Consider the following 72,089-nt stretch of genomic DNA (forward strand, 5'->3'; position numbering starts at 1 on the left):
CAGCACCTGCAGAATCTTGTGTTACCTGTATACCAACTGCCCAATCCTCTGATCTACCACTTGTGTTCCCATCACCCTGCCAGACTAGCTTAAACTCAGTAAAAGCCTCTTAAATGCCTGTATGGCATTTGCCTCCACCACCACTCCTGGCAGAGCACCTCAGGCATTGTGCAAAAAAGATCCCTGTGTAAAAAAAACCTTACTGTCCTCCAGCATTGTGTGTGCATTGCTCATGATTTCCAGCATCTGCAGACTCTTGTGTTTTCATGACATGGCCCAAAACATCCTCAGACGTCAGAAGCTTCACATCTGATGTTTTGTAAGAACTCTACAAGTCTACGTTGGGTATTTTTGTAAGGGGAGGATAAAAAAAAACAGGTCAACTTGTAAACAAACGCTTCTTCAGCTGATAAAATTAAAGTTGACAGGTTTCAATGTTTATATTTCAAAATACTACCTGACTGGAGTTAAATTTGAACAGCTGAAAAGAGTCCTTGAGGCAACTAAATTGTACATTATAAACAAAACACAAAGCTTCAGAAACCGAACTGATTTTCTTCACTGTAGACTTAAAAGAAATTATGAGAAAAGGTAATTCAGTTTAAATCAGGAAAGCATTTTCCTATATTGACGGGAGAGAGGAGAGAGGGAAGGGGATGCATGGGAATGTGTGGGACAGGGCAGCTGGGTAGTTGAGCAGGAGTAGGGGGGAGGGAGATGGGGAGGTGGGAAGTTGGCAGCTAGGAGAAGGGGCAGCAGGATGGTCTGGGGTGGGAGGGAGCGGGGGCAGGTGTGATGGGTTGGAGATGAGAAGAGGATGGTGAGAAATGAGATGGTTCAGAGGTGAGTGAGGATAGGTCAAGGAAAGCCATAGATAAACCTCCCTCTACATTTCTTTTTCTCTTTCCTTACAGATGAGATCCAACTCTAGAAACTGGAACAGTTATCGGAAGAAACCCTGGATGTGGCAAGTTGCCACTGTCCCCGGGCTAAGCAACCCTTGTTGGAAAATATTACAAGGTAAATCATAATTGCTAGAGAATCCATGGTCATCCCCTCCAGCATCACAGCTTGTACATTCACCACTCAATAACTTCGAGACACAGGAAAACTGGAAGGTAATCACAAGGTTGGAGGAAGAGGCCAGGAAATATCACAGCTCCTGCCTATTTCATGTTCTATTTTAAGTGGCCATACATCACCCATGGGAACTGACTGACATCCAAATTCAAGTTGGAAAACCGCAAAATAAAAATACCCTTGGCATCAGATGCAAAATAACAACCAAAATTTACAATAAAATAATTTGACGTTTACTAACATAAAACACCACAAAATTAAAACTTTCAATGTACATTCAAATATTTGTCACCGTCTTGGTTGAACTTGTAAACAGTCATTTTGTTGATGGCTTGCTTAACATTAAGAAGACCCAAATGGCATAGGTATAAACACTCATGCGTTAGCACTGTGTGAGAGCAGGATAGGAAAAAGCATCGTGCTTTAGATGCATGGGTTAAAGAAAAGTGGGATAGGGCTCCTTTGAGAGATGTCATTAGTCCTGCTCCTATCCCCAAGTCATGCTCTGCTCTGGAGGGCTGGCTTCAGAGATCTTGCTTATTCTCCTAGCTTTTGTGGTTATCCTTCTGCAAGGAGCAAAGCATCTCCGTGCCCACTCCTCTGGATGGTTTCTCCGCTTGGCTGATTGCCTAGGGCATAAAGGAATATGCTGAAAATCAGTTAAGTACTTGTCCTACCTGTCACCTCTTTCTTATTATCAAAGAGTACTGCTTTGAAAACCAGATGAAGATGCAGATATGGAAGCCATGACAAGGCTAGGACTAAGATAATGTCCAGGCATGAATAGTTTACAGATAATGTGCAGGCAACCCAGGCAAGAAAGGTCCTTGATAACGTGCATTCCTTTGCACAGCAGGGGACCAGAGCTATTTAGTAAACCAAGACAAGGATGCAAACAAAGGAATCTAAGATGACATTTACTATTGGTCCTTATCTACGAAAGGATGTGCTGACAATGGAGAGGGTCCATCGGTGCATGAGAATGACGTTAATATGTAAGGATGGCTCTGGGCCTGTTCTCGCTGGAATTTAGAAGAATGAGTGGGACGATTTCATTAAATATTGAAAGGCATAGATAGGGTGGACATGGATAGAATGTTCAGGGGAACTCTAGGACCAGAGGGCACAACTCAGAATAGGATATTCCTTTAGAACAGAGAGGAGGAGAATTATTTTTCTTAGTCAGAATGTAGTGAATCTGTGGAATTCATTGACACAGATGGTTGTGGAGGCCAAGTCATTGAGTATATTAAAGTGGAGACTGAAAGGTTCTTGATTGTTCTCAAAGGTTACCAGAAAAGGCAGAAAATGAGGTTGAGAGGGATAATAAATCAGCCATGATGGAATAGAAGAGCAGACCCAATGGGTCAAATGGCCTAATTCAGCTCTTAGATTTCAATGGTCTTCTAATGGAACAACACCAAGTGCTGGAGGAACTCAACAGATCAGGGAGTGTATACAGACAAGAATACAGTCAGTGTTTCAAGCCAAGATCTTTCATTGGGAGTTTATTTTACTCCATAGATACTGCCTGGTCTGCTCAGTTCCTCTAGCATTTTGTGTACATTCTTCACAATTTCCAGGACCTGTAGAATCTCTGTGCTTATCAGTCATTCTAATGATTGCTCAGTCCTGTTGACAAGTTTATGGGAGATCTCTGAAACACTACTCTATCTCACTGCTTACACCAGTGCAACTTCAACCTTACTAACATGGTGTGCCACCCGGATACAAGTCACAAGAAGATCCAATGGCAGCCAGGAGTTCTAAAAGTACACCATTTAATTCAGGGATAATTAACAAGTTCAGTACCAACCCTGTCTTTGGCTTCAGCAGCAGTCGTTTCAGAAACACAGCTTGGCTACCTGACCCAAGCCCGATGGAATCGAATCTTCTGTCAGACTAGGGTATGAATTCTGAGAGATCTTTTGGGTTAGATTTGAATCACGCCAAGGAGGGAAAGAGAAGCCAAAGACCAGAACCAGACTGCAATGTTATCGAATGGAATTTCAAGATCTAGGGGCTACTTTTGTTTTACACCCAAATCTGGAGGAACTCAACAAGTCAGTTCCCTATGAAGGGAAGTAAGCAGTCAACTTTGTAGGATACATGCAAGAACATTGACTGTATTTGACAAGTTCTTGAATATGGACACTATTACAACATCCCTAAGCTGAGGGTAGATGTTCCTTTTCCCAGACCTTCGTGAACAGGGCACGCATGCAGTGCCGGAGTGCTGGTTCACCTTACTTCAAGATCTACACTGAGATCCTGTCAGCACCAGTGGCTTTGTTGCTTTTTGCCTTCATCAGGGCTCTCCCTAGTCCACTGTTCTGATGAAGTGTCTCAGCCCAAACATAGACTGTTTAGTTCCCTCCATTGATGCTGCCCAACTTATGAGTTCCTCCAGATTTTGTTTGATATGTTTGATATCATTGTTTGCCCCCAATACTTGATCAATAGTGATGTGCATGCAGAACAGTTCTAGTCACCTACCTGCAGAAAATATATCAATAATATTGGAACTTCAACATTTGAGAGAAATTTGGATAATTTGGGGTATGGAAGGCTAGGTCCAGGTACGGGTCGATGGAACCGGACAGAATAACGGTTCAATATGGACTAGATGGGCCAAACGGCCTGTTTCTGTGCTGCAGAGCTCTATGACTCCAAGTCTTTAATTCCCTACACTTTTTATTTGCTGATAACGGTCTTTGCGCTCAGATCTCTCACAGTTTGGCTGTGGCTGGGTCAGGCTTTACCCCGAGCAGGACACCACTCTCAGTGACTGCTTTGTCCCAGGATTCAAGTAAGCTTACTGCATGTCCCCCGTGTCAGCAACACCCACCCTACCCCCTAACAGCTTGAAAATTTTTACTATAGAGAAGCTGAAAATATAAAATCTCATTTTTGAATTAACAGTGCTTGCACAGACATTATGAGATGGCGAGGAGGATCTGTGCATGCTCCTCTTGTCACAGCAGTCCAAGTCCAGCAAGGTCACAGGGTCTGACACTCAGGGTGACTCTTTAGCTTATGAAATTTGACGCTGTCCATCTTCTCAAACTTCTTGCCGCAGTATTCGCAGGTGAAGTTGTACTGTATCTCGGTGTCGTGTTTCTTCATGTGCCAGTTCAGCGAAGCCCTCTGTCGACACTGATAGCCACATATTTCACACCTTTGAACACAAAAGAAAAAGCCTGATGAATATAAACCTCATTAGCACCTAGTGTTGTCCAAGGTTCTGGTACACTATTCTCCGGTACTTGGACCATTAGTTTTTCCCTGTTTATTTAATACCATAGGACATAGGAGCAGAATTAGGCCACTCAGCCCATTGAGTACGTTCCACAATTCCATTTTGGTGGTTTTATTGTTCTTCTCAACCCCATTCTCCTGTCTTTTTCCTGTAACTTTTGATGTTCTTACTAAAAAAAAAAGAGAACCTATCAACCTCCACTTTAAGTATACCCAATGACTTGGCCTCCACAGATATCTGTGGCAATGAATTTCACAGACTCACTAACCTATGACTACAGAGAATCCTCCTTAGCTCTGTTCTAAAGGAACATTCTTTCACTCTGAGGCTGTGCCTTCTGGTCCTAGACTCCCCTACTATAGGAAATATGTCCATGCAATCTAGGCCTTTCAATATTTGATAGATTTTGACGAGATTTCCCCTCATTCTTCTAAACTCTAACAAGTACAAGCACAGTGCCATCAAAGGCTCCTCATATGTTAACACTTTCGTTCCCAGGATCATTCTCGCGAACATCATCTGGACCCTCTCCAATGCCAATACATTCGTTCTCAAATAAGGGATCCCAAACTATTCACTGTACTCCAAGTGTGGCCTGACCAATGACTTATAAAACCTCAGCATTACATCCTTGGTTTTACATTCCAGTCCTCTCGAAATGAATGCTAGCACTGCATTTGCCTTCCATACCTTGACTCAACCTCCAAATTAACCTTTTGGGAATTCTGCATAAGGACTCCCAAGTTCCTTTGCACCTCTGATTTCTCAATTTTTCCCCTTTTAGAAAAGAGTATATACCTTTATTCCTGCAACCAAAGTGGTCCCTACACTCTATCCCATCTGCTCCCTCTTTGCCCATTCTCTTAATCTGTCCAGTCTTTCTGCAGACTCCATTTTCTCGATACTATCTGCCCTATCTTTGTACAATACCACTATTTAGAAAGTACACTATTTACACAGTATGCTATTTAACTCTGCAAACTTCATACAATTAATTTCATGGTACCCTGGTGAATATAGCAATAAACTAACCTGAATTTGAGTTCTTAATTTGGTACAGGCTCACTGGTAATTGTTGGCAGTAAAACCTACTTAGCTAATTCATCCAAAGAAACCTAGTTGCCTTTCCATTCCCACAGCAATCTATTGCCTGTAAATAATTTACTGGAACCTCAGGTTACAACTTCTCGGCTCTCCCATCAAGCAGAAGATACAAAAGCCTGAAAGTACGTAACAGGAAATTCAAGAGCAGCTTCTACCCTACTATTATCAGAATCTTGGATGGACCTCTTGTATGATATGATGGACTTTTGGCTTCAGTCTAACTTGTTATGATCTTGCATAGATATCCTCAAAAGATCAAATTTATTGTTTTCTAGAATCATAGACACAGGCAGCATAGAAATTGATCAATTTGGCCAACTTTGCCCATGCCGACCATAACGTCTGGCCAAACTATCCCACTTTGTTACCTTGTTATGATTTTGCGCTTTCATCATTCACCAACACTGCATTTTAGGTAGCATTTACATTTTATTCTGCATTCTTCCCTTACTCTAGCTCAATGCACTGTGCGATGATTTGTGCTGTATAAACAGTATGCAAGGTACTATATCTTGGTGCATGTGACAATAATAAACCCAATACTAATACTTCAATTTGAAGTAGAAAATCAGTTGCATGGGTGGTAAATCTGGAACTCATTACCATTGAGGGTCGTGGAGAGTAAGTGACTGGGTGTATTTAAGGCAGAGATTGACAGGTTCTTGATTGGTGAGGGGGTTAAGGGTCATCAGGAGAAGGCAGAAGAAGAATGAAGCTGAACAAATGAATAGCAAATGACCCAATTCTATGGCTATATCAAACATCAGAATGGGGAAGAAATGTGATCAAAGTGACTTTGACCGTGAAATGATTGTTGGTGCCATACAAGGTGGTTCAAATAACTCAGGAGTTGCTAATCTGGAATTTTCATGCACAACATTGTCTCGAGTTTACAGAGAATGGTGCAAAGAAAGAAAACGTCAGTCAGCAGCAGTTCTGTGGGTGAAAACTCCCTATTAATGAGAGAAGTCATAGAATGGCCAGACAGATTCAAGCTGACAGTAAGGCCACTGTGACTCAGATAAGCTCAGTTTACAACAGTGGTGTGCAGAACAGAATCTCTGAGTACACAACCTGTCCAATCTTGTATGGATGGGCTACGGTACTGGAAGACCACACTGGGTTCCACTCCTGTACCTAATAAAGTGGCTCCTGAGTGTACAAGCTTTTATGTATTTATCCACATTTCATTCCATATTCATACTTTAACCTCTAATTTTTTTTACATATAATTCTTTATAATTGTTTTAATGTTGTTGCATTTAACCAAAACACCAGAGCAAATTCCTAATACATGTAAATATTTATGGCAAATAAAGTTGATCCTTCATCGTTAATTACAGGCAACACAAACCAATGATATGAACCCCTTTCTTTTTCAGCTTACACAAAGACTATGCTGATTCTATCTGATTCAGAACTTTACCCCTAAGATTGAAACGTTATACTTTTGCGAAGCCATTCTTCCACAGATAGTTGTGAAGCCTAGCTGTAAAATACTTTTGGCATCAAGGAAAATAACTGGGTCACAGTATGTTACTATCTTTACATGTTAGTAGGGAAGTGGTGTTGGGTAAATTGAAGGGATTAAAGGCAGATAAATCCCCAGGGCCAGATGGTCTGCATCCCAGAGTGCTTAAGGAAGTAGCCCAAGAAATAGTGGTTGCATTAGTGATAATTTTTCAAAACTCCTTAGATTCTGGACTAGTTCCTGAGGATTAGAGGGTGGCTAATGTAACCCCAGTTTTTAAAAAAGGAGGGAGAGAGAAACCGGGGAATCATAGACCGGTTAGCCTAACGTCGGTGGTGGGGAAACTGCTGGAGTCAGTTATCAAAGATGTGATAACAGCACATTTGGAAAGCGGTGAAATCATCGGACAAAGTCAGCATGGATTTGTGAAAGGAAAATCATGTCTGACGAATCTCATAGAATTTTTTGAGGATGTAACTAGTAGAGTGGATAGGGGAGAACCAGTGGATATGGTATATTTGGATTTTCAAAAGGCTTTTGACAAGGTCCCACACAGGAGATTAGTGTGCAAACTTAAAGCACACGGTATTGGGGGTAAGGTATTGATGTGGATAGAGAACTGGTTAGCAGACAGGAAGCAAAGAGTGGGAATAAACGAGACCTTTTCAAAATGGCAGGCAGTGACTAGTGGGGTACCGCAAGGCTCAGTTCTGGGACCCCAGTTGTTTACAATATATATTAATGACTTGGATGAGGGAATTAAATGCAGCATCTCCAAGTTTGCAGATGACACGAAGCTGGGCGGCAGTGTTAGCTATGAGGAGGATGCTAAGAGGGTGCAGGGTGACTTGGATAGGTTGGGTGAGTGGGCAAATTCATGGCAGATGCAATTTAATGTGGATAAATGTGAAGTTATCCACTTTGGTGGCAAAAATAGGAAAACAGATTATTATCTGAATGGTGGCCCATTAGGAAAAGGGGAGGTGCAACGAGACCTGGGTGTTATTATACACCAGTCATTGAAAGTGGGCATGCAGGTACAGCAGGCGGTGAAAAAGGCAAATGGTATGCTGGCATTTATAGCGAGAGGATTTGAGTACAGGAGCAGGGAGGTACTACTGCAGTTGTACAAGGCCTTGGTGAGACCACACCTGGAGTATTGTGTGCAGTTCTGGTCCCCTAATCTAAGGAAAGACATCCTTGCCATAGAGGGAGTACAAAGAAGGTTCACCAGATTGATTCCTGGGATGGCAGGACTTTCATATGAAGAAAGACTGGATGAACTGGGCTTGTACTCGTTGGAATTTAGAAGATTGAGGGGGTATCTGATTGAAACGTATAAAATCCTAAAGGGATTGGACAGGCTAGATGCAGGAAGATTGTTCCCGATGTTGGGGAAGTCCAGAACGAGGGGTCACAGTTTGAGGATAAGGGGGAAGCCTTTTAGGACCGAGATTAGGAAAAACTTCTTCACACAGAGAGTGGTGAATCTGTGGAATTCTCTGCCACAGGAAACAGTTGAGGCCAGTTCATTGGCTATATTTAAGAGGGAGTTAGATATGGCCCTTGTGGCTACGGGGATCAGGGGGTATGGAGGGAAGGCTGGTGCAGGGTTCTGAGTTGGATGATCAGCCACGATCATAATAAATGGCGGTGCAGGTTCGAAGGGCCAAATTGCTACTCCTGCACCTATTTTCTATGTTTCTATCTTTTCACAGATGGAATCTAGTGAGATGGAAGTTGTTTGCGTCAAGTAATGAGTTTGCAAGTCTTTACAAAACTCTGGGTAGGAAGAGCAAAGGGCACATTGTAGGGGCAGAGTAGTCATAACTGCAGGTGGTTTCACCAGAATTAAATCAGTAACCTTAAATTCCTTGGCATTAACACATCAGAGTATCTGTCTTCGGACCAGAACGTAAGTACCATTTCAAAGAAAGCACGATAATGCCTCCACTTTCTTAGAAGTTTGCACAGATTTTGTATATCAACTAAAATTCTAACAAACATCTATTGATGTACAATATGCTGACTGGTTGCATGATTGTCTGGTATGGGAACACCAATGCCCATGAATGGAAAAGCCTAATAAAATGGCAGATATAGCTTAGTCCATCACAGGAGAAGCTTCCCACCACTGAACCCACCTACAAGGAGCACTGCTACAAGAAAGCAGCATCCATCATCAAGGACCTCCACCGTCCTGGCCATGCCTTGGCACCAGGTTAAGGAACAGTTATTACCCTACAACCATCAAGCTCCTGAACCAATGTGGATAATTTCAGTCACCTCAACAGTGATCTGATTCTACGACTTACAGACTCATTTTCAAGGCTACAACTCATGTTCTCAGTATTATTTATTTACTTATTATTTTATTTGCATAGTTTGTCTTTTTTTGCACATTGATTGTTTGTCAGTCTTTGTTATTGTATAGTTTTGCATTAATTCTATTGCATTTTTTTATTCTACTGTGAATGGAAGAATGAATCTCAAGGTAGTATATGGCGGCGAATATGTACTTCGATAATAAATTTACTTTGAACTTCAAAATAAATAAGTTTGAACATTATAATGAAAATAATGGTTACAAATTCTTTTTCTATTCATTATTCATTTCACTTTTCATTATAACAGAACACGAGGGGGTACAATTTCACTCAGAGGATGGTGAGAGTGTGGAATGAGCTGCCCACAGAAGTGGTGCATGCCGGTTTTATTTTAATATTTAAGAGAAGTCTGGATAATTACACGGATGGGAGGTGTATGGATGACCACAGCCCAGACGTGAGTCGATGGGACTAGACAGAATAATAGTTTGGCATGGGTTAGATGGGCTGAAAGACTTGATTTTGTGCTGTAGTGCTCTATGATTTCTAGAACTTCGTCCCAGTTATTCCATGTTGGCTGTCAGTAGAACAAGCCTATTAATTCATTTCTACTCCTGTTACTTCCCTTTAAAGATTAAAGATCTTATAAATTTAGCTTTATTTATCACATATACATTGAAACATACAGTGAAATGCATTGTTTACACCAATGACCAAGACAACCCAAGGACATGCTAGGGGCCAACAAAGCAAGCCCACAATTTACTAACCCTAACTCGTATGTCTTTAGAATGTGGGAGGAAACCAGAGCACAGAAAGAAAACACACGTGGTCACAGGGGGAAAACACAACCTCCTTACAGATAGTTTGCTCAGCTTTGTCCACAATTCTTTGCAGTTTCTTGCATCACACACAGAGCTATTGCCATACCAGGCCACTGTGCACCCCAACTGAATGCTTTCTGTCCATCATTGATAAGACAAATTGAACTGCAGTTGTAAGCGTTGTAAAGTGTTATGCTAACCACTACACTACCATGCCACTGCTCGCCATTATTCTCCTTCAATTCTTTTTCATCTGCTAATATGCAGTACAGCAGCCAAGTAACTAATCTTAACCTAGGGAAACACCAATACCCACCAGCAGAAAAGCCTGTAAAAAATGATGGAAAAACCCTCCCCACCATTGAGCACATTTACAAGGAGCACTGACATATGAAAGCAGCATCCATCATCAAAGACCATCACCATATAAGGCCATGCTCTCTTCTCACTACAAGAGGTATAGCAGCCTTAGGTCCCACAACACCAGTTGCAGGAATAATAATTACCGTACAACCATCGAGCTTCTGAACCTGCATAGATAACTTCACTCACTACAACACTGAACTGATTCTGCAAATCTATGCACTCACTTTCAAGGTCTCTACAACCAATGTGCCCAGAATTATTTATTTTTAATTTGCAGAGATTGCTTTCTTTCATACGTTGGTTGGTTGTCAGACTTTGTGTGCAGTTTTGCAAGAAAATGAATCTCAATGTAGCATTATGATGATGTATACATACTTCGATGATAAATTTACTTTGAGCTTTGACACTTGCAGGTTGTCTTGAGCACACACTCAGACTGTGTTGGTCGTTGAAGCAAACACCACCAATGACTTTGATAATAAACTTACTTTGTCCTTTAACCATTTTTTGGGATGCAGGAGTAACCAAAGAATATCCCAGAAACCCATGTTCAGGGGGAAAATACGCAACCTCTACACATACAGTCCCCATGGTCAGGGTTGGCTCCACAGCACTGAACTCTTAAGCATATCTAACTGATGTGCTACGGACAAATGAGGGATCTACAAGCATTTGCTTCATCTGCATTCCCAAGATAACATTTACTTAAATAGTAAACCTACTGGAGTGGTGTCTCGCCCGTGTGTGTCCTTCGATGAACTTCGAGGTGATTCTTCCTTTTAAATGACTTCCCACATGTTTCACAAATAAAATCTCGCACTCCTAGGTGGAAGGAAACTATGAAATTAGGTTCAGAGATGGTTCATTCATTTTGGATAAAAACTTATTTAGTGGAAACTTCAGAACGTTGACCTCAAATGAATGAGATCTTTTCTTCTTTAGTCTAGTAGCTAATAACCACAATCTTACCACATCCAAAATAAGACCATAAGACAAAGGAGCAGAATTAGTTCACTCTGCCCACTGAATCTACTCTATCTTTTGATCATGGCTGATTTATTTTCTAACTCAAGCACATTCTCCTTCTTTCTCCCCATAATCTTTGACACTCTTACTAATCAATAATCTATCAACCGCCACTTTAAACATACCCAACAACTTGGTCTCCACAGCTGTCTGTGACAAGGTATTCCACAGATTCATCGTTCTCTGGCTAAAGAAGTTCCTCCTCACATCTGTCCTTGAGGCTGTGCGCTTGGTCCAAGACTGTCCCACTATTGCAAAACATCCTCTCCATGGTCACTCTTATCTAAACTCCAGCATGTACAGGCCCAGAGCCATCAAATGCTTCTACATTAACCCTGTCATTCGCAGGATCATTCTTGTAAACCTCCTCTTGACTCTCTCTAACATCAGTACATCTTTTCTTAGATAAAGGGTTTAAAACTGCTCACAATACTCCAAGTGTGGTCTTACCAATGCCTTGTAAAGTCACAGCATTATATCCTTGGTTTTCTTTTCTAGTCTTCTCAAAGTGTATGCTAACATTGCATTTGCCTTTCTTACTACCAACTCAATCTGAAAGTTAACTTTTATGGATTTCCACACTTTGTCCACAAACCTGTTTTCTCACCTGAGAGAATGACAATTAATCTGAACTCTTAAATTTTAGCACAGACCTAATTTTATTGCCGCCAAGATTTAGGATTTTACTGCAGATTGGCAGAGGTGCACAGACATGACAGAGAAGTCTTGAGTCAGCACAGAATGTTATATTATGGCAAACTATTTGCCCAAAACTCCTCCTTTCACAACCGTTATGCTGAATATGGAATCAATTATCTTATCTTAACTGAAAGATCAGGCATGGAGCGCTCCCTCAGACCTAAATGATTTCTGAAAGTATTAGAAACAGGACTTTTCTAAACATTCTGTTAAAAGTATAGTCTTAAAACTGGAGGCCTTCTGTCTATTTTCATAAATCATAAGGGTCCACCAGTAATATTCATCATGCCCTGCAGTCCATTCTGAATGTATCTGCTCAGCTGAAGCGAAGGAAAGAAGTGAATTTTCATCTTATTTACACATGAGAAAAATGTCGTGTTATATAATACTACTTTAGGGAGCAAGTTACACAAGTGTCACCCCAATTTTGTCACAGGACTGTGTGGTTTATAAATTCCTGGTCTGGCACTGACTGAGTTCCCAGACCAGCTTTCAACTACCATCCCCTGTCATGTCTTGGACTTTCTTAATTCTCAGGGCAGATTATTTTTGGAAAGCATGAGGGGTTTAATGACGACCAGATATGTCACTGGATATCACTTTAATGGAAAGAGCTGTCTGCTAACCTCCAAAGCAAGCTATACAATTGCAGACTGAAGAAATTTATACTCTCTTGCCTCGGGTACCACATACTAATCACTCAGACACTTGGTCCTACGTTTATTCATCAAGGTAATAGCTCTAAACTCATCCTTCTCTACCCTTGGTGCTTGTGGAACTTAAAACAGAACAAGTGATCCAGTGAGAAACACGGGGGCAGAAAGCTGTCTGAGCTTATCACAGTTAAATCTTCAGGCTAAATTCCTGATACATACAGGAAAACTCAGCTGGCCAGTAATATAAAAGAGAATACCCAATGCTTTTTTTCAGATATATATAAAAAGAGTAAAAAAGTAGTAAGAGTGGACATCAGACTGCTGGAAAATAATGGTAGTAACGGGGGGCCAAAGAAATGGCGGATGAATTTAATATATATAGTAATGGGCTTCACTTTGGAAGACATTAGCAGTATGCCGGAAAATTAAGAGTGTCGGGGGCAGAAGTGAGTGTGATTGCTATTAGTAAGGAGAGGGTGGGTACTTGGGAAGCTGAAAAGTCTAAAAGTAGATAGGAACACATGGATCAGATGGACTTTACTCCAGGGTCCTGAAAGAGGTAGCTGAAGAGATTGTAGAGGCATTAATAGAGATCTTTCAAGAATCATTAGATTCTGAAATGGTTCTGGAGGACTGAAAAATTACAAATATCACTCCACTCCTTAAGAAAGGTGGCAGACAAAAGACAGGAACTTATAAGCTATTTAGCCTGACTTCAGTGGTTAGTAAGATGCTGAAGTCCATTATTCAGGATACAGTTTCAGGGTACTTAGAGGCACATGATAAAAGTCAGCATGGTTTCCTTAAGGGAAAATCTTACCTGAGGAATCTGTTAGAACTCTTTAAGGAAATAAGATACATGATCGACAAAGGACAGTCTGTAGATATCGTTTACTTGGATTTTCGGAAGTATATTGTCATGCATTTTGGTAGAAGGGAAAAAAGGCACAGACGAAGAGAAATTTCATAAATGAGGGGTGTAAATGAACTTGGGAGCCCTTATGAAAGATTCCTTTAAGGTTAAGGTTGAATCAATGGTAAAGAAGGCAAATCCAAAGTTAGCATTCATTTCAAGAGGACTAGAATATGTACGCCAGGATATAATGCTGAGGCTTTATATTGAACAGACTAAACTTGGAGAACTGTGAGCAGTTTTGGTCTCTTTATCTAAGAAAGGAGGTTCACTAGAATGGTCAGAGGAATGAGAAGGTTAATATACGAGGAGTGTTTGATGGCTCTGGACCTGTACGCGCTGGAATTTAGAAAAATGAGGGGGGCATCTCTTTAAAACTTATTGAAAGGGCTAGAAAGAATGGACATGGAGCAGATGTCTCCTATAGAGGGGAAGTCAATGCCCACAGGGCACAGCCTCAAAATAGAAGGGACAATCCTTTAGATCAGAGATGAGGGAATTTCTTTAGCTAGAGAAGAGTGAATCTATAGAATTCATTGCTACATACGGCTGTGGAGGCCAAGTCATTGGGTATACTTTAAGCGAGGGTTGATAGGTTCTTGGATTAACAAAGGCATCGAAGGTTAGACTATAAGAACATAAAATACAGAAGCAGGATTAGACAATTTGGCCCATCAAGTCTGCTCTGTCATTTCATCATCGCTGATCCTATTTGCCTCTCAGTCCCAATTCCCTGCCTTCTCCCTGTATCCCTTCATGCCTTGGCCAATCAAGAACCTATCAACCTCAGCCTTAAAAAAAAAATAAATATATATATATAGACTTGGCCTCCACAGCTGCCTGTGGCAAAGACTTCCCACAGACTCACCACTCTCTGGCCAAAAAAAATTCCTCCTCATCTCCATTCTAATAGGACGCCCCTCTATTGTAAGCCCGTGACCTTTGGTCTTAGACTCCCGCACCATAGGAAACATCCTCTGCACATCCACTCTATCAAGGCCTTTCACCATTCGATAGGTTTCAATGAGATCACCCCTCGTTCTTCTGAATTCTAGTGAATACAGACCCAAGGTCATCATACACTCTTCATGTGACAAGCCATTCAATCCTTGAATCATTTTCATGAACCTCCTTTGAACCCTCTCCAGTTTCAGCACATTCTTTCGATGAGGCCCAAATCTGCTCTCCCAAAGTGCATGAGTACACACTTCCCAACACTGTTTTCCATCTGCCATTTCTCTGCCCATTCTCATCTGTCTTATCTCATCTCCACAAGTCCTTCTGTAGCCCACTTCCTCAAAAATACCTGCCCCTCGTCATATCTTCTGCAAGCATTGAAACAAAGGCAACAATTCCATCATCTAAATCATTAACATATGACATAAAAAGAATCAGTTCCAACACAGATCCCTGTGGAACACCACTAGTCACCAGCAACCAGTCAGAAAAGGTTCCCTTTATTCCCACTCCTTGCCCCTGCCAATCAGCCACTGCTTTCTCCATGCTAGAATCTTTCCTGTAATATCATGGGCTCTTAGCTTGTTATGCAGCCTCATGTTTGATAAAGGTTGATGAAGGTTTTCTGAAAATACAATTACACAACATCAACTGATTGTCTTTTGTCTATATTACTTGTAACTTCTTCAAAGAATTCCAGTGGATTTGTCAGGCAAGATTTTCCTTCAAGGAAACTATGGCCTATTTTATCATATGCCTCCAAGTACCCTGAGACTGCATCCTTAATAATTGATTCCAACATCTTCCCAACAACTGAGGTCAAACTAACTGTTCTATAGTTTCCTTTCTTCAGCCTCTCTGCCTTCTTGAAGAGGGAAGTAACATTTGAAATTTGAATTGAATTGAATTGACTATTTCTTACATCCTTCACATACATGAGGAGTAGAACTCTTTATGTTACATCTCCATCTAAATGTGAAATCTGTAATCATAGTAATTTATAAACATCTATAATAAATAGAACAGTCAATGTAATATAGAGTACACTCAAGTCAGCGTGAGTTTTATTAGTCTGATGGTCTGGTGGAAGAAGCTGTCCCAGAGCATGCTGGCCCTGGCTTTTCTGCTGCGGTACCACTTCCCAGATGGTTGCAGCTGCAAAAGATCGTGGTTGGGATGGCTTGGGTCCCCAGTGATCCTACAGGCCCTTTTTACACACCTGTCCTTGTAAATGTCCTGAATCATGGGAAGTTCACCACTACAAATGCACTGGGCTGTCCACACCACTCTCTGCAGAGTCTTGCTGTTAAGGGAGGTACAGTTCCCGTACCCAGGCAGTGATGCAGTCAGTCAGGATGTTCTCAACTGTGCCCCTGTAGAAAGTTCTTAGGATTTGGGGGCCCATATCAAACTTCCTCAACAAACTTTCACCACACAGATGGGATGTCCTTGGTGATGTGGATGCCAAGGAACTTGAAGCTGCTTACCCTCTCAACCCCAGATCCATTGATGTCAATGGAGTTAGCCTATCTCCATTTCTCCTGTAATCCACAACCAACTCCTTTGTTTTTGCGACATTGAGGGAGAGGTTGTTTTCTTGACACCACAGTGTCAGAGAGATGACTTCTTCCCTGTAGGCCACCTCGTTATTGTTTGAGCTGAGGCCAATCAATGTAGTGTCATCCACAAATTTAATTAGCAGATTAGAGCCGCGGGTGGCAATACGCTCAGGGTATACAGGTAATAAAGGAGGAGACTCAGCCCCTGAGGGGCTTCTGTGTGGGAGAGAAAGAGGGTCAGAGGTGAGGGAGCCCACTCTTTTTCCAACTTTCTGGGACCATTCCAGAATCTTGTGATTCTTGAAAGATCATTACTAATGCCTCCACAATCTCTTTAGCCACCTCTGTCAGAATTCTGGGGTGCACACCATCTGGACCAGAGGAACAGCACCCCAGGGTTCTGAAGGAGGTAGCGTTAGAGATTGTGGTGGTATTAGAAATGATCTTTCATAAATCACTGGACTGGAAAATAGCAAATGTTACTCCACTCAAGAAAGGAGGAAGGCAGCAGAAACAAAATTATAGACCAGATAGCCTGAACTCAGTGGTTAGGAAGATGTTAGAGTCTATTGTTAAGGATGAGGTGTTGGAGTAGTTGGTGACACAGGACAAGGTAGTACAAAGTCAGCATGGTATCCTTCAGAGAAAATCCTCTCTGATGAACCATTTGCAATTCTTTGAGGAGATTACAAGTAGAATAGATAAAGGGGATGCAGTGGATGTTGTATATTTGTACTTTCAGAAGGCCTTTAACAAGGTGCCACACATGAGGCTGCTTACCAAGTTTAAGGCCCATGGTACTAAAGGCAAGTTACTAACATGGTTAGAGCATTGACTGATTGGTAGGAGGAACCTTTTCTGGTTGGCTGCCAGTGACCAGTGGTGTTCCACAGGTGTCGGTGTTGGGACCACGTCTCTTTATGCTGCATGTCAATGACATAGATGATGGAATAGATGGCTTTGTTGCCAAGTTTGCAGACGATATGAAGATTGGTGGAGGGGCAGGTAGTGTTGAGGAAACAGTTAGGATGCAGAAGGACTTAGACAGATTAGGAGAATGGGCAAATGAAATACAATGTTGGAAAATGCATGGTCATGCATTTTGGTAGTAGAGATTAATTTTCTAAACAGGAAGAAAATCTAGAAATCTGAGATGCAGAGGGACTTGGGAGTCCTTGTGCACTACACTCTGAAGGTTAACTGGCAGTTTGAGTCAGTGGTGAGGAAGGCAAATGCTATGTTAGCATTCATTTCAAGAGGTCTCGAATACAAGAGCAAGGACGTGATGCTGAGGCTTTATAAGGCACTGGTGAGGCCTCACCTTGAGTATTGTGAACAGTTTTGGGCCGCTCATCTTAGAAAAGATGTGCTGGCATTGGAGAGGGTCCAGAGGAGGTTCACAAGGATGATTCCAGGAATGAAAGGCTTATCTTATGAGAAACGTTTGATGGCTCTGTCTCTGTACTCGCTGGAATTCAGAAGGATGGGGTGGTGGTGGGGAAGAACCTCATTGAAAGGCCTAGACAGAGTAGACTTGGAAAGGATGTGTCTCATAGTGGTGGGAGAGTCTAGGACAAGAGGGCACAGCCTCAGGACAGAGGGGTGTCTATAAAACAGAGCTAGAGAAATTTATTTAGCCAGAGGGTGGCGAATTTGCGGAATTTATTGCCACAGGCAACTATGGAGGCCAGGTCATTGGTGTATTTATGGCAGAGGTTGATTGGTCCTTGATTGGACATGGAATCAAGGGTTACGGGGAGAAGGCCAGGAACTGGGGTTGAGGAGAAAAAAAAAGGATCAGCCATGATTGAATGGTGGAGCAGACTCGATGGGCCAGATGGCCTAATACCGCTCCTATATCTTATGATCTTATGGATTAGGTGACTTATCTACCTTCAGACCTTCAGTTTCCCAAGAACCTTCTCTCCAGCAATGGTAACTTCACACACTTCAATGACCCCTGACACCTGGAACTTCCACCATACTGCTAGTGCATTCCACAGTGAAGACTGATGCAAAATACTTACTCAGTTCATCTGTTACTTTGTTGTCTCCCATTACAACCCCTCCAGCATAGTTTTCCAGCGGTCCAATATCCAGTCTCATCTCTCTTTTACACTATGTATCTGAAGAAATTTTTGGTATCCTCTTTAATATTATTGGCTAGCTTACTTTTGTATTCCATCTTTACCTCTTTGATGACTTTTTTAGTTCTCTTCTGTTGGTTTTTAAAAGATTCCCAATCCTCTAACTTCCCACTAATTTTTGCTCCATTATATGCCCTCTCTTTGGCTCTTACGCTGGTTTTGACTTCTCTTGTTAGCCACAGCTGTGTCATCGTTCCTTAGAATACTTCTTCCTCTTTGAGATGTTTACTTCCTGTGCCTTCCGAGTTGTTTCCAGAAATTCCAGCCAATGCTGCTCTGCCATCATCCCTACCAGTTTTCTTTTCCAAACTATCTGGCCAACTCCTATCCCACGTCTCTATAATTCCCTTTATTCTACTCCAATACTGATACATCTGACTTTAGCTTTAGCCTCTCCTTCTCAAATTTCAGGGTGAATTTGATCATATTATGATCACCTTCCCCTAAGGGTTATTTTACCTTAAGCTCTCTAATCAATTCTGGGGTTCTTTGCACAATACCCAATCCAGAGTACCTGATCTCCTAGTGGGCTCAACCACAGGCTGCCCTAAAAAGCCATCTCGTAGGCACTCTAGAATTCCCCTCCTGGAATCCAGCACCAGCCTGAATTTCCCAATCTATTTGCAGATTGAAGTCCTCCATGACTACTATTATTTCTTCTTCTATCTCCTATCTCCTATCTAGAAGATGCATCCTGCTGTAATTTGTAGGCTATATCCTTACAGGGTCTGTATACCACTCCCATCAGGGCTTTTCACCCTTGCAGTTCCTTAGCTCGACCCACAACAATTCAATACGTTTCAACCCTATGTCACCTTTTTCTAATGATTTGATTTCATATTTTACCAACAGAGCAACGCCACCCCCACTGCCTTCCTGCCTATCCTTTCAATACAATGTGTATCCTTGGACATTAAGCTCCCAGCTATAATCTTTCAGCCACGATCCCATACCAGCCAATCTGCAACCCTGCTGCAAGTCCATCAACCTTATTCTGTGTACTGCACACATTCAGATACAACACTTTCAGTCCTGTATTCACCCTTTTCGATTTTGTCCACCTTTCACATTGCAACTCATCCTGTTGACTGGAATTTTGCCCTCCTCACGACATATTGCCTCTGTTTGTAACCAGCTACCTCACTTTCAGCACTACCATCTACCTTTTCTATGATACTTCTTTCATCTAAATATAGGTAGATCGAGACACTAGTCGCACCATGCTCAACCATTTGATTCCCAACTCTTTTTGATGTCTTACCAACACCTGCCTCCACAACCTCTCCATTAGCTGTTCTGGCATCTGGTTCCCATCTCCCCGCAACTCTAATTTAAACCCCACCATGCAGCATTAACAGACCTTCCCGCTAGGACATGAGTCGCCCCCCTCTAGTTCCTTTCCATGCAGGTCCCACCCTCCCCTGAAGAGAGCCTGGTGATCTAAAAACCTCATGCCTTCCCTCCCACTTAAGAATTCTGAGAACTCTATCAAGAACCTGGGAGACAATATACCGTCTGGAATGCTGTTCTCGCCCACAGAACCTTCTGTCAATTCCCATAACTAATGAATTCCCTATCACCATAGCATACCTCTTCTCCCCCTTCCCTTCTGAGTCACAGAGAAACACCCAGTGCCAGATACCCGACCTCTGTGACCTTCCTGTTTGTCATCACTCCACCCCCCACCAGTATCCAAAGGTGTTATACCTGTTGTTGAGGGGGACAGCCACAGGGGTACTCTGTACTGGTTCCTTAACTCCTTTCCGCTTCTGATCACCCAGTTCCTGTGTCGTGCACTTTGAGTGTAACTACTTTTCTTATCTGTCTTATCTATCATCCAACCAGCCTCCCAAATGATCTTGAGTTCATCCAATTCCAGCTCCAACTCCTTAACACGGTTTGTTAGAAGTGCATCCAGCTGCAGCTTCTTGTGGTTGTGGTCGTCAGGGACACTGGAGGTCTCCCTGCCTTCCCACATCCCACAAGAGAAGCACTTCACTATCCTGCCTGTCATCCCTACTGTTCAAGCTGAGCAGATATAAAGAAGTGAAGGAAAAAAAGAGCTTTGTTTCCTTTGAGTGAAGCCTCTCTTTGCTGAAACCTCAAAGAGCTAAAGCCTTAAGATCAACATTCTGACTACGATGTGGAGATTGAAAAGGATAATAAATCAGGCATGATTGAATGGTGGCAAAGATCCGATGGGCCAAATGGCCTAATTCTGCTCCTATGTCTTAGTGCCTTATTTAAAAGCTTTTCACATGATACCACAGTATTTCTGAATATTCAGAGCCAACAATTAAATAGTTAGAATCTCACGTTGGAGATTGGTTACCGTATGAGGAATGTCTGGCAGCTGTTAGGCTGTATTCCCTGGAGTTCAGGAGAATGAGGGGGGATCTCATAGAAACATTCTGAATGTTAAAAGGCCTGAACAGATTAGATATGGCAAAGTTATTTCCCATGGTAGGAGTCTAGGGCAAGAGGACACAAATTCAGGATTGAAGGACGTCCATTTAGTACAGGGATGCGGAGAAATTACTTTAGCCAGAAGGTGGTAGATCTGTGGAATTTGTTGCCATGAACGGCTATGGAGGCCATGTCATTGGGTGCATTTAAGGCAGAGACAGACAGGTTCTTATTAGCCAGGACATCAAAGGGTATGGGAAAAAGGCAGAGGAGTGGGGTTGACTAGAAGAATTGGATCAGCCCATGATTGAATGGTGGGGCAGACTTGATTGGCTGAATGGCCTACATCTGCTTCTATATCTTATGGTCTTATTTGCCATAAACACATTTCCCCACACTAACAGTATCATAGCCTGTGCAAGTTAATCTTTGTATTCCACAGTTTATAAAGTACAGCTCCGCTTTTTTATTTATGTTCTCCAATCTCTCAAGTGTTCAAAAACTTCACAGCATGGTAACTTGGTGCTTAGCACATCACCTCAGGGTGCCAGTTAAAAGATCGGGGCTTGATTCTTGTTACTACCTGTAAGGAGTTTGTATGTTCTCCCCATGACTGCATGGGGGTCCTATGGGCAGTCCGGTTTCATCCCACATTTCAAAGACACACAGATTAAGGTTAGTGAGTTGCAGCCATACTACATTGGTGCCAGAAGCATGGCAACACTTGCAGGCTGCCCCAGCACATCCTTACTGATTTGATCGGACACAAAAGACACATTTCACTGTATTCTTTGTGACAAATAAAGCTAATCACAGCTAATGAAAGAGCAGTCACTCACTTTAAAATGGGACTAGCTTGGGTGGGCATCTTGGCCTGTTTCCATGCTGAATGACTTTATAAATTTTAGGACCAGATCACGTTATCTCCTGAGCTTCTCCTAGAAGCCTGAGTCTGCCTCTAATGGAAAGGGTAAAATTTTATTGTCACAATCTTTTCCTAAAGCAGCTAGTTGAACAAATGGAACTGAGAAATTCATCTTGATATGTCCTTGTGCTAAACTAGCCTGATCTGCAATTTCATCAATGTCATTTAATGATAAGAACATACAGTAACCACATAATGAGTTACAGGGACCTAATGAACCTACTTGGATTAAACAATGCAGCCCGATCCAAAATGGCTTGATGTGCAATAAGATGGCATTACATATAAAACATCTCCTTAACAATCTGCAGAGCCTGCAGCTGGTAACTAGCTCACAAAAACTTTCCAATTATGGTAGTTGCATTATTCAAAATAAATGTAAAGAAGATTAAGGGATTAGCTTTGTTTGTCATATGTACATCGAAAATGCGTCAGTTTGTGTCATCATTTGCTATGTGCTGGGAGCAGTCTGCAAGTGTCATCATGTTTCTGGTGCCAACATCGCGGACCCACAACTAACTAACCCTAACCCATACATCTTTCTTTTCAGAATATGGGATAAAACCTGAGCACCCGGAGGAAACACACAAACTCCTTACGGACAGTGGAGGGAACTGAACCCCGACGTGTGTTTGCTGACGCTATATAGTGTTATGTTAACCATTACGCAAACATGCAAAAAAAAAATTTTCATAGTTTCCATTCCTTATGAACAGACTACAAATTCAAAATAAAACAAACTCTTCATTTAAAAGAAACTATGCCTTTCTTGAAGTGCAGAAGTTTGTGGAACTCACCTGAATGAATGATCATATGTCTCCGTAGGTGATTTGATAAATAAAACCTCTTCCCGCAACCTGGGTGTGAGCAGACTTTCGTTTTCCCCTTCCTGTGCACAAGGTTCACATGATTCTGGACAGGAATGAATATTGTTGTAAATGAAATGAGGAAACACTTCTGTCTTACACATTCTTTACATTCCTTTCTTTACATTAGCATTCTGGTGGTGAACATAGGCCTTTTATCTATTGTCTAACCAAGTCCTATTCTGTGGGAAAGATCATTTTCGTGGGCAGATCCAGTTGCCAAGTCATAAACACAAGGGATTCCACAGATGCTGGAAATCTTGAGCGATAAACACAAAATACTGGAGTAACTCAGCAGGTCAGGCAGCACCTAAAGAGGGGAAGAAACAGTCGACACCTCAGGCCGATGCCCTTCATCACCATTGGAAAGGAAGGGGGAAGAAGCCAGAATAAGGTGGGGGGGGGGGGAGCTGAGGGAGAGTGAGAGGTGTACGAGATTATGAGAGGAATAGATAAAGTGGACAGCCAGCATCTTTTTCCAAGGGTGGAAATGGCTAATACCAGAGGACATCCATTTAAGGCGAATGACGGAAAGTTTAGAACGATGCCAGAGGTAGTTGTTTTTTTTATTTAAGACAGTGCGTCTGGAACAAACTGCCAGGGGAGGTGATAGAGGCTGATGCACTAGGCACATGGATGTAAGAAAACTGTACTGAGTTGTGTAGGAGGGAAGAGGGGAAGAGTTAGACTGATAGGGACTGCATTGTGCTGTACCGTTTCACATTCTAAATTGTAATGTATCCATTTCTGTGGATACCTTCACTCACCTCAACTCTGAACTGATTCCACAACCTATAGAGGACTCTACCACTCATGTTCTCGTTATTTATTATTTATTTATTTTCAAATTTGTGCAATTTGCCCTCTTTTGCACATTAGTTGTTTGTTTGTCTTTATGTATAGTTTTTCATTAATTAATTCCATTGTATTTCTTTATTTTCATGTAAATGCCCAGAAGAAAATGGATCTCAAGACAGTATATGGTGACATGTACGTACTCTGATAATAAATTTATTTTGAACTTTGAATTAACACAAGCAGCACAATTACTGATTGTCTTTTTTCCAACTGTGGCCTATATCTGGTTTATAAATTTTGAATGCCATAAGGGAGGGAGGTAAGGGGAGGTGCACTGGTAGTTTCAGGTCTATCAGATTCATCACCGTGATGATAGTAGTATGAGAAAGTAGAGATGGGAAATTAAGTTACTGTAGAAGCAACATAATGGCACATTAAAATGACCAACAAAATTCTGGAGGAACTCTGCAGATCAAGCAACATTTATGGAGAGGAATAAAGAACAAGCAATCTGAGCTGAAACCCTTCACCAAGGCATATTAAAATAGATCAAGTGGAATTTTTCTAGTTGCATATTGGCAGGAGTATAAGCAGAGTGACATCATCATTAATATCAGAACTATTACATTGAAATTGCCTATTTATTCAACAATCATGCCTCACATAACCATTTACATTCAAAGAGTTTTATGGTGGCTTTGTCATAAACAAATTAACAGGCTAACCATCTATTTTTAGTAACGATCTCCTATATGGATTATTGCCCTTGTGCTTGTCTATAACAAGGTATGGCACTTCAGTACAAGGTTCTGTATTCAATATGCTTTGGCATGTGCCATACCAAGCTTTTCCTTTTTAAAATCATAAAAAAAAAAGATAAATGGCAAGCGTAAACACAAGAAATTCTGCAGATGCCAGAAATCCAGAGTAACGCACACAAAATGCTGCAGCAATTCAGCAGTTAAGGCAGCATCTATGGAAAGAAATGATCAGTCGATATTTCAGGCTGAGATCGCTCATTAGGGCTCAAAGTCCTGACGAAGTGTTTCGGCCTGAAAGGTTGGCTAGAAACATAGAAAACCTACAGCACAATACTGGCCCTTTGGTCCACAATGCTGTGCCGAACATTTACTTACTTTAGAAATTACCTAGGGTTACCCACAGCCCTCTATTTTTCTAAGCTCTATGTACCTATCCAGGAGTATCTTAAAAGACCCTATTGTACCCGCCTCCACCACCGTTGCTGGCAGCCCATTCCACGCACTCACCGCTCTCTGTGTAAAAAACTTACCGCTGACATCTCCTCTGTACCTGCTTCCAAGTACCTTAAAACTGTGCCCTCTCGTGTTAGGCATTTCAGCCCTGGGAAAAGGCCTCTGACTATCCACATGATCAAGGCCTCTCATTATCTTGTACACCTCTATCAGGTCACCTCTCGTCCTCCGCGCTCCAAAGAGAAAAGGCCGAGTTCACTCAACCTCTTCTCATAAGGCATGCTCCCCAATCCAGGCAACATCCTTGTAAATCTCCTTCTCACCCTTTCTATAGTTTCCACATCCTTCTTGTAGTGAAGTGACCAGAACTGAGCACAGCACTCCAAGTGGGGTCTGACCAGGGTCCTATATAACTGTAACATTAACTCTCGGCTCTTAAATTCAATCCCACAGTTGATGAAGGCTAATGCACTGTATGCCTTCTTAATCACAGAGTCAATCTGCACAGCAGCTTTGAGTGTCCTATGGACTTAGACCCCAAGATCACTCTGATCCTCCACACTACCAAGAGTCTTATCATTAATATTATATTCTGCCATCATATGACCTACCAAAATGAACCACCTCACACTTATCTGGGTTGAACTCCATCTGCCACTTCTCAGCCCAGTTTTGCATTCTAACGATGTCCCGCTGTAACCTCTGAAAGCCCTCCACACTATTCACAACAACCCCAACCTTTGTGCCATCAGCAAATTTATGAACCCATCCCCCACTTCCTCGTCCAGGTCATTCATAAAAATCATGAAGAGAAGGGGTCCCAGAACAGATCCCTGAGGCGCACCACTGGTCACCGACCTCCATGCAGAATATGACCTGTCTACAACCACTCTTTGCCTTCTGTGGGCAAGCCAGTTCTGGATCCACAAAGCGAGGTCCCTTTGGATTCCATGCCTCCTTACTTTCTCAATAAGCCTTGCATGGGGTACCTTATCAAATGCCTTGCTGAAATCCATATACACTACATCTACTGCTCTACCTTCAACAATGTGTTTAGTCACATCCTCAAACAATTCAATCAGGCTCGTAAGGACACAACCTGCCTTTGACAAAGCCATGCTGACTATTCCTAATCGTATCACGCCTCTCCAAATGTTCATAAGTCCAGCCTCTCAGGATCTTATCCATCAACTTACCAACCACTGAAGTAAGACTCACTAGTCTATAATTTCCTGGGCTATCTCTACTCCCTTTCTTGAATAAGGGAACAACATCTGCAACCTTCCAATCCTCCGGAACCTCTCCCATCCTCATTGATGATGCAAAGATCATTGCCAGAGGCTCAGCAATCTCCTCCCTCGCCTCCAACAGTAGCCTGGGATACATCTCATCCAGTCCCGGAGACTTGATGCTTTTCAAAAGCTCCAGCACATCGTCTTTCTTAATGTCTATAAGCTCAAGCTTTTCAATCCACTGTAAGGCGTCCCTACAATTGCCAAGATCCTTTTCCGTAGTGAATATTGAAGCGAAGTATTTCTGCTATCTCCTCCGGTTCCATACACACTTGATTGGTCCTTTTCTATCACATCTTATCCTCTTGTCCTTCACATACTTGTAGAATGCCTTGGCGTTTTCCTTAATCCTGCTCGCCAAGGCCTTCTCGTGGCCTCTTCTGGCTCTCCTAATTTCATTCTTAAGCTCCTTCCTGCCAGCCTTATAATCTTCTAGATCTCTATCACTACCTAGTTTTTTAAACCCTTTGTAAACTTTTCTTTTCTTCTTGACTAGATTTTCAACAGCCTTTGTACACCACAGTTCCTGTACCCTACCATCCTTTCCCTGTATCATTGGAACATACCTATGCAGAATGCCATGCAAATATCCCCTGAACATTTGCCACATTTCTGCCGTGCATATCCCTAGAACATCTGTTCCTAATTTATGCTTCCAAGTTCCTGCCTGAGAGCTTCATATTTTCCCTTACTCCAATTAAATGCTTTCCTAACTTGCCTGTGGCAAGTTGGCTAACTTGCTTGCGGCGCATGTGGAAGGGCATTCAGGACATCACCAACTACAGGACAACATCACCTGACTGTGCGGGTGATGCCTCCCTCCCAGATGCGCTGAACAACTTCTATACTCGTTTTGAGGCAGAAAATGATGTGGCGGCGAGGATGACCACCCCTCCTCCAAACGACCAGGTGCTGTGTCTTACCGTGGCCGATGTGAGGAGAACCCTGTGCAGGGTCAACCCACAGAAGGCTGCTGGATCAGACAATATTCCTGGCAGAGTGCTTAGAGGATGTGCAGACCAGCTAGCAGATATTCTCACTGACATCTTCAACATCTCCCTGAGCAGCGCCATCGTTCCTACATGCTTCAGGGCCGCCACCATCGTCCCCGTGCCAAAGAAGTCTTAAGTGTCCTGCCTCAACGACTACCATGTGAGTTGCACTCACATCCACCATCATGAAGTGTTTCGAGAGGCTCGTCATGAGACACATCAAGACCCTGCTGCCCCCCTCACTGGACCCCCTGCAGTTCGCGTACTGTCCCAACCGTTCAACACACACCAGTGCCATCACGCTCCACCTGGCCAAAAAAGACACGTACATTCGAATGCTGTTCATAGATTTCAGTTCAGCATTCAACACAATCATTCCTCAAAAACTGATTGGAAAGCTGAGCCTACTGGACCTGAACATCTCCCTCTGCAACTGGATCCTAGACTTCCTGACTGGGAGACCTCAGTCAGTCCGGATTAGAAACAGCATCTCCAACACCATCACACTGAGCACGGGGGACCCCCAGGGCTGTGTGCTCAGTCCACTGCTGTTCACTCTGCTGACCCATGACTGTGCTGCAACACACAGCTCGAACCACATCATCAAGTTCGCCGATGACACAACCGTGGTGGGTCTCATCAGCAAGAATGATGAGTCAGCATACAGAGAGGAGTTGCAGCGGCTAACAGACTGGTGCAGAGCCAACAACCTGTCTCTGAATGTGAACTAAACAAAAGAGATGGTTGTTGACTTCAGGAGGACACGGAACGACTACTCTCCGCTGAACATCGATGACTCCTCCGTAGAGATCGTTAAGAGCAACAAATTTCTTGACGTTCACCTGGCGGAGAATCTCACCTGGTCCCTCAACACCAGCTCCATAGCAAAGAAAGCCCAGCAGCATCTCTACTTTCTGCGAAGGCTGAGAAAAGTCCATCTCCCACCCCCCCATCCTCACCACATCCTACAGAGGTTGTATTGAGAGCATCCTGAGCAGCTGCATCACTACCTGGTTTGGAAATTGCACCATCTCGGATCGCAAGACCCTGCAGTGGACAGTGAGGTCAGCTGAGAAGATCATCCGGGTGTCTCTTCCCGCCATTACAGACATTTACACCACAGGCTGCATCCACAAAGCAAACAGCATTATGAAGGACTCCTCGCACCCTTCATACAAATTCTTCTCCCTCCTGCCATCTGGCAAAAGGCACCGAAGAATTCAGGCCATCACGACCAGACTATGTAACAGTTTCCTCCCCCAAGCCATCAGACTCCTCAATACCCAGTGCCTGGACCGACACCAACCTACTGCCCTCTACTGTGCCTATTGTCTTGTTTATTATTTATTGTAATGCCTGCGCTGTTTTGTGCACTTTATGTAGTCCTGGGTAGGTCTGTAGTCTTGTGTAGTTTTTGTGTTGTTTTACGTAGTTCAGTGTAGTTTTTGTACTGTTTCATGTAGCACCATGGTCCTGAAAAAACATTGTCTCGTTTTTACTGGGTACTGTACCGGCAGTTATGGTCAAAATGACAATAAAAAGTGACTTGACTTGACTGTTCCTATCGCTCTCCAATGCTATGGTAAAGGAGACAGAATTGTGATCACTATCTCCAAAATGCTCTCCCACTGAGAGATCTGACACCTGACCAGGTTCATTTCTCAATACCAGATCAAATACAGCCTCTCCTCTTGTAGGCTTATCTACATATTGTCTGGAAACCTTCCTGAACACACCTAACAAACTCCACCCATCTAAATCCCTTGTTCTAGGGAGATGCCAATCAATATTTGGGAAATTAAAATCTCCCTCCACGAGAACCCTATTATTATTACACTTTTCCAGAATCTGTCTCCCTATCAGCTTCCTGAAGTCCCTGTTACTATTGGGTGGCCTATAAAAAACATCCAGTAGAGTTACTGACCCTTCCTGTTTCTAACTCCGACCCACAGAGACTCGGTAGACAATCCCTCCATGTCTTCCTCCTTTTCTGCAGCCCTGACACTGTCTCTGATCAGCAGTGCCATGGCCCACCTCTTTTGCCCCCCTCCCTGTCCTTTCTGAAACATCTAAAGCCTGGCACTCTAAATAACCACTCCTGCTCCTGAGCCATCCAAGTCTCTGTAATGGGCACAACATCATAGCTCCAAGTACTGATCCATGCTCTTAAGCTCATCCATTTTGTTCATGATGCTTCTTTCATTAAAATAGACACGTCTCAAACCATTGGTCTGAGCGTATCCCTTCTCTATCACCTGCCTATCCTCCCTCTCGCACTGTCTCCAAGCTTTCTCTATCTGTCAGCCAACACCCCTTTCCTCCGTCTCTTCAGTACGGTTCCCACCCCCCAGCAATTCTAGTTTAAACTCTCCCCAGTAGCCTTAGCAAACCTCCCTGCCAGGATATTGGTCCCCCTTGGATTCAAGTGCAACCCATCTTTTTTGAACAGGTCACACCCACTCCAAAAGAGGTCCCAATGATCCAGAAATCTGAATCCTTACCCCCTGCACCAATCGCTCAGCCACACATTTATCTTCCACCTCACTCTATTCCATACTCACTGTCCCGTGGCACAGGCAGTAATCCTGAGATTATTACCTTCCTGGTCCTGCTTCTCAACTTCCTTCCTAACTCCCTATAGTCTGTTTTCAGGACTTCCTCTCTTTTCTTACCTATGTCGTTGATACCAATATGTACCACGACGTTTGGCTGTTCACCTTCTACCCTCAGGATATTGTGGACGTGATCAGAAACATCCCGGACTCTGGCACCTGGGAGGCAAACTACCATCCGTGTTTCTTTCCTGCGTCCAGAGAATCACCTGTCTGACCCAACTATAGAGTCTCCTATTACTGCTGCCTTCTTCCTTTCCATACCCTTCTGAGCCATAGGGCCAGACTGTTTACTCCTTTCTACAGATGCTGCCTAACATTGTAATGGATAGCATGCAGCTCTGGGTTAGTTATAATCAAATTTACATTTTCCACATAGGAAGACAGAACATAGATCAGAGCAGTACAGCACAGGCCCTTTGGCCCACAATGTGCTGACCCTTTAACCTACCCAAAAGCAATCTAAATAGATCATAGAACATTGTGATTGTCAATCCAGCTGTTCCAGTCCTTTGTGAATGACCAGTAGATCCTGCAGGAATGGTGATCTCACAGAAGGGAAGAGAAGTCACGAGGAGAATAGAAAAGATTTGCTGTATGTTTCACATGTACATTGAAACATACAGTGAAATGAGTTGTTTGCATCAAATCAAGTCAACAAGGATGTGTTGGGGGCAGCCTGCAACTGGCGCCATGCTTCCAGCGCCAACAGAGCATGCCCACAACTTACTAACCCTAACATGTACGTCTGTGGAATGTGGGAGGAAACTGAAGCACCTGAAAGAAACCCATGCAGTCATGGGGAGAATGTACAAACTCCTTACAGACAGCAGAGGAAAATGAACACCACCAGTGTCTGCAGGTGCTGTAGCAGCATTACGCTAAATGCTGTTACCTTGCCGTCCTAAAAAAGATTAGCGTTATTTGTCATATGTCTAACCCGAACTCATACATCTTTGGAATGTGGGAGAAAACTGGAGCACCCGGAGGAAACCCATGCAGTCACGGGGTGAACGCAGGAACTCCTTACAGACAATATTGTGAATTGAAGCTTGATTTTACAGCTGGCTCTGCAGAGCGATACATTAACTAACCGCCATGCTCCCATGCCACTCACGCATTGAAAGGCTGCTATAAAATTACTCTTACAAACAGCGTCAGCAAGGTAAATTCTGTTTTAACAATCAACAAGCAAAGAAAGACATGAATTTATTTATTAATAACATTGTAAATTAAAAATACTTAGCTTGAGTAAGCTACTTGGAACATTTGTGGACACAAAAATGCTGTTCTTGCAGGAATGCAGTCTATTCTAATTCAATAGCTTTGTTCAAATTAAGATAACTTGAGTTGTTTTGATCATCTTGTTTCCATTTTGTTGCATATTTAAAATGCTGAATTTCAATTCTAATGATTTTTTTTTAAAGTAAACACATAGAAAATGCAGGAGGAACTCAGCAGGGCATGACTCTTCAGCAGTCCCGAAAGTTCGATTGTTTATTCCTATCCACAGATGCTGCCTGACCTGCTGAGTTCTTCCAGCATTTTGTGTGTGTGTTGTTTTGAATTTCCAGCATCCGCAGAATCTCTTGTGCTTTTAAATAAAAGCCAGTTAATCAGTTGACCACATTCCCAATTTCCATGCATGAAAAGTAGAGGTAAAGTTATCAGATCTTATACATGGACATTAGCTTTTCAGTATTGTCATACTGCACACAAATCAAATGGAACTATACAAATTTATCAATACTGAAAGAATTGTTATCAATATTGCACCTTGCCAGGTTATCTCTAACAACAAGGTTGCCTTGCCCGCCTCTTGCAAATAGGATAGTAGGAATTCATTCAAAATGCTGGAGGAACTCAGCAGGCCAGGCAGCATCTATGGAAAAGAATAAACAATCAACATTTTGGGCCAAGAACCTTCAGCAGGACCTGCTGAAGGGTCTCAGTCCGAAACGTCAACTGTTCAGTCTCTTTCATAAATGCTGCCTGGCCTGCTGAGGTCCTCCATTATTTTGTGTATGTTGCTTGGATTTCCAGCATCTTCAGATTTCCTCTTGTTAGTAGGAATTCATGGTGTTTTTCTTTCCCTTCTCAAGTTACTAACAAACTTATGATTCTGCAATCTTTCAAACAAGTTTGAACTATAGCAGGTGGGTACTTGCCTGGAAGCTATTTAATGTGATGTAGACCTGGTTGCATCCTTCATGCGGACAATGAAACAGCTGAAACATTCCATCAGCATCAATAACGTGACCCCGTTTTTTCCTCTTTGGTCTGAAAGAGGATGCAGAGATTAGATTGTGTCTATTTACACCATAAGATATAGGAGGAGAAATAGACCATTTGGCCCATCGAGTGTCCTCTGCCATTTCATCATGGCCGGTCCATTGTTCCTCTCAACTCCAGTCTCCTGCCTTCTTCCCTATCCCTTCATGCTCTGATCAATCAAGAATCTACCAACCTCTGCCTTAAATATACATAAAGACTTGGCCTCCACAGCTGTCTATGGCAAAGAATTCCACACATTCTCTATTCTCTGGCCAAAAAAATTTCTCCTCATCTCTATTCTATAAGGATGCCCTTCTATTCTGAGGCTGTGTTCGCTGGTCTTAAGACTCCCCCATCATCCTCTCCACATCCACACTTTCAATGCCTTTCACCATTCAATACTTTTCAATCAAGTCACCACTCATTCTTCTGAATTCTACTGAATGCAGGCACACATCCATCAAATGCTCTTCATATGACAAGCCATTCAATACTGGAATCATTTTTGTGAACCTCTTTTGAACCCTCTCCAGTTTCAGCACATCTTTTCTAGATAAGGGACCCAAAACTGCTCATAATACTCAAAGTGAGACCTCACTAGTGCTTTATAAAGTTTCAACATTACATTCTTGCTTTTATATTCGAGTCCTCTTGAAATGAATGCTAACATCACATGTTCCTTCTTCATCACAGACTCAATCTGTAAATTAACTATTCGGGAATCTTGCACAAGAACTCCCACGTTCCTTCACGCCTCAGTTTTTTATATTTTCTCTCCAGTTAGAAAATAGTTAACCCTTTCATTTATTCTACTGAAATGCATGACCATATATTTACCAACATTGTATTCCATCTGCCATTTCTTTGCCCATTCTCCTCATCTAAGTCCTTCTACAGCCTACTCCTCAAAACTATCTGCCCCTCCACCTGTCTTCAAGCCTTGCAACAAACCATCAATTCCATCATCAAACTCATTAACATCTAACATAAAAAGAATTGGTACCAACACAGACCCCTGTGGAACACAACCAGTCACTGAAGGGAAATCAGAAAAGGCTCCCTTTATTCCCATTCTTTACCGCCTGCCAATTGGCCACTGCTTTATCCATGCTAGAATCTTTCCATGGGCTCATAGCTTATTAAGCAGCTTCATGTTTGGCACCTTGTCAAAGTCTTTCTGAAAATCCAAGTACACAACGTCAACTGATTCTCCTTCATCTATACTGCTTGCTATTTCTTCAAAGGCTTCCAATAGATTTGTCAGTCAAGATTTTCCCTTGAGGAAACCATACTGACTATGGCCCATTTTACCATGTGCCTCCAAATATTCTGAGACCCCATCCTTAATAATCGACTCCAACATCTTCCCAACCACTGAAGTCTGACTAACTGGTTAACAGTTTCCTTTCTTCTGCCTCTCTCCCTTCTTGCAGAGCGGAATGACACTTGAAATTTTCCAGTCTTCTAGAACCATCCTAGAATCTAGTGATCCTTGAAAGATTATTACCAATGTCTCCACAATATCTTCAGCCATGTCCTTCAGAGCCCTGGGGTACACACCATCTGGTCCAGGTAACTTATATACCTTCAGACCTTTCAGTTTTCCAAGAACCTTCTCTCTACTTATGATAACTTCACACACTTCATGCACCCTGTTATCTGGAACTTCCACCATACTGCTAGTGTCTTGCACAGTGAAGACTGATGTAAAATACGTATTCAGTTCATCCGTCATTTTGTTGTCCCCCATTACTACCTCTCCAGCAGTCCGATATCCACTCTCGTTTCTCTTTTATACTTTACATATTTGAAGAAACTTTTGATATCCTCTTTAATATTATTGGCTAGCTTACTTTTGTACTTCATCTTTACCTTCTTAATGGCTTTTTTAGTTGCCTTCTGTGGGTTTTAAAAGCTTCCCAATCCTCTAACTTCTCACAAATTTTTGCTCTATTATATGCCCTTTCTTTGGTTTTTATGTTGGCTTTGAATTCTCGTGAGCCACAGCTGTGTCATCTTTCCTTTAGATAATACTTCTGCTTTGGGATGTACATATCCTGTGCCTTCTGAATTGCTTCCAGAAGTTTCAGTCATTGCTTCTTTGCCATCATCCCTGTCAGTGCTCTTTTCCAGTCAATTCTGGCAAACTCCCTCCTTCATGCCTTTGTAATTCCCTTTACTCCTCTGTAATACTGATACATCTGACCTTAGCTTCTCATTCTGAAATTTCAGGGTGAATTCAAGCATATTAAGATCACTTTTCTCACAGGGGTTCTGTTACCTTAAGCTCTCGAAATAATTCTGTTTCACTGCACAACATCCAATCCAGAATAGCTAATCCCCTAACAGGCTGAACCACTAGCTGCTCTAAAAAAACCATCACGTAGGCATTCTGTAATTTCCCCTCCTGGAATCCAGCACCCACCTGCTTTTCCCAATCTGCCAGCATACTGAAATCCCCCATGACGATTGTAACATTGCCCTTTTGGCATGCATTTTCTATCTTCTGTTGTAATTTGTAAGACACATCCTTACTACTGTTTGGGGCACTGCATCCAACTCCCATCAGGGTCTCTTTGCCCTTGCAGTTCCTTAGCTCTATCCACAATGATTCAACACCATCCGACCCCTATGTCACCTCTTTCTAATGATTTGAAATCATTTTTTACCAATAGAGCAATTCCTCAATAGGAGAATCTATATAATAAGTTACCTGCTAACAACTTATTGGTTTGTCATATTCAAATTTGCTGACGACCACCTCTGTTGTAGGCCGAATTGAAGATGGTGATGAATCAGCATATAGGAGGGAGATTAAAACTCTGGCTGAGTGGTGCCACAACAACAACCTCTTACTCAATGTCAGCAAGCTCAAGGAGCTGATTATAGACTTCCGAAGGAAGAAACCAGGGATCCATGAGCCAGTCCTCATCAGACAATCAGAGGTGGAGAGGGTCAGCAACTTTAAATTCCTTAAGTGTTATTATTTCAGAGGATCAGCACGTAAGTGCAGTTACGAAGACATCATGGTAGCATCACTACTTTCTTAGGAGTTTGCGAAGATTTGGCATGACATCTAAAACTTTGACGAACTTCTACAGGTACGTAGTGGAGGATATATTGACTGGTTGCATCACAGCCTGCTACAGAAACACCATTGCTATTGAAGGGAAAATCCATGAAAAAGTAGTGGATATGGCCTAGTCCATCACAGGTAAACCCTCCCCACCACTGAACGACGCATCCATGTGAAACACTGTCGCAGGGAAGCAGCATCCATCAGCAGGAAGCCCCATCTCCCAGGACAAGCTCTCTTCTCACTGTTGCCATCAGGAAGAAGGTACAGGAGCCTCGGAACTCACATCACCAGGTTCAGGAACGGTTACTACCCTTCAACCATCAGGCTCTTGAACCAAAGGGGATAACTTCACTCGCACCATCATTGAAATATTCCCACAACCTATGGACTCTTCATCTCATGTCCTCAATATTTATTGTGTATTTACATATTATTATTATTATTCTTTCTTTCTTTTTGTATTTGCAGTTTGTTGTCTTTTGCACACTGGTTGAGTGCCCAAGTTGGTGCAGTTTTTCACTGATTCCGTTATGGTTATTATTCTATGGATTTATTGAGTATATCCACAAGACAGTGAATTTCAAGGTTTTACATGGTGACATATATGTACTTTGATAATAAGTTTACTTTGAACTTTGGTTATTGGGACATGTACAAAGGTTACAGTGACCACCTTAGCTAGAAAGAACAAAAATTCACGGAAGCTATGCTGATCTTAAAGAGTCATAATCATGGAGTCACACAGCCCAACTTGTCTATGTCAACCAAGATGCCAAACGATGCTAGTCCCACTTGTTTGTGTTTGACTCATATCCCTCTAAATGTTTCATAAGGTCATAAGACAAGGGTGCAGAATTAGGCCATTTGGCCCATCGAGTCTGCTCCACCATTCGATCATGGCTGATTTATTTTCTCTCTCAACCTCATTCTCCCGCCTTCTCCCTAAAACCTTTGCCGCCCTTACTAATCACAGACCTATCAACCTCCACTAGCTATTCATATACCTGCCCAAGTTAAGTTGGACATTAGCATGGTGCTTCAATTAACTTTAATAAAGACACTCATTTTTACCTGTCATTGGTATCTTCAGTTGAGACATGCATACAAATCAAGGAAGAACAACACAAGAGTATTTGGAAACAATACACCTTGCGGACAAAATATTTATAAATGTCTGGCCACAAGACCCAGAGATCAACCAACCTTATATGCAAATGAAGTGTACAATATGGAGATTACACCAAAGGGAAACAGGTCCAGAAATGCAAGATAGCCATTAATAAGTCAAAGAGGGAAATATTTTTAAAAGTTAGAATCTGTTATCACATAGAATGGCAGCAAAGAAAATATTTAACCAGGAGTGAATGAAATACAAAGGAGGAAGTAAAAGAAGGAAAGGTCCTGAGGTAACAGGGAGGAGGTGGTTCATGTGAAGAATAAATATCTGTTTCTCCGCTGTAAATGCTTTATCACCTCATTCGAAAATATGGTTCCTCCTGCAACTGCAAGTTTCTACCACTGGATGGAGCAAAAGTTACAGCTGCCCATCCCCAAGTAAAAGCAAATATCCTTAACAATCAAAGTTTAAAGTTCAAAGTAAATGTATTATCAAAATATGTATATGTCACCATATACTACTCTGAAATTCATTTTTTGCAGGCATTCACTGTAGAATAATCACAATAGAATCAATGAAAAACCACACACTAAGACCGATGAGCATTCAATGTGCAAAAGACAAAAACAGATGATAATAATGATGATAGATAAATAAATTAGTAAATAAATAATACTGAGAACATGAGTTGTAGAGCCCATGAATGTGAGTCCAATGTTATTTCTAAAGAGTAAACATCAGCACTTTGTAAGGGCACAGTCGAGCAATGGCCAGACTCCACCAAGCACACTTGCTCAGTTTACCGTGTATTAACTCATTGTAAGCATCATGTGAACCAACAAGATATTCCCTCCAGCACTGGTTATGTGAGGCTTGCAGTAAGTAGTGCTCAATGCATCATTCTTTATTACTTTCAACTTACCCAGCTATTCTGAACACCTGTCCTGTTCCCTGTTGATACTGTCCATAGGGGTTATGCAACTAAGTGTTAGATAGTACTCACCTGCTTTGTCCTGACCAAGAATGGAGAAGCCTATAAAAAGTGGTGGATATATCTCAGTCCATTACAGGAAAAGCCATCCCCACCGAGTTCATCTACAAGCAGCACTGTCGCAAGAAAGCAGCATCCATCAAGGACCCCCGCCATCCAGACTGTGCTCTCTTCTTGCCATTGCCATCAGGAAGGAGGTACAGGAGCCTTGGGTCCCACACCACCAGGTTGTTTGTCAGTCTTTGTTTGTGTGTAATTTTTCATTGTATTGTATTGTATTAGAAAAGGGCAGTGTTATGATAGTCATGGGGGATTTCAATATGCAGATAGATTTGGAAAATCAATTTGGTGTTAGACCCCAAGACAAAATTTGTAGAATGCTTACGAAACGGTTTATTCGAATAGCTTGTGGTTGGCACCATTAGGAGAAAGGCTATTCTGAACTTGGGTGTTGCACAATGAATCAGAGTTGATTGGGGAGCTTAAGGCAAAGGAACGTTTGGGATGCAGTGATCATAATATGATAGAATTCACCCTGCAATTTGAGAAGGAGAAGCTAAAGTCAGATGTATAAGTATTACAGTGGAGAAAAGGGAACTATGGAAGTATGAGAGAGGAGCTGGCCAAAGTTTATTGGAAGGGGACACTAGCAGGGATGACAGCAGAAAAGCAATGGTGAGAGCTTCTGGGAGCAATTCAGAAGATGCAGGATAGATACATCCCAAAAGAAAAAGTCATATTCTGAAGGCAGTATGGCACAACTGTGGCTGACAAGGGAAGTCAAAGACAACATAAAAGCAAACAGATATTGGACCTCTGGAAAATTATGCTGGAGAAGTAGTAATGGGAGACATGGAAATGACGAATTAACTGAATAAGTATCTCGCATCAGATCTTCACTGAGGAAGGCACTAAATGCCAGAAGTTTGAGAGTGTCAGGGGGCAGAGGTGAGTATAGTTGCTATTATATGGGATAAGGTGCTTAGGAAGCTGAAAGGTCTGAAAGTAGGTAAGTCACACGAACCATATAAAACCTACAGCACAATACAGGCCCTTCGGACCACAAAGCTGTGCTGAACATGTCCTTACGTTAGAAGTTACCTAGGGTTACCCATAGCCCTCTATTTTTCTAAGCTCCATGTACCTACCTCGGAGTCTTAAAAGACCCTATCATATCCGCCTCCACCATCGTCGCCGACAGCCCATTCCATGCACTCACCACTCTCTGCGTAAAAAACTTACCACTTACAATCTCCTCTGTACCTATTTCTAAGCACCTTAAAACTGTGCCCTCTCGTGCTAGCCATCTCAGCCCTGAGAAAAAGTCTCTGACTACCCACACGATCAATGCCTTTCATCATCTTGTACACCTCTGTCAGGTCACCTCTCATCCTCTGTCACTCCAAGGAGAAAAGGCCGAGTTCACTCAACCAATGGACTACATGCCAGGGTTCTGAAAGAGGTGGCTGAAGAGATTCTGGAGGGAGGGCATTAGTAATGATCTGTTAACAGATCCTGGTATGGTTCTGATGGACTGGAAGATTGCAAATGTCACTCCAATCTTCAAGAAGGGAGGGAGGCAGAAGAAAATAAATTACAGGTCAATAAGGCTGACTTCGGTGGTTGGGAAGATGGTGGAGTCCATTGTTAAGAATGAGGTCTCGGGGTACTGAGGCACATGATAAAATAGGCATGCTAACATGCTTTCTTTAAAGAGAAATCTTTGAGGAAATAACAAGCAGAACAGACAAAGGAGAATCAGTGGATGTTGTATACTTGGGTTTTCAGAAGGCCTTTGGCAAGGTGCAGAACATGAGGCTGCTTAACAAGAACAGGAAATTTCCTAGCATGGATAGAGGATTGGCCAAGTGGCATGAGGCGAAGAGTGGAAATAAACAGAGCCTTTTCTGGTTGGCTGACAGTACCGAGTGATGTTCCACAAGGGTCAGTGTTGGGACCACTTCTTTTTACTTCATATATCAACAATTTGGATTAAAGCATTGATGGCTTTGTGGCCAAATTTGCAGGAGATTCAAATATAAGTGGAGGGGCAGGTAGTGTTGAGGAAGCAGGGAGGCTGCAGAAGGACTTAGACAGATTAGGAGAATGGGCAAAAAAGTAGCAGAGGGGAATACAGTGTCAGGAAGTGTATGGTCGTGCAGTTTGGTAGAAAGAATAAAAGTGTCGTCTATTTTCTAAATGGGGAGAAGATTTAAAAATCTGAGGTGCAAAAGGATTTGGGAGTCCCTGTGCAGAATTCCCTAAAGGTTAACTTACAGGTTGAGTCAGTGCTGAGGAAGGCTAATGGAATGTTAACGTTCATTTCAAGAGGACTAGAATATAAAAGTAAGGATGCAATGCTGAGGCCTCACAAGGCACTGGTGAGGCCTGGCATGAAGTATTGTGAACAGTTTTGGGCCCCTTATCTAAAAACGGATGTGCTGGCATTGGAGTGGGTTCAGAGGAAGTTCACAAGAATGACTGTGGCAATGAAAGGGTTATCGTATGAGGAATTTAGCAGAACGAGGGGGGATCGCATTGAAACTTAGCGAATGCTGAAAACGCTAGAGAGAGTGGATGTGAAGAGGATATTTCTTGTAGTGTGGGAGTCTCAGACCAGAGGGTACAGCCTCAGAATAGAGAGACATATATTTAGTTGAGATGGGGAAGAATTTCTCCAGCAGAGGTTGGTGAATCTGTGGAATTCATTGCCACTGGGTGTATTTAAGGCAGAAGTTGATAGGTTCTCAATTAGTCTGGGTGTGAAAGTTATGGAGAGAAAGCAGGAAAATGAGGTTGAGAGGAAAAATGGATCAGTCTTGATGAAACAACATAATGGGTTAAATGGCCTAATTCTGTTCCCGTCTTACAGTCTATCTCTTTGCTCTATAGCGAATGCTTTCAAGGAAGTAATTCTCAGGGTATTATATGGTACCATATATGTACTCTGATAATAAATATGCTTTGAACTTTGACTTCTAATCCACCATCACAAGCTCGATTCCATTTTAAACTTGCTTGGGAGTTTAAAATCCCAAAGCAGAGGGTTAATCTACTTCTCAACACCACCTCACATTTCCCAAAGCTGTAAAGAAACACTACTGAAACATCTTCACCCAAAACATCAACTGTCCAATTGGCTCCACAAATGTTCCTCGACCTGCTTAATTTCTCCAGCGCTTTTTGTCTGTCTTAAAATAGGCAACCTTAGAATGTGTGTGGTGCATAATTATAAAACTAAAAGAACAGCACCCTACATATTTACCACTGCCCACTCATAATAACAGAGGAAATCAAAAGTCAGCAATTCATTCTTTCTTACCTCTGTAGGCTACTGGGAGCTTTCATACTTTGGAAATGAACAATATGAGGGCAAGTTTTAAGGTGTTTGGAGGAAAGTACTGTGGGGGGGGTAGATTTCAGAGCTAGTTTTTTTTTAAACACAATGAGCAGTTGGTCCACTGAATGCGCTGCAGTGGTGGTGGTCGAGGCAGATACATTAGGGACATTTAAGAGATTCCTAGATAAGTGCATGGATGAAAGAAAGATGGAAGGGCTAGTGTAGGTTAAAATGTCGGCACAACATTGTTGACCGAATGGTCTGTGCTATTCTAACACAGCAAAATTTCCTGCAGTTAATTGATCTCCTACTATGAGCAAATGGAAAAATCACAGTGCACCAGGTTTTACTGGAAAAAACCCTAAAACAATTTTGCTATGAAAATACATGACGTTAAAACTAAGTATGTTACTAATGAAGGTGATGGGTTTGAGTCTGATTATCCATCAAATTGTTAAAAGTCTTTCAGCTTTTGACCACCACTTCCAAGCTGAAACCTGAAATCTATAGCCAGCTGCTGGGTGTGTGTTTTCAAAAGCAAGACTTTAAGTCTGATTTGGACAATGATCACTGAGTGAAACATAGCCTGACTAAACTAAGCTGAACTTCACACACACAGTAATCATTTTCATACCCATCCCAAGAGCAATCCTATTCTAGATAAGACAATAAGACTTAGGAGAGAATTAGGCCATTTAGCCCCATGAATCTGTTCCAAAACGGCTCATTTATTATCCGTCTCAACTCCATTCTCCTGTTTTCTCCCCGTAACCTTTGACACCCTATCATCCTCTGCTTTAAACATATTCAATGACACACCTGCCTGTGGCAATGAATTCCACAGATTGAATAACCTCTGGCTAAAGAAATTCCTCCTCATCTGTTCTAAAGGGACATCCTTCTATTCTGAGGTTATGCCCTGATGTTTCAATGAAATCTTTCCATGAATAATCTGCTAGAGAAACTCACGAGTTGAACAGCATCTTTTGGGGGAGGGGGGAGGGAATTGATAATGTTTCAGGTCAAAAGTCTGCATCAGGTTTGACACTAGAGAGGGGAGACGGCCAGTATAGAGGAGAAGGGGAGTGGTGAGAAAAGCATTCGGAAATGACTGGTGGACTGAGAAGGGGTGTATGATGACAGGCAAGTGGTGCCAGAGCAGGGCGGTGAACAGGGCATCTATATTTGGGACCTTCCTCGGCAAAGTATACTGTAGTCAACCACACAGCTATTGTGAAAGATTGATGGAAGCATCATTCAGTTCCATTATCTTGACACCATGGTTAAGGAAGTTCACCAGCACCTCTACTTCCTCAGGAGGCCAAAGAAATTCAGCATGTCCCTTTGATCCTTGCCAATTTGTATCAATGCACCACAGAAGGCATCCTATCCAGAGGTATTACAGCTCAGTACGGTACCTGCTCTGCTCGGGTCCAAAGAGAGCACAAAACTAAAATCAGCTTTCCTCCAAGGGTTCTCCCCATGGTCTTATCATCAAAGATTATAGAGGGAAGGCAAGAAAATGGGGTCGGGAGGGATTAATAAATCAGCCATGATGGAATGACAAAGCAGACCTGATAGGCCAAATGGCCTAATTCTACTCCTGTCCTATGTACTCAGCCTACACTTCGGTATTAGAATCAAGTTAGTATCACTGTTTCATATGATATGAAATTTGTTTTTTGTGACAGTACAGAGCAAAAAAATAACATTACTACAAATAACGTTATTCAAGTAAATAATTAAATAAAGAAAAATGTCTTAGCATTAAAATAAACCAAAAGTGCAAAGAAAAATTAATAATGAAGTAGTATTCATGAGGTCATGGACTGTTCAGAGCGGAAGAAGCTGCTCCTGAACAGTTAAATGTGTGTCTTCACAAGAAAAGGGCGTGCCCCGTGTGGTGATGGTACTTAATGATGAATGCTGTCTTCTTGAGGCATTTTTTCTTGAAGTTGGGGAGGGTTGTGTCCATGATGGAGCTGGCCAAGTCCACAACCCTCTGCAAGCTCTTACAATTCAATGCCCTGTTACGATTAAGAAAGACTCTTGACCTCACAATCTACCTCTTTGTGGTCTTGTATTTTGTTGTCTGCCTGCACTGCACTTTCTCTGTAACCATAACACTTTATTCTATACTCTATTATTACTGCTTTTTCCTTGTAGTACCTCAATGCACTGATGCGATGAAATGATCTGTATGGATGGAATGCTTTTCACTGTACTTTGGTAATCAACCAATTTACTTCATTTCAAAATCTATGCTTGGAATCTTTCTCAACATAGTGTAGTCACTGCACAGCTATTGTGAAAGATTGCCCATATTGTTCCGTGTTCTTTTTGCCTTCTATATGAATAATTATCATTTCTATCTGTTTTGCCTAATCAGTTAAGGTACATATAAAATGGGAGCTTCAAAAAGATACAAAGTACAAAGATGAGTGGAAAAATGAAACCGAAAGCCTAATCACAGAAGCTTTAGCTCAGCACTCACTTATGTGGCACGTCCTGTGCATTTTCACCTGGTTGATCTGAAGGCAATCCAGAGCCATCAACGACAGTTCTCTCTCCTATCACATCTGCAGGAGCAAAGAACAAAATTGCTGTAATTGTGTGACAGACAGAATTCAATCTTAAGTTCATTGTCATTCAACCACTTGCATGCACACCACCAAAACAATAGTCCTCCAAACTGAGGTGCACAACACAGTACATATAACTCACACACAACTCAAAGTACGTAATATTATCATATACAAATTAACAATTAATATATTCCAAAAGGTTGACACTTAGCGTAACGTGCATTGCAACTCAAGTAAAAAGCTAAACAGTATAATACTCCTGGGGCTTCATATGCAATGTCCTGAGTGGTCTCAGGAACTGGGGGAAGAAACTGTTTCCCATCCTAACAGTCCTTGTCCAAAGCTGTGGACCCTCCTGCCTGGTGGTAGGGGTCAAAGAGATTATGTGGCAGATGGGAGAGATCCATGACAATGCTGAATACAAGCTTGCTGAAGAACTGTTCAAAACTAGATATTGCAATAAATAGCACTAATACCTGATCAGATTTGTAAAGATGCACTTCCTGCTGGTCCAACCCCATGAATCAAGCTGTTAAATTGAAATTTAATTAACTAATTCAGAATACTGCTATTACATCTTTAACAAAGCTTCTTTTAATTAATTGTAATCTCATAAGCACAAACACTCCACCTGCTATTGTTGTCCTTGAAGGATTATATTCATAGTTTTGCTTTTACATTAATCAACAAACTGCCAACATAGTTGCTTGCACCGCAAGCATTTTTTTTGAAAGATAACAGACACCCTAGAATCTAATTAACTTGTGATAATAAATCAATCCTTCATTTAAAAATTATTAAAAGATTAGCGCTATTGGTCACATGTACAACAAATATCAAAACGTACAGCGAAATGTATCTTTTCTGCATCAACAACCAACAGTCCAAAGACTGTGTTGGGGCAACGCACAAGTGTTGCCACGCTTCCAGTGCCAATATAGCATGCCCACAATTTACTAATCCTGACTCATGTGACTTTGGGATGTAGGAGGAAACCGGAGCATCTGGAGGAGATACATGCGGTAACAGGGAGAACGTACATAATCGTTACAGACAGCAGCAGGAATCAAACCCCGTTCGGTGATTGCTACTACTACAAAACAAATTCATTATCCGCTATGCTATTGAGCCGCCCCTGCATTTGTATCTACGTGGAAGAGAAGGGTGATAATAATGGTAGGTTCTGTCAAAAAATTCAGGTTGCAGAAACATTTTGTTTGAGTTGGGATGTGCTCAATTTCAAACACTGCACAACTCAAGCCTTTTAAGATGAGCTAACTAAAGGTCACACAATTTCACTCTTTCATTTGGGGAAACATTCAAAAACTACATCACTGCGTTGGCTGAAGTGTATGCTGAGATTGTGTGCAAATATCTATTATTATTCACCTTAAAACTGTAATTTGTACTGTAATTTGTCTTGGTAGCCTCCAACTTGACAATATCAATTTCTCCAATTTGCAGTGATTTCTACTCCTCATCCTTCATTTTTATTCTATTACCCATTCTGGCTCTCCATTCTTACACCTTCCATTCTCCTCCCTCAGGATTCCTCCCCTGCCTTCCCTTTCTCCCATGTTCCACTCCACTCTCCTGTCTCATCAGATTCCTCCTCCTTTAGCTCCTTACCTCTTCTAGCCCTCCTCTCCCAGCACCCCTCACCCTTCTCCACCCACCTTTCTCAAAACCTGGTCTCACCTATCATCTACCAACTTGTATTCTGCCCCGCTCCCCACCTTCTTATTCAGGCAGGAGGTGCAGAAGCTTGAAGTCCTGGACCACAAGGTTCAGGAACAACTGCTTCCCTTCAACCACTGGTTCCTGAACCTACTGGCAAAACTCTAATCACCACAGTTTAGCAACACTATGAGCACTTTACACAAAAATTGACTTCTTTTGTTCTAACTGTATTTTCTTGTAAACATTGAATATAATTTTTAATTTATATTTTTCTTGTGAATGCTGGCTATATAATGTTACGTGCCTGTGATGCTACTGTACCTATGGAAAGACGTACTTCTACAGATGACAAAAATTTCAGTGTTGCTTCACTCCCAGATGAGCTCAACGCCTTTCATGTTTGCTTTGAAAGGGAAAATAATAAACAGCTATGAGGATCCGTGCAGCATCCGGTGACCCTGTGATCTCTGCCCTCAAGGCTGACATCAAAACGTCTTTCTAGAGAGTGAACCCTCACAATGCCACAGGCCCAAATGGTGTACCTGACAGGGCTCTGAAAACTTGCGCAAGCCAACGAAGTGTGTTCAAGAACATTTTCAAACTCTCCCTGCTACAGACGGAAGTTCCCACTGGCTTCTAAAGGTCAACAATCATACCAGTGCTCAAGACAGCAAGGTGAGCTGCCTTAGCAACTATCGTCCAGTAGCACTCACATCTATGAAGTGCTTTGGGAGGTTGGTTATGGCTTAAGTCAACTCCCGCAAGGTTCTGGACCCACTGCAATTTGCCTGTTGCCACAATAGGTCTACTGCAAGCATGATCTCAATTGCTCACCATGCAACATTGCATCACCTGGAGAATACAAATACCTACGTCAGGATGCTATTTATAGACAATAGCTCAGCATTCTACATCGTTACTCCCACAGTCATGACTGAAAAGCAAGAGAACTGGGCCTCTGTACTTTCTTCTGCAACTGGATCCTCAGTTTCCTAACCAGAAGACCAGAATCTGTGCGGATTGAAAATGTCTCCACCTCACTGAAAATCAACACTGAAGCACCACAGCGATATGTGCTTAGCCCACTGCTCTATTCTCTCTATACCCATGACCAGCAGGCTACGCATAGTTCAAATGCCATCTATAAATTTGCTGATGATACAACCATTGTTGGCAGAATCTCAGGTGGTGATAAGAGCGCAGTCAGAAGCAAGATACAACAGCTAATTGAATGGTGTCATAGCAACAACCTTGCAATGTTAGTAGGACTAAAGAGCTGATTGTAGAATTCAGAAAGGGTAGAATGAGGGAACACAAACTAATCCTCAAAGGGGGATCAAAAATGGAGAGAGTAAGCAATTTCAGGTTCCTGGTTGTAATATCTCTGAAGACCTAATCTGTTTGCAATATACTGATGCAGCTATAAAGAAGGCAAGACAACAGCGCTATTTCATTAGGAGTCTGAGGAGACTTGGCTTGTCATCTTAAACATTCGAAAAGTTCTACAGAAATAGGTGGAGAACATTCTTACTGGTTACATCACTGTCTGGTATGGGGGTGGGGCTACTGCGCAGGATCGAAGCAAGTTGCAGAATGTAGAATTAGTCTGCTGCAACATGGGTACTAGCCTCCGTAATATCCAAGACACCTTCAAGGAACAGTGCCTCAGATAGGCGGCGTCTGTCATTAAGGACCCCCTGCACTCAGGCCATGCCCTCTTCTCATTGTTACCATCAGGAAGGACGTACAGAAGGCCGAAAGCACACACTCAGCAATTCAGGAACAGCTTCTTCCCCTCTGCCATCTGATTTCTAAATGGACATTGCACACTACCCCACACTTTTTTATTTCTGTTTTTGCACTATTTATTCAACTACACACACTTTTTTTTAAACTGCAATGTACAGTTTTTATTGTGAATTGCAATGTACTGCTGTCACATTATAAGTTTTACGAACATATGCTGGTGATATTAAACCTGATTCTGAAAATCAACTAAATTCACTTCACTATTCAAATATCAGCCAAAAAGTGTTTCCAAGTGCAAGCAAAACTCTTAACATTATTCAATGTTTTGAGACACATTGACCTGATACATACTTATGAAGACAGCTTATTAAAAATAAATTGCATTAAGAAGACAATGAGAAATTGACATGAAACCACCTATTTCAAATAAAGGCTTGTCAATAAAGAGGATTGCATTAGCAATTCCTGCAACATGCAGAAAAAGCGAAAATATGAAATAACAATAGAATAAAAAAACAGAATGAGTAAAGCATAAACACAAGAGATTCTGCAGATGTTGGAAATTCAGAGTAACGCATACAAAATGCTGTAGGAACTCAGCAGGTCAGGCAGCATCTATGGATGGGAATAAACAAGTGATGTTTTGGGCCAGGACCTTTCATCAGGACTGGAAAGGAAGGGGGAAGAATCCAGAATCGGGAGGAGGGGAAGGTGTACAAGCTAGAAGATAAAACCAGGTGTTAGGGAAGATGGGTGGGGAAGGAGAGGGTTGATGAAGTAAGAAGCAGGGAAGGAATAGGTGGAAAAGGTAAAGGCTGAATGAGAAGAAACCTGATAGGACAGTGGGCCATAGGAGAAAGGGAAGGAGAAGCGGCACCAGAGGTAAAATGCAGTGATACCTGGATGCTCATTCCACTCAGTGGTTTCATTCTGTTCCTCAATGGTGTAGCATTCCCCCACGGGATTTACGTACGTCAACTGTTCTGAGAAAGTGCAAGTCATTTCCTCATATTCAGTGGGATTTACTCGTGCAGTGTCCAAGGGCACTTGCCCTAATTCTTCTGTAATACTGGTGATTTCTGAACTCTGTACTGTAGAAATCTGCACAGTTACAGGGCAGTTAGCAGCTAAGGAGTACAATGGATCCTTCTCAACTGTCTGTACAATGGTATTGAGGGTAGGCAGCTCTACTGGTAATGCATGGTGGTTGCCTTCAGTCTTGGAGTTCTTGCAAGGTGACTGAGCTCGACATGGAGATGCTGGCTCATGAGCTATGGTCCTGTCTTGATCCTTATTCTTCTCTTCCTCTTTCGAAAGTTTAACTGAAGTCAAAGCTTGTGCCTTGCCATTGACTTTGTTCCCACCCTCATAATTAGTGTTACTAGCATCAACGTCAATGAGTTTCACATTGAAATATTCCTTAAACTTGTGATCCGAATCTAACTCATCACAGGTTGATGTGTCCGATTCGCACTTCATGTACAATTCATTCGACTGCCCAGGTTTCCTTTGGATAGCATCCCCTTTGGCCTTGTTCTCTTGATTCTCTGCAGGACATTGCTGTCCATTTGGGTTTTCCTTGGAGCCAGTGGTAGCCACGTTGCCCTTTGCAATGGAATGACAGATGTTCTGGATGGGCTCCATATGCTGCAGATACTGGTGTCCCGCTTCGCATTGCCACACCACGGCGACTGAGCAGTCACAGACCTGTTGTAGTTCATAGAGCAGAGGCTCCTGCTTGCATGTCTGCTTATGGTGTTCGTACCACACAACTAGAGTCTTCAACGAGGAAATGGCTTGTTTCCTTACTGTGGGCAAAACAGAGAAGTCAAGTTAACATAGTTAAACTTCCCACAAGATGGCCCAATACGTTGACTGTTTATTCCTCTCCATAGATGCTGCCTGACCTGCTGAGTTCTTCCAACATTTCATGTGTGTTGCTGTGAGCAGGTCTGTCAGGTGTGACTCTCAGATTTTGGCAGTGGCTTAGGGTTATGGTGACTAAGGAGCTTCCTGAAAGGGAGAGGGTGGGGCAGTGAGGAAATTGACCACCTGGAAAGTAATATTCGATAGGTTTCAATGAGATCCCCCTTCCCATTCTTCTAAGTTCCAGTGAGTACAGGCCCAAAGTTGCCAAATGCTCCTATGTTAACTCCTTCATTCCTGTAATCTTCCTCATGAACCTCCTCTGGACTCTCTCCAATAACACATCCCTTCTGAGATATTGAGCCCAAAACTGTAGGCAATACTCCAAGAGTAGCCTGACTAGTGTCTTATAAAGCCTTAGCATTATCTCCTTGCTTTTATATTCTATTCCCCTTGAATCTAATGCCAACATGGCATTTGCCTTCTTTACCACAGACTCAAACTGTAAATTAACCTTCTGGGAGTCTTGCATGAGGATTCCTAAGTCACTCTGCACCTCTGATGTTTGAATTTCCTTCCCATTTAGATAAGAATCTGCACTATTGTTCCTTTTACCAAAATGCATAATCATACATTTCCCATCACTGTATTTCACATGCCACTTTTATGCCCACTCTTCCAAATTGTGTAAATCCTGCTGTGATTTCATTGCTTTCTCAGTACTACCTATCTTTGTATCATCTGCAAACTTGGCCACAAAGCCATCAATTCCATTATCTAAATCATTGACAAACAATGTGAAAAGTAGAGGTCCCAATACTGACCTCTCAGGAATACCACTAATCATTGACAGCCAACCAGAAAAGGCCCCTTTAATCCCATTTGTTGCCTCCTGCCTGTGAGCCATGCCTCTATCCATGCCAGTATCTTTCCTATAATGCCATAAGATTTTATCCTGTTATCTCATGTGTGGCACCATAACAAATGCCATTTAAAAATCCATGTATATAACATCCACACCCTCTTTGTCCACCCTGCTGGATACTTCCTCAAAGAACTCTAGATTTGTTAAGCAAGAATTCCCTTTACAGAAACCATGCTGACTTTGACTTATTTTACCATTAGTCTCCAAGTAACTATCATCCTTAATAATAAACTTCAAAACTTTCCAACCACTGAAGTTAGGCTAACTGGCCTATAATTTCCTTTCTTTTGCCTTCCTCCCTTCTTAAACAGTGGAGTGACATTTGCAATAATGTCCTTCTGGACCATGCCAGAATCAAGTGATTAGAAACACAGAAACCCTACAGCACAACACAGGCCCTTCAGCCCACAATGCTGTGCCAAACATGTACTTACTTTGGAAATTACCAAGGGTTACCCATAGCACTCTATTTTTCTAAGCTCCATGTACCTATACAGGAGCCTCTTAAAAGACCCTATTGTATCCACCTCCACCACAGTCGCCAGCAGCCCGTTCCACGCACTCACCACTCTCTGCATAAAAAACTAACCCCTGACATCCCTTCTGTACCTACTTCCAAGCACCTTAAAACTGTGCCCTTTTGTGTTAGCCATTTCAGCTCTGGGAAAAAGCCTTTGACTATCCACACGATCACTGTCTCTCATCATCTTATACACCTCTATCAGGTCACCTCTCATCCTCCGTCGCTCCAAGGAGAAAAGGCCAAGTTCACTCAACCTATTCTCGTATGGCATGCTCCCCAGTCCACACAACGTCCTTGTAAATCTCCTCTGTACCCTTTCTATAGTTTCCACATCCTTCCTGTAGTGAGGTGACCAGAACTGAGCACAGTACTCCAAGTGGGATCTGACCAGGGTCCTATGCAGCTGTAACATTATCTCTCAGCTCTTGAACTCAAACCCACAGTTGATGAAGGCCAATGCACCATATGCCTTCTTAACCTCACAGATAACCTCCGCAGCGGCTTTGATGTCCGATGGACTTGGACCCCAAGATCCCTTTGATCCTCCACACTGCCAACAGTCTTCCCATTAATACTATATTTTGCCATCATATTTGACCTACCAAAATGAACCACCAAAATGATTCTTGAAAGATCATGACCAATGCATCCATCATCTCTTCAGCAACCTCTTTCAGTACCCTGGGATGTCGTCCATCTGGTCCAGGTGACTTATCCTTCTTAAGACCTTTCAGTTTGCCTAGCTCATTTTCCTTTGTAATAGGAAAGTCACTCACTCCTGCTCCCTGACACTCATGGACCTCCGGCACACAGCTAGTGTCTTCTAGAGTGAAGACTGATGCAAAGTACTCATTAAGTTCAACTGCCATTTTCTGTCCCCTGTTACTACCTTACTGGCATCATCTTCCAGTGGTCCAATATCAACCCTCATCTTCCTTTTACTCTTTATATAACTGAAAAATCTTTTAGTATCCTGCTTTACATTATTGGCTAGTTTTCTTCTTCTTATGGCTTTTTAGTTGCCTTTCGGTGGATTTTTAAAGCTTCCCAATCATCCAACTTCCCACTTACTTTTGCTACCTTATATGCCCTTTCCTTGGCTTTTATGCAGTCCTTAATTTCCTTTGTCAGCCACGGTTGCCCACACCTGCCATTTAAGAACTACTTCTTCTGTGGGTCATATCCATCCTGCGCTTTGTGAACTATTCCCAGAAACTTCAGCCACCTCTGCCTTGCCATCATCCCCACCAGTACCCTCTTCCAATCTACCTAGACAAGCTCTTCTCTCATGCCCCTGTAATTCCCTTTATTTCACTGCGATACTTACCCATCTGATTCATGCTTCTCCCTCTCAAACTACAGTATGAATTCAATCATAATATAACCACACCTCCTAAGGATTCCTTTACATTAAGCTCCTTAATAAGATCTGGGTTTTTACACAATACCCAAACTAAAACAGCCTTCCCCCTAGTCGGCTCAAGCACAAGCTGCTCGAAAAAGCCATCTCATAGGCATTCAACAGAATTCCTCTCTTGCCATCAGACACCAACCTCATTTTCCCAATCTTCTTGCATATTGAAGTCCCCCATTACAATCGTGACATTTCCCTTATTACATGCCTTTTCCAGCTCCCTTTGCAATTTCAGCCCACATCTTTGACACTGAACATACCATCTGACGCTGAACATTATTAAACTATAAGTTTAATAATAATTAGATTAGATAACTATAATTAGATCAACTACCTGGTGGAAGGATTTTTTTTTAAATGGCATGAAGGTTTTGTTTTAATTGTCCTATTGTACTTTCCAGAAGGGACTCTGTTGGAAAAGGCAGTATGCAGGGTGGGTAGTGTCCACAATGAATTTCCTGCTCACTTCCTTGTCCTGGGCACATACAGGTCCTGCAATGATGGTAGACAGGAGCCAATGACCCTTTCTGCTGACCTGACCGTTCACAGTGGTTTTCGTATATTCAGTGTATCAAACCAGACAGCATTGGCTGATGTAAAGGTGCCCTCTATGACGGCAGTGTCGAATTGCCCCACTATTTTCAGGGGAAGATAGAATTTCACCAACTACCACAAGAGCCTTTTTGTTAATGAACCACGAGGTCCTGCAAAGTAATAATCCTCAGGAACATGAATATCGAATTTTGGCCAAACAATCCTACACTACAAGGGGCAGAGACAAAGAGGGAGACAGCAGAACAGCATCAGGATCAAATGGTCATAAGGAAGCAGGAAAATCCTGTGCCTGAAGTATATAAATGATATTGCAGAATTTCAAATTTAATGCCATTCTACCATACATCTGTGTACAGCTAAACAAAACATCATTCCTGTGGGGCCAAGGTGAAAAGCACAGCACATATAGTCACACACCGAGCACACAGTACACGTAGTTATGGTCCAACACATAGAGGCACAAAACAACACTAGCACAAGTCCCTGAGCAGCATGGCCTGAATATAGACCAGTTGACAAGAAGTGCGAGGCGCATGTTGTGGTAAAACAGTATAATGTTACTGGCACTGTTGTAATAAAACAAACAGTCGTATACAAATATGTGAAATAGCAGCAGTAAGAGATGAAAATTGACCAGTTGTAGGATGAGTGTGTGTCTGTGAGTTGGGCAGTGAGGGTGAGGGTAGCAGGGTATCCAGAGAGTCCAAAAACATACCTAAAATATAATGTATTAGTATTGTTTATTATGCATTTAGCAAAGCATAAAACTTACATAAATTCATTAGAAAATGTAACAAATTATTTTAATGAAGACAAAAGGTTACTTGCATACATTACTGCATTTATTACCCATGAGTCAAAAGGAGTATCAAACTAATTTCTCTCTTTAACGTCAGTCCAGCATCTTCACTAAATTAACTAAAAGATAGACTCCTGATTAATGCTGGAAACTGCATTTCCAGTAGCTTTTGAGCTTCAGATTTGCATAGGTATTACCAAGGTATATCCTCAACCAACTGAGCTTACCTTTTTGTAAGGAATTAATTTTCGAGTTCTGTTCCTCTGCTCCTGATTTGCTGAAATATAATGAAATCAAAGTGAAGGCAGAGCATTTTTTGCTGTTCGTGCATAAGATTCTTTTCTTCTCCAGTCTCAAAATTAAAAATTGGTACAACAGACAAACCACAAGGTTTTACAGAACAGGGAATCCACAGAGCAGTATTATTTCATGATAAGGCCTTACTGAAATTGCATGATACAGGATTGAGAACAACAAATCATATAATCTATGCAAAAAATCTAAATAAATGATCTACTTCTTCACTAATTTCTATAAATAGAGCATTATAAAGCAGTCTGCAGGAATTTAGAGGCTTAAATTAATTGTTTACAATTTTTAAAAAGTGAAGAGCATCTAACAACAACTCTTAAAACCCCAGAGCATCACTGTAACAGAGACCCTCGTTGTGGTCACTACTGATCATAAAACACAGGAGCAGAATTAGGCCGCTTGGCCCATGGAGCTTGCTCCATCATTCCATCATGTCTGGTTTATTATTCCTCTCAACCCCATTCTCCAGCCTTCTCCCTGTAGCTTTTGATGGTCTGATTAATCAAGAATCTATCAACTTCTGCTTTAAATATACCCAACGACTCAGCCTCCACATCTGTGACAATGAATTCCAGATTCACCATCCTCTGGCATCATACCTCAATGGACTATTTTAATTACTCTGGCTGAGAACAGTCAGAAGCTATTCCTCCTGTGGTGAGTTGTACACTTTATAACACTCCTGAGCCTTGGCACAGGGCAGTACTATGAGAGCACACAATCCGTGCAATACAAGAAACTTGACACAATCAGGACAAAGTTGCCAGCTTGATTGGCAAGCACGCCAACTTAAATTTTCATCTCTCTTACACTGAGCACCATAGCTACACTCTAACTGTCCACAAAAACGCAATACAAAAGCTCACCACACTCTCTACACCAATCCCCAAAACCTCACTAGGAGGAACAGAGGATATGGTCTCACATTTGCCTTATCTGTCACCCTACAACCAGAAAGAGAACATGTAACCTTGATTTCAAAGGACTGCCTACAATTATGTATGTGCATGTAGAAGAACCAAAATATCTAAGGAGCTAAATATTTATCTTTCATTTTCATAATAATGTCAGCATTAAATAATGTGAGTTGTATCTAAAAGCTGCACTACCAAAACAGAACCAAACAAATAAAATCAACTCAGTTGTTAAAAATATTTGTTGACTGTTCTAAACAACTAGTGGAATTGCAACTCACAATTTTTCAACGCCCCTAATAATTTGTTTCCAACCAAACAGTATGCATCAAGTAGTGATGGCAAGAATCAGCCTTGGCCACCCATGCACCATGTTATCCAATCTTTTACACTGGACTTTAATGGGTCACAATGATGTTGATGATTTTAACTAACAACTAGAAGAAGAAGAAGAAGAAGAAGATGATCTTTATTGTCATTGTTGTGGAGCAATGAAACACAGTTTAGCAGCTCAACGTTTTGCAGCATGACAAAGAATATATACATAAAATAAACTCTAAAACCTCAGGACTGCAGTCCAAAATTAATAATATATGGATGGGGGGGGGGGGTAGGACTATTGCACACCTGCCATTCCTGGAAGTGTGATGCATTTAGCTGCCGCCGTCTTAGGAGGGGGGCAGGAGAAGGGAAGGGGGTGTTATACATTTCACTGCTTGTGGGTAAAAGCTGTTAAGGAGTCTCTTTGTTTTCGTCCTTAATGCTCTGTATCTCTTCCCAGAAGGTAGAGGGGAAAACATGTGATGTCCAGGATGAGTGGGATCCTTTGAAATACAAGTAGCCTCCTTTTGAAGTCTGCCAGTATAAATGTGTGAGGGAGGGTAATGTTGTGCCAATAACCCGCTCTGCTACCCTCACCACCCGCTGCAAGTCCTTCCTGTTCTGTTCAGCTGGCAAACCATACTGCACAGCAATACGTCAGGAGGCTCTCTACAGTTGTCCGATAGAAGTTGATCAGCAGGTGATGAGGGAGGAGAGCATGCTTTAGCTTCCTTAGGAAGTAGAGCCTCTGTTGGGCCTTCCCCACCTGATAAGAGATATGGGCAGTCCAGGTGAGGTCAGCCGAGATGTGGACGCCGAGGAACTTGAAACTCTCTATTCTCTCCACCTCTTTCCCGTATATGTGCAGAGCAGAGTGCTCAACGCGATTTGATTTCCTGAAGTCTACTATCAGCTCCTTGGTTTTTGTGATGTTCAAGTCCAGGTTATTATGACAACACCATTCTGTCAAATGCTGTACCTCCTCCCTATAGGCTGTCTCATCACAGTCTGATATGATACCCATTAGGGTGGTATCGTCAGCAAATTTGTCAATGGTGTTGGTGGAGTGAATGGTAGAGCAGTCATGGGTGAAAAGAGAATAGAGGATGGGGCTGAGAACACACCCCTGTGGTGTACCGGTGTTCAGGATGAGAGTACATGATGTGTGTTCTCCCATCCTGACACTTTGGGGTCTGTTACTCAGAAAATCCAGTATCCATGAGCACAGTGAACTGCCAAGGCCCAGGTTGCTCAACTTCTGCACCAGTTTGTAGGGGATGACTGTATTGCCAACTACACTGGCAAAGGAGAAAGCTGCAAGTATTTGAACAATTATGATGCTCTTCATGTGGTAGAATATTAACTGAATAAACTTCTAATGTTATAGCTCTCTGCATCTGATGTTACAAAGCTCAATAATACTCCAATCACAACAGAGATCTGAAGGAGCTAATCTAGACATAGAAAGGCACAGCGCCAGTACAGGGCCTTCTCCATGATATTGCGCTGACCTTTTCATCTACTCAAAGATACCCATCCCTCCCACATAACCCTCCCTCCGCCTATCCGAGAGTCTCTTAAATGCCTCTACTTTATCTAGCTCCACCACCACCCCTGGCAGAATGGATCACATGCCCACCACTCTCTGTGAAACAACCTAACTTTGGCACTATACTTTCTTCCAATCGCCTTAAAATTATGCCCGCTCATATTTACCATTTCCGCCCTGGACAAAAGGTGTCAGCTGTCTACCCTACCGATGCCTCTAGACTCATAATGCTGCAGACCTTTCATTGAAATGGCTTCCATACAATATTTTGCAGACAAACTGAACCTTCACTGAAAACCTCAAATTTACTGCAGAGCTACACTCGAGTAATGACTGTAGTATATTGAATGAGATGCCAGAGCTGTTCAGGCAGTACATGTGTATTTGACAATTAACTGAACTTCGACTTTAAATCAAGATTGTTCACAAACACACAAAGATGCTGGAGAAACTGAGCTGGTCCGTCCACATCCATGGAGGGAAATGGACAAAGGACGCTTGCAGGACCAGTTGAAGGATCCAAACCCAAACTATTGACTGTCCATTTCCCCCCATAGCTGCTGCCTGACCTGATTGGATGGAGTGGACAGTTTCTGTACATTGTGCCTCCTGCAAGAAGACAACTGCCAATCATCTTCTAACCGTGCTGGGGAAGCTGCCTCCCTACAGCAGAATGCCCAGACAGGAGAAGTAGCTATCATTGTCTCCTGACCACTTGGAGCCTATCACCACTGACATCAAGTTATATGCATCCCTGAGGAGGTCGATAGCCAGTGTCTGCAGGTCCAAGTCCATGTCAGCTGGCTGTGGGGACCAAGTCATTGTTTTTTTAAGAGTAGGTCGATAGATTCTTGTTTAGTAATGGCATCAAAGGTTACGTGGAGACTGGCCTTCACCAGAAGCCTTAATGAATGGTCTCGAACTGTTTACTCCCTTCCACAGATGCTGCCTGACTTGCTGATTTCCTCCAGCATTTTGTGTGTGTTGCTCGAAATGAACAGCAGCCATGGAAGGCCAGATCTGAGAGAGCCATTCACCAATTATAAGATCTTGTGGACTTTGAGTAGCTGTTATGAATAAATGTTAAAAGGTTACACTGAAAGCAGTGGTTTGTATTCAAAAACTACTTAAATTGCACAGAACACACACAAAATGGAAGTCCTCTTGAAGTCCTGCTGAAGGGTCTTGGACCAAAACATAAACTATACTCTTTTATAGTTGCTGCCTGGCCTGCTCAGTTCCTCCAGCATATTGTGTGTGTTGCTTGGATTTCCAGCATCTGCATCTTCAGCCAGACAGTGTGGAGGCCAAGTCATTGGGTACATTTAAAACGGAGGATGATAGGTTCTTGATTAGCAAGGGTGTGAAAAGTTACGAGAAGGCAAGAGAATGGGGTTGAGAGGGATAATAAATCAGCCATGATCAAATGATAGAGAAGATTTGATAGGTCAAATGGCCTTACTCTGCTCCAAAGTCTTATGGTCTTACTAAAATAATATGCATGCCATCTAGTGGGGATATAATAATTGCAAGAACCAAATATTTCTGGGTGTTACCAAGGTGAAAAAACCACATTATAGATGTAAATAATTCTAAAACTCAGAAAAAATCTCACATGTGACAAAGTGAGAACAAGTTCTGAAGACAACATAACTCAATAGTGTAAGCCAAGATTCTGTGGGCTGACCTCAGTTGACACAGCAATATGGCAATACACTGCTCTAAGAGACAAGGCATTAAATTGAACTAATACACACAAACAGCTGGAGCAGATCAGGCAGCATCAACAGAGAGTAATAAATATTAAGAAAGAGGAAGAAATTGAATGAAGTAATATCTGCTTCTTCAGGTGGCCAAAAATTGGGCAAAGGCAAAAGAAATAGGCAAGGGAAAGTAGGCATATTAGGGAGTAGTCAGTTGAAACAGAAGTGTGTGGAAGCTATTGCTTGTGGAGGGTGGAATCTCTGGAACCCTTTACCCCATTGGTTGTGGAAGCGTGATCACCGTATTTAGAGAGGCATAACAGTAAAACTCGAATAAAACGGCACGGAATTGTAGCAGTTAGCACGCCCCCATCACAGCTCAGGGTGTTGGGGTTCAAAGTTCAATTCTGACACCATCTAAAGGAGTTTGTACGTTCTCCCCGTGACCGCGTGGGTTTTCTCGGGGTGCTACAGTTTCCTCCCACAGTTCAAAGACCTGATGGTTAGTTGGTTAATTGGTCACTGTGATTAGGCTAGAGTTAAATAGGTGAGTTGCTGGGCAGCACAGCTCATTGAGCTGGAAGGGTCTTTTCTGCGCTGTATCTCTAAAAGGAAATAAAAATAAATTCCCCTTCCCATTATTTGGAAAATCCACTGACCTGTCATCTGACTGATGGGACACCAATGCCTGCATTCCCTGTCAGTTCAATTTCACTGGGGTCCATTTCATTTCACTGTGGCCCATGTTCCACATTCTCTTTAAACACATCCTAGCTCACACTCACATTTCCTTCAAACTTATGGGGACACATTTCCATCATGCCCTTTAATCTCACTGTGACCCATCTCCATCTTCTCTTGAAATATATCCCATTCCTGCCCCCCCCCCTAAACTCACTGGAGCCCCAGTTCCCAGTCTCAAATTAAATTTGTTTGTTGGCAAAATGGTGGAATTAGTACTCAAAGAGAAAATAACTAATCCGTTTAGAAAGTTGAGTATAATAAGGTCTAGTGAACACAGTTTAATTTTACCACTTAGCTCAAATTCTTTAAGATTTGACAGGGAAAGCCGATGGGGTGGATGGGCTGTAGATTTCAAAAGACTTTTGACAAGGTGCAGCTCAAGGCTGGTGTATAGCATGGTATGGCGTTAGAAGTATTGTGTTCAAATGGACTGAAAGCTGGCTGTCACATAGAAAACAGAATTGGAAAAAGTTGGTCCCTTTCAGGCTGGGGAAGCATAACCATTGAAATTCCCATGGATTGATTTTTGGCCCTCTACTGTTGACATTAATAACCCCGGAGGAAGGTCATTACTTAAGGCTTCCACGTTTGCCAACGACACTAAGAGAGGTGGAAAGACATGGGTTGTGGGGAGACAAGTGGAGGGAAAGGGGTGAGGGAGATAGGGTAGGATAGAGGGCCAGAGGGGCCAAGATGGGATAGAGGGGGAGAGGGGACGGGGGAAGAGGGTGGAGGAGATAGCGTTGTACAGTGTGGACGGGACCTGGGCTAAGGGATGTAGGGCAGGGGTCAGTGCCAGAGGGGGCGGTTCGGGTGAAAGGGACATGTACCGAAAGGGCGGGGCCTGTCTGGCTCACCTGCGCTCTTGCTCTAGCTGTACCAGGTGCTCAGCTAACCTCTTGTCGGACCAGCCGTAGCGCTCCCGCAGCGCCGCCCACACTGCAAACGACTCGCCGATATAGATCCGCCGATTGTCGTACTTCTTGCGGCTGTTAACCCGCTGCCGCAGCCGATCGCTGTCACTCAGCCTCGGCCTGCCGCGGCCCCTCTTGGCTCCCTTAGTGGCGATGTCGCCAGAGTCGCCGGTCCCTGCACCGGTGGCCGTAGCCTCCGGCCCAGCGGCCTCCGCCATCTTCCCTCGCCGTGTACACAAACCGTCTGCACTTCCGGGCCAGAGGTCGAGACCTCATCAACATGGCGGCGTGATGAGACCGGAAGTCCGTTTGCGGTGCCCAGGTAAATCCCACGACTGGGTTGTGCTGGGCCGAGTTCTTGAGGTCTGTGTGCATTTTAGGCTGTCAGAATACGGAGCACCAGGGTCTCTTAATCTCACCATCTACCTTGTACCTTTTGTTTACCTGCACTACACTTTACCTGTATTCTGTATTCTTCTTTTATCGTGTACTACTGCAATGCATGGTTAATGAATTAATCTCCATGAACAGTATGCAAGACAAGCTTTTGGCTGTGGCTCGGTACATTTGACAATAATAAGGTCATAAACACAAGAATAATAAATTCAGGTTGAAGGAGCAACACCTCATTTTCTGTCTGGGTAGCCTCCAACTTGATAGCATAAACATTGATTTCTCTAACTTGTAAATTATTCCCTCCACCTTCTCTCTTCCTCAATTCCACACTCTTGCTCTCCTCTTCCCTTCTCCTCGCCTGCCCATCTCCTTCCTCTGGTTGCCCTCCTCCTTCCCTTTCTCCCATGATCTACTCTCATCTCTGATCAGATTAATCCTTTTTCAGCCCTTTACCTCTATATATCCCCTTCCAGCTCTTCATCTCTTCCTCCCTCACCTGATCGCAACTATGACATGCCGGTTTGTACTACTAACCCTCCTCCCACCTTATTCTTTCTTCTGCCCCTTTCCTTTCTGGTGCTCCTGAAGGGTCTTTGACTGAAACATTGACTGTTTATTCCCCTCTGTAGACACTGCCTGACCTGCTGATTTCCTCCAGCATTTTGTGGATTATTTCCTGCATCTGCAGAATCTATTGTGTTAATAATAAGCCATTTCCAATTCTCTAAAATCAAACCCTCAGCTCAAGTGTGTTATTCTGAAGTCATTGATCAATGTAGCATGGATAAAGGCTCTTTGGCCCAGCAGACTGTAATCTTGATGCGACTCGGACACCGCTGTAGATTGAACAACCACGTTTATTCACCAGACTTCCATTTTTACTTCTCCACGTCCTGACGCTACGAATACTCACACAATACATTACAACCCCCTTCTCAAGATTTTTTTTTCTTTTTACAACACCGTGAATTACCAAAACAATGCCTCTAGGTATGCCCTTCTTACAGTGCAACAATATGACATAAACTAAAAAAAACTTACCTTCTTGTACTGTATTCTGCATTGTATCTCACAATGCTAACAGCAGTGTATCTTCTTTTACTAACATAGACTAATAAACCTTTTATTTCACACCTTGGAACTTATAACATGTGTGACTTTGTCTAGTCTCTGTACCTAGCTGGAAGTTTGACTTGTCTCCCAGACCGTGTGTGATACAACTGTGACTGTGCTTCTCCTTCATCCGTGTCAGTCTCTCGAGTGATCTCTGTGTCTTTGTGGTCTGCATCACTCTTGGTGTCGTTTGTTTCCATGTCTGTATATGTGGAAATGTCCTGTGCATCTGTACGTGGAAACTCCCTCTCGCCTGTCTTCAGCAGATGCTTCCTGTTCCTCCTGTAGACTCTTCCATCCAGCGTGCAAACTATGAAGGATCTTGGTTGCTGATGTCTGTTCACAACCACAGCTGGTTGCCAAGTGTCGCCTCTCTGTTTTCTGACATTTTCACCTGTATGCGGATCTGGCAACTGTACTGTATGTCTGTCATGGTAGCTCTTTTGCTTTATTTGCTTGTACTTTTGCTTGTCATGTACTTGAGCATTACCTTCAGGAGTCAGTAGAGTTGTGGATGTTGGCAGTCTGGACTTCAGACAACGTCCCATCAACAGCTGCGCAGGAGAGAACCCCTCACCCTCAATCGGTGTGTTGCAGTATTCAAGCAGAGCAATGTAAGGGTCACCGTTGCTGCTATGTGCCTTCTTGAGCATGTTCTTGACAGTTTGTGTAGCTCTCTCTGCTTGTCCATTAGACTGAGTGTGCCCTGGACTGGAAGTAACATGTTGAAATTCCCAGCTTTCTGAGAACCCTCTGAACTCACCACTGGCATATTGTGGACCATTGTCACTAATGACAGTATCTGGAATACAATGTCTTACGAATGTCGACTTCATTGCAGTAATGACACCTCGACTGGACGTGTCACTTAACTTGGTGATCTCTGGGTATTTTGAATAGTAGTCCACACAAAGCAGATATTCTGCACCATTGTAGTGAAAGAAACACATTCACCGCACTCCCTACATTCCCACATTCCTCCCACACCCTGCACTCCCACATTGCCCACAAACCCCACACTCACACATTGCCCACAAACCCTGGCGGCAGCATCCACCACATTTGCCTGGAGGTGGACCACATGGCCGCCGTCCTTCAGCAGCTGCGGGCCCAGCAGGTGCGTACCCTGATGCTGCCTCTTGGTGAGGCCGGGGTCCGGCCCCGGGCCGCCCGCTGCCACCGCACCGTCGGCGGCCTGCAGCCAGTGCGAGGCGGCGGCGGGCAGAGGGGGTGAGGCCCGAGGCCTGGAGCTGGCCTGCCACTCGTCGCAACTGCCGCCTGGTACGGCCAGCGCAGCGGCGAGCTGCGAGCCCACTTCCATAGGCCAGTAACCAAGGTGATCATCCCAACGGCAGAGCAGGCAGAAGAGGAGACATCTCCCAACAGCTGCAAAGGCGGATGAGGATGTCCAACAATGGGTAGGGAGGCTTGCGAGCACCCCGCAAGAACTGCCGTAGACCCACAACACTCAGGGCTTGTCTACCTAGCGTGTGAAGTCTGGATTCGGCGGACTGCGCGGAAGAAACCGTCACTGGTTCAACGGGCAGAAAGGCGATTCTCAGCAATGTGTCGTGGAGCGCTAAGAGGGCACAGTGAGACACACGGAACACTGCTGGCCATCCACTGCATCCTGACCTATCTCCAGCCGTCTCGACTATGTCTTGCCACTGGGTCCAGATGGGCCGGGACGAGAGAGTGAGGCTGACGACCTGCGCAACTCTCCCTCACTTTAATCCAAGTCAAGCGCAAGTCATGACTTCAAACCCAACGCGCAACCTAAAGTCCTGTGGCGATGGGGGAGTGGCGAAGCAGCAGGTACGGATACACTGGAAGCTGTAGTCACAAACCTGCACACAGGCGGCACAGGGCATAGGGTCGCGCTCTACTGGACTGAAGCAGCAGTTGAGTTCGGCAGCCCCCAGGTGTCTGAGCAGCCCTCTTTAGGATCGCTCTGCTCACCTCCATGGAGGAAGGGGCTGGAAAAGGTGCCTCAAACATAGTCTGCTTCACTTCACCCTGGCCAGCTTACCGCGGCTGGTGGGGATCCCTCATAGCGGTCGACCTACAACAGTGAAGAAGAAAGTGATGGTGCTCAACCTTGGCACATGGAACGTGAGAACTCTGTGAGATAACATCAAGGCAGACAGACTAGAGAGAAGAACTGCACTGGTTGCAAAAGAGCTAGCTCGCTACAACGTGGACATAGCAGCTCTCAGCGAAACGCGCCTGGCAGACAAGGGCCAGCTGACAGAACGTAGTGGTGGATGCACGTTCTTCTGGAGCAGTCGCAGCAGCGCTGAACGACGAGAAGCAGGCATGGGATTTGCCATCAATTGTAACCTCACCTGTAAACTTGCCAAGCACCCAGAGAGCATCAACGACCGCCTGATGACACTTCAGCTCCCACTTGCAAACAAGCAGAGTGCTACGCTGATTAGTGCCTACGCTCCCACCATGACCAACCCAGATGACATTAAAGACAAGTTCTATGAAGAACTCGACACCCTCATCTCAGCAATCCCACAGTCAGAGAAGCTCATCGTTCTCGGGAACTTCAATGCCAGAGTAGGGACAGACTACCAAACCTGGGAAGGGATCATTGGAAGACACGGCACTGGCAAGTGTAACAGCGACGGCCTTCTGCTCCTCAAGACGTGTGCCACACACGACCTTGTCATCACCAACACCCTGTTCCGCTTACCCACCCGTAAGAAGACGTCATGGATGCACCCACGCTCGAAGCACTGGCATCTGATTGACTACATCATCACCAGGGAGAGGGACAGGATGGATGTCAGGGTGATGAGAGCCATGTGTGGTGCCGACTGCTGGACCGACCACCGCCTCATTGTGTCCAAGTTCAGGCTTCGCATTCTGCCCATGAGAAGACCCCAAGGGCAGAGGACTGCAAAAAGGCTGAATGTCTCCAAGCTGAAAAGCAGCAGGGTTGCAGAAGAACTCGTCGATGACCTTGAAGGCAGACTGCCAGACACACCACAGGATGACGGGACCAGCGTTGAGGAACAGTGGACGGCCTTCAGAGACACTGTCTACACTACCGCCCTTGAACATCTCGGACCAGCAACCCGAAGAAACCAAGACTGGTTCGATGAGAATGATGAAGAAATACAGGCACTACTAACGGAGAAACATCAACATTACAGAGCGCATCAGAACGACCCCATGTCGCTAGCTAAGAAAGATGCCTTTACCAACGCAAGAAGAAAGGTGCAGAAAAAACTTTGCGAGATGCAAGACAGCTGGTTCAGCAAGAAGGCTGATGAAATCCAGAGCTATGCAGACAGCCACGACATAAAGCGCCTCTACGATGCGCTTAAGGCTGTATACGGACCCCAGTCCTCCTGTGCCTCACCTCTCCTCAACGCAGATGAGACACAGCTGCTGACAGAGAAGAAGCAGATTCTGGATCGGTGGGCTGAGCACTTTAACAACGTCCTTAACCGCCCTGCTGACATCAACGATGAGGCCATTGCCCGCCTGCCCCAGGTAGAGATCAGCAAGAACCTCGACACCCTCCCCACAGTAGATGAAGTCAGGAAGGCAGTGAAGCAACTCTCCTGTGGCAAAGCGCCAGGACCCGATGCAATCCCTGCTGAGGTATACAAAGCAGGAGGCCCTGTCATGATGCAAAAGCTGACTGTACTCTTCCAGTCCATGTGGAAAAAGGGACAGGTCCCGCAACAGCTGAAAGATGCCAGCGTAGTCCACATCTCCAAGAGGAAAGGCAACCGCCAGTCTTGCGACAACCACCGAGGCATCTCCCTCTTGTCCATTGCAGGAAAGATTCTGGCCCGCGTCCTGCTCAACCGCCTTCTCCAACATCTCGAGCAAGGTCTGCTCCCAGAAAGCCAGTGCGGCTTCCGTGCTGAATGTGGGACCGCGGACATGATTTTTGCTGCGCGCCAAATCCAGGAAAAATGCCAGGAGCAACACAGCGACCTCTTCGTGACCTTTGTCGATCTAACCAAGGCTTTCGATACGGTCAGCAGAGAAGGCTTGTGGAAGATCATGGAGAAGTTTGGCTGCCCCAGCAAGTTCATCACAATCGTCTGGCAGTTCCATGACGGTATGATGGTGAAAGTTCTGGATGACAGCGACCAGTCGGAGGCCTTCCCAGTGACAAATGGCGTCAAACAAGGCTGCATTCTTGCCCCGACTCTGTTCAGTATGGTATTCTCTGCCACGCTGACAGATGCCTTCCGTAACTACGAAGAAGGAATCCACGTCAGATACAGGACTGACGGCAGGTTGTTCAACCCTAGGCGCCTGCAGGCAGTTACAAAGGTGCGAGAGACTGTCATCAGAGACTTCTTGTTTGCTGATGACTGCGCACTCAATGCCAGCACAGAGCAGGAGATGCAGCGTGAAATGGACTGCTTCTCACAAGCCTGCGACAACTTCGGTCTCACTATCAGCACCAAAAAGACCGAAGTTATGTACCAGCCTGCCCCAGGAAAGCCATACCAGGAGTCACGCATCACGGTGAAGGGCCAGAACCTCCAGGTAGTCGACAACTTCACGTACCTGGGCAGCATACTCTCTCGTTCAGTGAACATAGACGCTGAGGTCAACAACAGGATTGCCAAAGCCAGCGACGCCTTTGGGAAACTCCGTGAGAACGTCTGGGAGCGGAGAGGACTCAGCCTTACCACCAAGCTGAAGGTCTACTGTGCAGTGGTCCTTACCACCCTCCTTTACGCCAGTGAGACCTGGACTGTCTACAGCAGACACGCCAAACAGCTCAACCACTTTGAGCTGTCTCCGCAGACTCCTCCACATCAGGTGGCAGGACAAAGTCCCCGACACGGAAATCCTGGAATGAGCTGGGCTCTGCAGCGTCTACACCCTCCTGCTGAAAGCCCAAGCCAGGTGGGCTGGACATGTGGTCAGAATGCCAGACAGCCGATTGCCTAAGCAGCTGCTGTATGGAGAACTGTGTCAGGGCAAGCGCTCAGTCGGGGGGGCAGAAGAAACGTTATAAAGACTGCCTCAAAGCGTCCCTCAAAGGCCTGGGTGTCGACATCAACACGTGGGAGACGCTTGCCCTCGACCGTCCAGCTTGGCGCAGCAAGATCACCACAGGAGCCTGTGCAGCTGAAGTCAGGCGCATCATCGAGGCGCGACGAAAGCGTGCAGCATCGACTGCCACGACAGGATCCACTGCCACGACAGCACCCACCCACTTGTATCCCACCTGTGGGCAAGCCTTCAGGGCCCGGATTGGCCTCATCAGTCACCTCCGGACCGACAGCCACCAATCTCCCATTTGACTTTGAAGCCATGGTCATCTTCGACTACGAAGGATGAACAACAACAACAGTGAAAGAGATCTGTGCCAATCTTCTCCCATGGTCTTCCTGGTAGTGGGTGGGGAAGCAGAGGCTCTCTTGGATGGCTGTTTTTGTTTTCATTACAGACAGCACACTGAGACACAATGTCCTCTATCTGAGTTGACATGCCTGGCCAATTGGAGAATGTCCCTTGCTCTTTCTTTACATTTCACTATCCCCAGGTGTGATTCATGAATTTTGTTGAGCATTTCCTGTCTCATTTGGTTTGGTACGATGAGTTTTGCCGTTTTGAATATCAGTCCTGATGCATAGCTGATCTTCTTTTTAAATGTCCAGTATTTCTGCATTTCCTTTGGAACATCTTTCCTTTCATTGTAATGTCCCTTAGCATTTGCATTTCAGGATCATCTGCAGTCGCTTTCCTGAACATGTTCAACTTCTCCTCAGAGATGGGTAGCAGAGGTGTAACCCAGTTGATCTCCAGCTCTCTTGCTAGCAACTCTTCCTTTTGCTCTTTGAGGAAAGCACGGCTCAAGCATCAGCGATGTACAGTTCTTTTCCTGGCTATGAAAGTGTACCTCTGTAGCCTGAGAAGCATCCTTTGCAGCCTCATAGGAGCTTGGTGGAGTGGCTTTTTGAAGATGCTCTCAAGTGGTTTGTGATCACTCTCAACCTGGATTTCTTTGCCATATACATATTGGTGGAACTTCTCACACCCATAAACTATGGCGAGTAATTCCTTCTCGATTTGAGCATATCAGCATTGACAGTCCGTAAGTGCTCGTGATCCGTACGCCACAGGCCTCCCATCCTGCAGTATAACAGCTCCTATTCCCTCTGAACTGGCATCCACAGACATCGTCACCGGTTTATTGACATCATAGAACTTGAGTGCTGGTGCATTGGTAACCAACTGCTTCAATGCGTCAAAACCTTTCTTTTGTTCGTCTTCCCAATGCCATTCAGTCTTGCTCTCTAGTAGCTTTCGGAGTGGAGCGCTGACCTCTGATAAGTTGGGAATGAATTTGGCAAGATACTGTATCATGCCCATGAACCTCAATAGTTCTTGCTTGTCTTCAGGTGGTGGTAGCTGTACCACAGCTCTGACCTTTTCATCATCTGGCTTTAGCCCATCAGTGCTGAGTACATGACCTCTGTAATTCCGACCTTACATTTACTTTTGTTCAGTTTTAGGTTGTACTCACGTGCTCTCTCCAGGAGCTTCCTCAGTCTCTGATCATGTTCCTCAATTGTGTCACCCCATATCAGCAAATCATCAATGATGTTGACCACCCCGTCCAGGCCTTCAGTCATTTGTGCCACGGATCTCTGGAATACCTCTGATGCAGAAGAAATCCCAAAGGGTAGATGCAGGAAACGATATCTCCCTATGGGCGTGTTGAAAGTGCATAATTTGGAACTTTCTTCATCCAGCTTGATCTGCCAGAAACCTTGATTTGCGTCTAATACTGAAAAGTATTTTGCGTTAGGTATGCGGGAGACAACCTCTTCAACCGTGAGCAGCGGATAGTGCTCTCTTTTGATGGCTTGGTTGAGGTATTGTGGATCCATGCAAATCCTCGTCTTTTTTTCTGTGACCACTTTCACCATACTATTCACCCAGTCGGTCAGTTCTATTTGTCCTGTTATGACTCCCATCTCTTCCATTCGGTGTAACTCCTCCACTACTTGATTCCTGAGAGCTACTGGAATCTTTCAAGGGGCATACACGACTGGTGCAATAGTTAGATCAATCTGGATATGGTGTTTCCCTGATAAACATCCTAATTCAGAAAACAAGTCATCAAAGTCTTTGAGAATGTCATTTTCTTTTTCAACACCATAGACTCGCTTCACCAGGCCTAGCTTTGTGCATGTTGCTTTGCCCAGTATTGCTGGAACATGTTGCTGTACTATTTCAAACTCGATCTTGTATTGTTGACCTTTGTACACACAGGTGAGTGCTTTTTTGCTCAATGGCGCCGTCTTGTGGCCCAAATATGGAACAAGCTTGCAGGTGGATTTTCTCAGTCTTCCTCTGATGTCCAGTGAGTTGAATGTTCGTGCTGACATTACATTGCTCTTTGCCCCAGTGTCAAGCTTAAATGTCACATTCCTCCTATTTACTATCAGATCTTGAGTCCAATCATCTTCATCCTCCATCTCTGCATTGTCAATATTCTTGATGCATACCTCCTGTTCCACTTCAACTGTGCCAATGAACGTGTCACTGTTGCTCTTACTCTGTTCCACAGCGTGCATTTTCCTTGCGTGTTCCTTCGATTTGCACGTCTTTGCAAAGTGACTTCTTTTCTGGCATAACTTGCATGTCTGATCAAAGGTTGGACATTTTCTGTATCCATGTTTACAACCACATCTGTTGCAGTTAACTTCCTTTTGATCATCCCGTGGAGCTGGCTTTGTCCTACTCTTGTCAGTTTTCACAGTTTTTATTTTGTGCACTTCAATCTCTTCACTGAGCACTTTAACCTGACTTGACGTGATCTCGCTGGCCTTTTCTAATGTAAGATCCGCCTCTCTCAATAGCCTCTCAGTTGATCATGCCGTATGCCGCATACAATCCTGCTATGTATTAAAGAGTCATGCAGTTGTCCGAACTCACAGTTTTTTGCCTTGTTCTTCAAATCTGTTACATAGGCTTCTATGGTCTCTATTGGTCCTTGAGCCCTCGTGAAAAACTTGTGACCAATGTACGGTAGGTTTTTTCTCGGTTCGCAGTAATCTTGAAACTTTTTCTTCAACACTTCAATTTTATCTTGCTCATCATCTTGGAAGACAAAAGTGTTACAAACCTTTATTGCCTCTTCTCCCGCCACGTGCAGAAATGTAGCACATCGCACTTTCTCCGTCTTTTCAGCCACGCCGCTAGCGGTGCAAATCAGCTCAAACTTCTGGATCCATATTTTCCAGCTCTCAGCAAGATTACCTTGTCGGCTTAAACTTGATGGTGGCTGTAACTGTGACATCTTTTACGTGTCTTCTCTTCCTCTTTTTTCACGATTTCTTCTGACACCATGTAATGTTGATGTGACTCGGACACCGCTGTAGATTGAACAACCATGTTTATTCACCAGACTTCCATTTTTACTTCTCCACGTCCTGACGTCATATGCACTCTGATGCTACGAATACTCACACAATACATTACACAGTCTATGCTGACATCAGTACTGTACTCACCTATCAAGCCCTGATTTCCTATGCTTGACCCATATCCCTTTAAGCTCGGTCCCTCCATGTACCTACCAAAGTGTTTCTTTAATGTTACTACTCTACCTACCTCAACCATTTCCTCTGACAGCTTGTGCCATGTACTCACTATCCTCTATGTGGAAAAACTTGTCCATTTTAAGTCTTACCCTTCTCCCCCAAATCTGTAGCCCTGGTTTTGGACTCCCCTGCCTGGGGAACAGACTATTACCATCTATTTTATCTCTGCCTCTCATAATTTCAAACATCTGTAAGGCTGCCACTCATTCTCCTACGTCCTGGGCCAACCTTTCTAATTCAGGTCCAATAATGTTGGCAGCATCCTCATAAATCTTTGCACGCTTTCCAATCTAACCACACCTTTCCTATAAGGGGATGATCAAAACTCTACACAGTGCTCCAAGTGAGGCCTTGCCAAGAACTTGTACAACTGAAACAAAATGTCCCAATTCCTGTACTCAGTGGCCTGACTGATGACGGCCAGCTTGCGAAATATTGTTCTTCACCACGCTGTGATGCTGCTTTTAATGATCTGTGCTTTGCACTCACAGGTCTCTCTGATCTTTTACACTCCCTTAAAGCCCTACCATTCACAGTAAAATTCCTGTGCTGTTTTGACGTTCCAAAATGCATCTCATCACATTTATTTGTACTGTATAAAATACAGCACCTAAAATTTATTGTGATGGAGGCCCTGGTCTATCTTGAAGGTTGATCTGTAGCTAAACCAAGACAGCACAGTATGGAGGAGGCTCAGTTCTGAAGTGCATTCGTGGAGCACTCTGTCTTGAGTCGCTTGGTTCTTAATATTCAGAACCTCACAGGATCGCTTATAGGATCATATTGTTACATTAACGATTAGCTTTAATTCTGCTTTATTTGTACATGTATATCAAAACATACAGTGACACGCATCATCAGCATCAGGAACCAACACAGTCCAAGGCGTCAGCCCACAGGTGTTGCTATGTTTCCAGCGCCAACATGGCATGCCCAGAGCTTACTAACTCTAACCTGTGGGAGGAAAGTGAAGCACCTGGAAGAAACCCATGTGGTCATAGGTAGAATGTGCAAACTCCATATAGACAGCTGCGTGAATCTATGATCAAATGGCACTACAAAGCAAGGTTCTAATCACGAGCTACCGATAGATGGCTGGGGATTTACGAAAATTATCCTGGAGCGAAAGGGTTAACATATGAGGAGCATGTCATGTCTATGGCATGTATTTGCTGGAGTTTAGAAGGCGGGGTATCTCTTTGAAACCTATCATATATTTAAAGGCAGAGATATAGTGGACCTGGATTGGATGTTTCCTATAGTGGAGGAGTGGACATGGAGAGGATGTTTCCTGTGTATGAAAGCACAGCCTCAGAATAGAGGGACATCCATTTAGAACAGAGATGAGGAAGAATTTCTTTAGCCAGAAGGTAGTGAATCTGTGGAATTCATTGCCATAGACGACTGTGGAGCCCAAGACATCGCATATATTTAAATTAGAATCAGGTTTATTATCACCAGCATGTGATGTAAAATTTGTTAACTTAGCAGCAGCAGTTCAATGCAATACATAATATAGAAGAGAAAAAATAATAATAATAGATAAATCAATTACTGTATACGTATATTGAATAGATTTAAAAACGTGCAAAAAACAGAAATGCCGTATATTAAAAAAAGTGAGGTGGTGTCCAAGGATTCAATATCTATTTAGGAATCAGATGGCAGAGGGGAAGAAACTGTTCCTGAATTGCTGAGTGTATGCCTTCAGGCTTCTGTATCTCCTACCTGATGGTAACAGTGAGAAAAGGGCATGCCCTGGGTGCTGGAGGTCCTTAATAATGGACGCTGCCTTTCTGAGACACTGCTCCCTGAAGATGTCCTGGGTACTTTGTAGTCTAGTACCCAAGATGGAGCTGACTAGATTTACAACCCTCCGCAGCTTCTTTTCATCCTGTGCAGTAGCAACCCCCCCCCCCCACGAGACAGTGATGCAGCCTGTCAGAATGCTCTCCACAGTACATGTATAAAAGTTTTTGAGTGTATTTGTTGACATGCCAAATCTTTTCAAACTCCTAATGAAGTATAGCTAGCCGCTGTCTTGCCTTCTTTATAACTACATCAATATGTTGGGACCAGGTTAGATCCTCAGAGATCTTGACACCCAGGAACTTGAAACTGCTCACTCTCTCCACTTCTGATCCCTCTGTGAGGATTAGTATGTGGTCCTCCGCCTTACCCTTCCTGAAGTCCACAATCAGCTATTTCGTCTTACTGATGTTGAGTGCCAGGCTGTTACTGTGGCACCACCCCACTAGTTGGCATATCTCACTCTTGTACGCCCTCTTGTCACCATCTGAGTTTCTACCAACAATGGTTGTATTGTCAGCAAACTTATAGATGGTATTTGAGCTACGCCTAGCCGCACAGTCATGTGTAGATAAAGAGTAGAGCAGTGGGCTAAGCACACACCCCTGAGGTGCACCAGTGTTGATTGTCAGCAAGGAGGATACGTTATCACCAATCTGCACAGATTGTGGTCTTCCGGTTAGGAAGTCAAGGATCCAATTGCAGAGGGAGGTACAGAGGCCCAGGTTCTGCAGCTTCTCAATCAGAATTGTGGGAATGATGGTATTAAATGCTGAGCTATAGTCGATGAATAGCATCCTGACGTAGGTGTTTGTGTTGTCCAGGTGGTCTAAAGCTGTGCAATGAGCTATTGAGGTTGCATCTGCCATTGACCTATTGTGGTGATAGGCAAATTGCAATGGGTCCAGGTCTTTGCTGAGGCAGGAGTTCAGTGTAGTCATGACCAACCTCTCAAAACATTTCATCACTGTAGATTTCAGTTCAATGTGAGAAGCGGAGGTTGATAGGTTTTTGATTAGTAAAGGTGTCAAAGGTTACGGGGAAAAGACGGAAGAATAATAAATCAGCCATGATGGAAAGGCAGAGCAGACTCAGTGGGCCAAATGGCCTAACTCTGCTCCGATGTCCTATGGTCTTGTGGTTTTACATAATCTGCATTTCTAATAGAGTGCCCTAGATGGCAGTCCGGTACTTCACGTGGATGCATGGGAGGTCTGGAGATTGCACAATGGCAAGCCAGAAGGAATAGTCAGTATGCTTTGGTTTTCTCAGTGGGCAGTAGGGTAATTGGTGATGGAACGAACAGGACGAAGCTCTGAAG

The 72,089-nt window shown here is 43.4% G+C and overlaps 1 protein-coding gene across 2 annotated transcripts; it reads right to left on the reverse strand.

Moving 5' to 3' along the window:
- Window positions 1-1,293: 1,293 nt before the first annotated feature.
- Window positions 1,294-59,076, reverse strand: znf653 (zinc finger protein 653). Of its 2 annotated transcripts, XM_072248304.1 has the most exons (8): window positions 58,791-59,076; window positions 52,618-52,667; window positions 47,208-48,116; window positions 42,789-42,873; window positions 31,662-31,773; window positions 22,517-22,631; window positions 11,154-11,253; window positions 1,294-4,258 (listed from the first exon to the last, which is right to left on the reverse strand). In XM_072248304.1, exons 1-8 carry the CDS (start codon window positions 59,063-59,065, stop codon window positions 4,081-4,083), a joined length of 1,824 nt encoding a protein of 607 aa, XP_072104405.1. In that variant the 5' UTR covers window positions 59,066-59,076; the 3' UTR covers window positions 1,294-4,080. The 2 variants fall into 2 exon arrangements, with proteins under 2 accessions (XP_072104405.1, XP_072104406.1); XM_072248305.1 differs by lacking the exon at window positions 11,154-11,253 and having other exon boundaries at window positions 4,113-4,258.
- Between the last annotated feature and the right edge of the window lie 13,013 nt (window positions 59,077-72,089).

This window comes from Mobula birostris, chromosome 32 (assembly GCF_030028105.1).
Source record: "Mobula birostris isolate sMobBir1 chromosome 32, sMobBir1.hap1, whole genome shotgun sequence".
Taxonomy (NCBI): Eukaryota; Metazoa; Chordata; class Chondrichthyes; order Myliobatiformes; family Myliobatidae; genus Mobula; species Mobula birostris.

What these genes read in the sequence shown, in the direction of transcription:
- znf653 (XM_072248304.1), bottom strand. Translation starts at nt 59,065, where the DNA reads ATGGCGGAGGCCGCTGGGCCGGAGGCTACGGCCACCGGTGCAGGGACC. An exon ending in TGAGTGGAATGAGCATCCAG is followed by an intron (nt 42,874 to 47,207) that starts GTATCACTGCAT and finishes TTGCTCCTGCAG; the next exon opens with ATGTGATAGGAGAGAGAACT. An exon ending in GCACAGGACGTGCCACATAA is followed by an intron (nt 31,774 to 42,788) that starts GTGAGTGCTGAG and finishes ATCCTCTTTCAG; the next exon opens with ACCAAAGAGGAAAAAACGGG.